The sequence below is a fragment of the Chenopodium quinoa genome, unplaced genomic scaffold, assembly GCF_001683475.1.
Source record: "Chenopodium quinoa cultivar QQ74 unplaced genomic scaffold, ASM168347v1, whole genome shotgun sequence".
NCBI classification, from domain to species: domain Eukaryota; kingdom Viridiplantae; phylum Streptophyta; class Magnoliopsida; order Caryophyllales; family Amaranthaceae; genus Chenopodium; species Chenopodium quinoa.
In genome coordinates this window covers 3,341,206-3,397,585 of record NW_018743292.1, presented here as the reverse complement: position 1 = coordinate 3,397,585, position 56,380 = coordinate 3,341,206, and the positions used below count along the sequence as shown (strand labels likewise).

Genomic DNA, 56,380 nt, shown 5'->3' with positions numbered 1-56,380 from the left:
CCGCAAAGGCTATGGCCGCCTCCAGCTGTGATAAGGCAATGTTTCAAATTGCCCAAAATGAAGTACTGACCATTGATCTTCTTTATTATCAGGCGCAGGCGACCGCCGCTGTTCGGGCTCAGCTAGAGGCGGCCCAAAAGAAGGTTGACGAGCTGGAGGGGACCGTCACCAACCTTAAAGCCGAGCTGAAACCCCTTCGCCAAAAAATGCACTCTTACGAAGCCATGGAGAAATCTTTGGCCAACGTAAAAGAACGCCTGGTGAACCAGGAGAAGAGTCTTACCCAAGAGCTCTCGATAAGGCGAGCAAGAGAAACAAGAGCTCGTCCGGGAGATGGTGGAAGACTCGCTCAAATCCAACGCATGACCTGGGAACGACTGTTCCCCAGTGCCGACTTTGCCTCATGGGAAAGAACGTACCGCCAGTGTTCGGAAATATATAATCAACAGATCCTGGCGGCTGCTGAAGAAGAGGCGTTGGACGGTGCGTTGGAGGAGGAAGAGCCGGTTGTGGCGCTTGTGCCACTTGAGGGTAAGGCATCAAAAGAAGGTGCAGCCAAGGCCGAGTCCAGCAAGAAAAGTGCTGACCAGGCGGCCGCTGCTGATACTGAACTGCCCCTTCTTAAGCTTCAAGTATTTTTTCTTTTCACGGCCTGCGTGCCGTTTTGCTTTGTAATTACCCGGCCAGGGGGCCGGGGTTTTGAATATTCTGCTGGTCTTTTATGGCCGGCTCTTTTTTAATCAAATTTTTGTTTTGGTTCAAATTTGTCTAAGTATTTTTAATTTGCTCACTAGACCGACTGTTGTGTATGGCCCGAACGTTTAAGACAGGTACAAATAGTAAGTATGCCGCCTATGCCCCTGGACGACTGGTTGTCTGTTTCCAGGATAGATGATCAGTCGGCCATTTAATCAATCGGTATTCGAACTCTTTATTCAATTTGACCAAGTAAATAGAATTACCTAGTAGCCAGGGAATTAAGTAGGAAAACAAGCGACGGGTACCGGTTGTTTCCCTTTATTGCCAATGTTGGCTTTTAACTCGTTATTTGTTAACCTAGCAAGAGTATTGGTTGAGAGCCTTTGTTTATTAAAAACAAGTGGACGACTCATACCTTTTAGGCTCCATACTAAGTTTGAGTGACTATTAAGTTAACATAGGAGTTACTTAGTCTTCGTCACAATCTTGATTGAGTAGTAGAGGTATCAGGCGGCGTAGGCCGGCTAGACCCCTTGATTCACCAATGTTTGTTGGCTATTAACTCAATAGGTTATCCGGTAGGAATAGGGGTTCGAGTGCCCTTGTTTGTTTAAAACAGGCGGACGACTCAAACTTTTTAGATTCCATACCAAATTTGAAGGAGTGACTATGAGTTAACTTTGGAGTTACTCAGTCGCCGTCACTTTTGTTTGAGAAGTAGAGGTACCAGGCGGCGTAGGCCGGCTAGACCCCTTGATTCGCCAATGTTTGTTGGCTATTAACTCAATAGGTACCCCTGCATTTATCCCAAGTAGTACAGGCGGTCATCTGACTCAGATGTCAACTGCTACCACTGGTTTGGTTAGTGATAGAGTTATCCTTGTCTCAAAAACGGCTACGTGGTTGCCCTTGGGACAGTCGTATAGGTGCCGTGTAATTAGTTTATAGAACAATGTTCCACCCAAAAGGGAGCTGCTCTCTGCGACGAATTTCATCCGGAGGGATGCCGTCGGACGCCTGCTATGATGTTGGGACAGGTCGAATTAGTTTTGTAGATTTGATCAGGTGGCTTGGCGCCTGGTCTGATCATTCGGCCGGTGGCCTTGGTAAGTTCTTGGTGAACGTAGGTGCTAAGTAAAAGAAGGGTAGCCGCCTGTTAGTCACAGGATCGGCCAGGCCCTAATCTTTTTAGCTAAGTATTGTGAGTAAAATACTCGATGGAGAGTAGCCGACTGTAAAGGAACAGACGGCATGCCCCTCTGAAGATAAAGAGTGAAACTCAATGGAGAGTAGCCGACTGTAAAGGTACAGACGGCATGCCCCTCTGGAGATAGAGTAAAAATACTCAATGGAGAGTAGCCGACTGTAAAGGTACAGACGGCATGCCCCTCGTAATACAAAATTGAATAGTAAGTGCAAACTTTATTAAGTAGCTCTTTACTTTACATCATTCAGAAGAAATATTTTTTAAGGTTATCTACATTCCAGGTTCGAGGCAACGGTTGTCCGTCTGGTGTTTCCAGACGGTAGGTACCGTCCCTGACTTCCTCATAGATTCGGTAGGGTCCTTCCCAGTTGGGAGTTAGTTTGCCAGACTCATTAGCCCTACCGACTGCTTCCATCTTTCTAAGTACAAAGTCCCCTACTTTGAGTGGACGCCTGTGTACTTTTTTGTTGTATGATCTAGTCATTCTCAGGCGATAGATCTCATGGCGCAAAACAGCATTGCCCCTCTTTTCAGGAAGTGAGTCTAATGCCAGGCGCATGGCTTCCCAGTTTGCCTCTTCGTCATATAGCATTACTCGAAGAGTCGGCTCGTAGTGTTCTATTGGAAGAACAGCTTCTGCACCATAAGTTAGGAGGAATGGAGTTTCTCCAGTCGCCCTTTTTCAGTCGTCCTAATGGCCCAAAGAACATGTGGTAGTTCATCTGCCATAGGCCGCCTGCTCGTTCAATCTTTTTCTTGAGACCGTCTGAGATGATTTTATTAAAGGCTTCTACCTGGCCGTTTGCTTGTGGACGGCCGACAGATGCAAAGTAATGTGCAATTCCTTGGTCTCCCAACCAGCTTTTGAGAACAGGCGTCTCAAATTGGGGACCATTATCAAAAACCATAGACATGGGAACCCCGAACCGAGTGATGACGTTTTTCCAAATGAATGAAATTACATCTTTCGTCTTGATTCCCTTTACAGCCTCCGCCTCTACCCATTTAGTGAAGTAGTCAACGGCAACAAGTATATACCTTCTGCCGCCTGTAGCAGGCGTATATGGACCCAGAATGTCCATGCCCACTTAGCAAACGGTAGTGGGCTGTGAATGGTAGTGAGGTCAGTAGCCGGACGGTGAATTAATTTGCCAAACCTTTGGCACTTGTCACATTTTTTCACCATCTCCATTGCATCTGCTTCCAAAGTAGGCCAAAAGTAGCCCTGCCGCCTTGCCCTTTGAGCAAGCATCCTACCACCTATATGGGAAGCACAGAAACCAGAGTGAAGATCATCTAGTATCTCTCGTCCCTTTTCAGGAGTAACACACTTTAAGAAGGGTTGAAGGTGCCCCCTCTTGTGAAGTTCTCCCTGTATCATTTCAAAACAGGAGGCTCGTTTTTTCAGTGCTGCCGCCTGTTGAGGATCATCCGGCAGTGTACCGTTTGTCAGATATGCCCTGATTGAATCCATCCAGGTTGAGCTTCTGTCTAGGATTCCAATAAGGTTTTCCTCGATGCTTCTCTTCTCCATTACTTCCCAAAAAACAGTTCGAGGAGTATCGGAGGAGGCGGATGATGCTAATTTCGAAAGTGCATCTGCCTGGTTGTTTTCTGATCTCGGCACTTGGATCAGATGGAAATCCTCAAGGGAGCCGACTGCTTGTCGGACCGCCTGTAAATACTTGATCATGGCCGGATGTGTTGCTTCGTATTAGCCATTGTACTGACTCACTATCAGTTGTGAATCAGAACAGGCGTCTATTTTCCTTGCCCCTGCCGCCTTACACATGCGGATCCCGGCTAGTAAAGCTTCATATTCTGCCTCATTGTTTGAAGCCTGGAAACTGAAGCGTAGAGCATACTCGAACCTGTCGCCCTCTGGAGATTGACATACGACGCCTGCTCCACAACCATTTGAAGTAGAGCTTCCGTCCACATATACCTTCCAGACTTGGTCTGGAACTTGAGAGTCAGGAGGACGAGTCATCTCTACAATAAAGTCAGCAAAGGCTTGCCCCTTCACTGCTTTTCTAGGCTCGAAAGTAACTTCGAGGCTCTGTATTTCTATGGCCCATTTGATCATTCGTCCTGACGACTCCATGATGGTAAGGGGCCGCTTGATTGGTTGGTCGGTATACACAACGACTGCATGTGCCAAAAAGTAGGGCTTCAATTTTTTAACAGCCATGAAGAGTGCAAGACCAAATTTCTCCACTAGGGGATACCTCAACTCGGCATTTTTCAGTACGTGACTGACAAAGTAGACCGGGAGTTGACAGCCGTCCCTTTCAGCAAGGAGCACAGCGCTTAACGCATGATCAGAGACGGCCAGGTACATGTAGAGATTTTCTTTGGGCAAAGGGCTGACCAGCCTCGGCAAGGAATGCAAGTGAACCTTTAATTTCTGGAAGGCGGCCTCAGCATCCGGCCCCCATTCAAACCTTGCCTTTTTCTTAATTGCCTGGAAAAAGTATAGGCATTTGTCGCCTGATCGGCTTAGAAATCTTCCCAAGGCCGCCAGACAACCTGTTAACTTCTGAACCTCTCGGACGGTACGCGGCGACTGCATGTCAATGACCGCCTGTACCTTCTCAGGGTTCGCCTCTATTCCTCTCTGGTTGATAAGGAATCCGAGAAATTTCCCAGACTCAACTCCAAATACACATTTCTTGGGATTGAGCATGACATGGTGCCGCCTGAGTGTGGCGAAAGTTTCTCGGAGGTCCGTCAGATGATCTTTCTGAAGCTTAGTCTTGACAATCATATCATCAATATATGCCTCGACGTTTCTCCCAATCTGATCAAAGAACACTGTGTTTATCATTCGTTGGAAGGTAGCCGGGGCATTCTTAAGACCAAACGACATGACCGTGTAACAGTATAATCCCTGATCTGTGACGAAGGCCGTCTTCTCCTGATCCTTCTTCCATAAAGGAATTTGATGAAAACCAGAATAGGCGTCCATAAAACTCATCAAGGCATGGCCGGCTGTTGAGTCGACCAGGTTATCAATTTTAGGCAGAGGGTAACTGTCTTTGGGGCACGCCTTGTTCAAGTCTGTGTAGTCTACACACATTCGCCAGGTGCCATTCGGCTTTTTAACAAGCACCACATTTGCAACCCAATCTGGGAAGTAACATTGCCGAATGAACCCTGCATCAAGTAATTTTTTGACTTCGGCGGCTGCCGCCTGACTTCTTTCTTCACCATGGTTCCGCTTCTTTTGCCGTACCGGCTTCTTTTTCGGATCCACAGCGAGTTTATGTACTGCCAGATCAGGACTAATGCCTGGCATTTCATGGACTTCAAATGCAAAGATGTCCTTGTATTCTTTCAACAGGTTGTGAAAGTCATCACCAAGGTTTCTCAGAGCAGTCGTCCCAACTTTGACTGTTCGGTCAGGACGGGAGTCGTCTAATATCAGGTCCGCATGCTCACCAGCCGGCTGAGGGCGGAACTCATCCGGCCGGTCCTCTGCCAATGATTGCTATTTTCTTGCCTTTCTTGCGGACTCTGTCTGGGGCGCCTTTCTCTTTTTGTCGCCTGTTTCTTGAACAGGCGCACTCTCCTTGACGTTGTCAAGGTCTGTTTTTTCTCCACTTGACCCAGTGGCCATAACAGTGGGCTTGACATCCGAGAGATAGCACTCTCGGGCCATCCTCTGATCTCCCCTTAGGGAGCCGACTGTTCCATTATCCCTTTCAAATTTAAGCAGCATAAGTGACGGGATTATAACAGCCTTGGAATTATTCAGGGTTGGTCGACCCAGAATCATGTTGTAGGCCGAGAGTTCCTCTACTACTAGGAACCGGACTACCATGTGTCGTCCTTCCCCTTTTTCGCCAAGGCGAATGGGTAGATCTACTCGTCCCAGTGGGTGGACTCCTCCTCCTCCAAACCCTATTAAAGGGTGGGAGGCCGGATGTATGCAGTCCGTCTGATATTTCAGTTTTGACAGACATTTGCTGCTGATGAGATCTGAGGAGCTCCCGGTATCTATGAGGATTCGGCCAACTCTCTGGTTGGCCACTTTACATTCAATAACAAGAGGGTCGTCATGCGGCCCCCTTATTCCTCCTAGATCCTCTTCAGTGATGACAATCTCAGGAAATGTATATTTGGACGGCTGTTCTTGGTGAACGGAATTTACATCTAACCGCCTTATATTATCTTTGTTGCCCCTAATAGTGGGGCCGCCTCCTGAGAAGCCGCCTGCAATGGTGTAGACGACTGCATCATCTGTATCGGAACTGTCGGCCTGTTGATTCTTTTTGGCCGACTGCTTTTTTGAGGAAGTATTCCCCGTAGATTTCTTGACATAAGTGTCAAGATCACCTTGATCAGCCAAGCGGTCTAGGTACCGCATGAGACTGATGCAGTCATTGGTGTGATGACCAATGTCATCATGATAAGCACAGATTTTGTCTTGGTTCCGGTTGCTCGCAGAACCCTTCATGGGGAGCGGCTTCTCAATTGAGAGCCGTCCCTTTATTTCTTTTAGGATAAACTGGTTATCCTTGTTAAACACATACTTTGGGGAGTATGGTTTGAATTCTTTTTTTCTTTTTCTGGGCCGGCTGTTTAGAGGAATCAGCCGCCCAGACCTCTTTTCTTTTTTCATCTTTGTTGGACGACTGCTTCTGTCGTCCCTCTCTTTTGTCGAACCTCTTCCCGTCCGACTGTTTCATCGTACACAGATCAGTCGCCTGTATATAGGCTTCTGCTTCAATCAAGGCCTCTTGAAGAGTCGCCACCCTTTTTCGAACTAAATCAAATTTGAAGGTAGACCCGTCTTTGAGACCTCTAAAAAAGTCAGTATAAGCTACCTCATCCGGTAACCCCTGAATCTGTATTCTCATCAGGTTGAACCGCCTGATGTAAGAACGAAGCCCCTCCTTCTCGCCCTGCTGAATTGTTCCCAAATCAAGGGTCGTTTTCTTCGCAGGGATGTTCATAGCAAAGTTTGAGGCAAATAAGTAAGCAAGCGTCCTGAAGTTGTTTACACAACCAGTCGGCAGGTTGCCGAACCATTGCTGTGCAATTCCCTTGAGAGTCGCTGGGAAACACTTGCACCAAGTGGGATCATCTAACCCTTGAAGGTACATCAGGTTGGTGAATGCCATCAGATGGTCTTCTGGGTTAGTAGTGCCGTCATAGGCGCCTACTAGAACATTTTTTACTTTGGCCGGCTGAGCGGCTTCAGTAATTTCCTTGGAGAAGGCCGACGGCTGTTCACCAAGTCTAAGCAGCCGTAGCTGCCAGTCCATAGGTTGGACGTTTTTTGCTGCAGGTCCACCAAATGGAGGTGGCTGCATAAAATACTGTTGTTGCGGCACAAATGGTAAGTTTGGTACCGCCTGGGCACTATGAAAGCCGGACTGACGGGAGGTGCCGCCTGACTGACTCTCATGGTACGACTGAGTATGCCTCATCGAGGCATTTCGCAAACTGTCCTGAAGATTTGAAGTAGAAGCCGACTCTGATAATCGGTCACTCTTCTTCTGCTCTAGCAGGTGCCGAGCATCTGTGAACGTTTGCTTTGACCCGTCCGCCTGAATATGACGAACCGGTTTCCTATTTCCCGTAGGATAACGGAGTTTTGTGAAATCAAGAGCAGACGGCTCCCGCTTCTTGGATTTAGGATGGGGAGTCGCCTCTCGCCCTTGAACTGGCTTCCTCTTCAGTGAAGTGGAAGGTTTCTTGGCCGACTGCTCTTTGACTGAAGCAGGCGGTTTTTTGTTGATCAACTCTTGGATCTCTCCCTTGAAGTCCCTCATGAAGGTCATGAGTTCGTTCCTTGTGATGGGAGCAGACCCATCAGTCGGCTGTTGCCGAGCAAGCGGTGCGCCTGCTGGCTCGCTTCCTGTTTGAAGATGCTCCCGTTCCCTCCTTTCGGTATGACGGGTACGTCGGGCCCTTAGGGTCCCGTCTGGAGCTGTATGAGTTTCAACTTCAAATTCACTTTCGGTATCATGGTCCGACTGAACTTGAGGGTCGTCTAGGGGACGCCTCTCTTCTGGAGTCGGTACAGACTTGGATGCCATCTCTGAAGTACTCTCCCCACAGACGGCGCCAAATGTTTCGGGGTTTTCTGATGTCCTGCGGGAGAGTTACAATTCCGAGACTGGAACCGGACGCCTGTACCTGCAAAATAACGGAGACTCCTGAGAGCTCCGCCTCCAATGGTCAAGTTAGTACCTGATTAAGGAGTAATCACTACAGAAATTAAAGTAATGAGATCTCTCTAGGTGAGAGTGCTTAGTGTTGGTAATCTGCGTCGTTAGCGAGATTAGCCGGTTGTTAATAACTCTGTTCTTCTCTGCTTGATTTCTTGATTATTCGATTCTGTGATTAATGAGGATTAATCGAGTATTTATAGCCTTGAGAAGCGTGCAACTCTCTAGGTTTAAGGTAAACCTAGGGCTGACCGGGCCTCTAGACTGGACTGGGCCTTGATGGCCGGTTTTCCCATTTGGCATGGGCGGACACGTGGCGTGTCTATAGTGGTCCGTAGAGGACGTATCTGTGACTGACACGTGGCAGGCTCCTGTTGTCCTTCGTGAAGGACACGTGGCGGAACCTGGTTGGTCCACTTGTCAGAAGGTGATTGGTGGATAAAAATCCCCTAATCACATGTCATAAATTGTGCTAAAGTCTTTTGGTTTGAGATCGTTAACTCCAACTTGCTGCTTTAGAAACTATTTTAACGATCAACTATATATTTTAATAGTCTCATATATATATATATATATATATGTATGTATGTATGTATGTATATATATCATAATGGTGTCAGTGTGTTTGACTTTTATTTAATAAATTGTAGAATGTTTTATTTTATGTTCAACAAATGTAATTAATTATTTGCATAAAAAAACAAATGTAATTAACTATTAAACAGAAATATATAAATTATATAAATTACATAATTTCAAAAATAGATTATTTTACCTAATATATATATATATATATATTAAATCAGTAAAAATAATATATAAATCAGTAAAAATAAGTTCATTTCAGTAAAAATAATTTCAGTTTAGTAAAAATAACTTCAGTTCAGTAAAATAAGTTCAGTTCAGTAAAAATAATTTCAGTTCAGTAAAAATAAGTTCAGTTCAGTAAAAATAATTTTAGTAAAAATAAGTTCAGTAAAATTCAGTTTTAATCAGTAAAATTCAGTTTTAATCAGTAAAAATAATTTCAGTTCAGTAAAAATAATTTCAGTTCAGCAAAATTAAGGTGAAGTGAACGGGGCCTAATACTAGTATTATGAAATTATCAAATTTTATAATTTTTATTACGTAATCTGTTGTTTTCTTGCAATATATATACCATGGATTATCATAACTAATTATTTTTGCTTCTTTGCACAAGATAAACAAAACCGATTTTCTCATTTGTGCAATGAGTAAAATGTTCATCCGCACAAATGATCAAATTGAGTAACCGAATGTACCTAATAGCATAGTGAACATAAGTTGTAAAACAAAGTTTGGTAGCCTTTATTAAACTATAATGAAACTTTGAATTTATCCAACCTGATCTTCCTTGAGTAAAGAGAATTAGATAATAAAGTAGGGTCTTACCTCTACTTATTTTTCCTAAAACTTATTTATTTCTAATAAAAATTGGTTTTTTTACTAAATAAATTTTAAGTTGATTAAAAAGGTTTGAATCAATCATTGAGATTAATGTGAAATTTCCTCCAAAATCCAACCCATTTCTGATGAAAAATTATAAATATAATTCCATTTGTACATTTAAGTAAATTGTTATCAAATGAAAATCTAATACATTAATGATTCGTATAGAAGACAGATAAATCACAACTAAATCGAACAAATAGCTTAAATACTGCTATAACCCCGATTTTTAACTTTTAAAACATTGACCATGAATTCTCATTGATCTATAAGTGATAATATATTCATGTCGGATCTTGTTAGAATTGTCTCATTGTATAGTTTATTAATATCAAATTTTTTTAATTTTACGCGTATAGAAATGAAGATATATGCATTTAAAGACGTGTCTCAGAGAGCGTAAAAAGTCAAATAGGGCAAAAAATAAAGGACAGAGAGAGTACAAGACTACAAGTACTCCATATGACTTCACGTCTTCACTACCTTGCCTCCATTTCTAAGTCCTCAACAAAAAGGGGCCATGAAAAATGGCTTCTATGAGACCATGACGTTTACTAGCTAGCAATTTGGGAAAATGTGTGTCATCTAGCTTTTGATTAACATAGTCGTTGTTTTTCATGCTTCTTGTTTACAAAGTTGAATTATTTTAAGAGTTGATGATTTTTGCAAGATAAAATAAAATAAAATAACAAACATACAAACAAAATCATGCAAGTGAGTAATAGATTATCGATTATTCCAACACCTAAACTTGCAGCAGCAAAGGATTTAAAATTACATAACGATTATGAATTGCCTTCATGATACTCGTGCACCCTTCTAATATTCTAACTAATGCACCAAATCGGGGACAGACTGTTACATGAAAATTATTGATTCATTATGATTTTCAATTATATCCAAAATCCTCATGGATTATGTTGTCGTTCATGAATTGCACCGGATAAGAGTATGAGCATAAGATGTCAATTCAGGAATATGGGAATCAGGTTGAGTCTATTTCAAAGTTAAACCATATTAAATTATTGTGTTCATACAGGTCGAAATCTAAATCGAGTTTTTTTTACGGGTTGAATCGGATCGAGTCAATCGGATTTTTGACACCTCTGCCACTATGACCATATTTGTCTAAAAAGGTCGGTTTATTTCATTTTATTTTAACTTATTCTTCATTTTTTTAAAAATAATTTCACGTATTCTCAAAAAATAAAAAATAAATTAGATAATATAAAACAAGATCATATAATATAAAACAGTTTTCGGCACGTAAATGGTAAAATAAAAATTTAATTGTATTAAAAAAATCTAAGGTTCAACAGCTCCGACGAGAATAGTAGTCGGAATGCTCACTAAAGGCTCACTTTACACCCAAGTTGTTTGAGTCCATTCATAAGTTTGTTCATGTTCAATTATAACTCATCCAAAATTCGTTCAAGCTAAAATCTCTATTACTTTTGCCATTATTATTATTTTTATATAGAAAGATTAAAAAGATCCTAGCTAAATAAAATGGATGAGTAGAAACTTACAAGAAATCATCTTAAATGGAAAATCAAGGCTTGTTTATTTAACCAAGCTCGATTTAAACTAACTAAAGCATGCACTAACTTGAAATGTAAACATTGGAGTACCAATAATAAACTTATGACCAAGTGACTTTCCAGTTTCCTCTAGGTTTTTCAATATCTTTGTTTATTCATCTACGATGATTGAATATCTAAGGTTTCATAATCTTCGTGACTATGCTTCATATGAAATTTTTTACTAAGGCAATTGTTAATCAAATCTACGATGTAATTAGGTCTAAGATGATATGTACTTGTGTTGGAATTTTAGATTTCCTAGAAATTGTTTGTAAGTGCCATTTGGCTATATTTTCCTAATGAAATATTTTTTCTTCCTGTAAAAAAACTTGAAATGTAAACGACAAACACGTGCTTGACATAAATCGAACACGGATAATTCTTAGCTTAGCTCGAATAAACTCAGGCTTGACCCGACTTTGCGGCCCTATCACACATTACAAAAGACAACGCAATCAACGTTATACCATAGAGGATTTGACTTAGTTGTAGAAATTGTTGTTTTGTGTTTTTGCCTAATACCATAAACCATAATCGAAACTTGACCTAGAATCATGAACTACCAAAATTAACCATAGCCCAATACTCGAATTGATAGCTCTAAATTACGACTTTACGGTTACAGAGTGCAAGTATTTTTTCTTTTTTTTTTTTCGTTTTTTTGTTTTTTTTGACGGGATTGTTTTTTTGTTTTTAAGACAACTACTGTGGGACTGTGGGTGTACTTCCTAGCTCTTCCCATTTTTCCGTTTTCTGGGACTTTAAATCACTCTTAAATCCACTTTAATCTCTCCCAAAAATCAATTGCATAATCTTACATTTTGATCCCAATTCTTATCACAAAATTCCCAATTTCTCCTCAAAATTTCTGGGATTTCATCAATACCTTCCTCTCTCTTCTTTTTAGGGTTCTATTGATTTGCTAGTTAATCTGTATTCCACCTTGTTATTTTTCATACCCTATTCCAAATTTCAGCTACCCAAAACATAAATTTCCCCCTTTCAATCGAAATCTGCTTCAATTGTATTGAATTTCCCTTAAAATTGCTTTAAAACCCTTTTCTTTAATACACCCAATTACATTGGATTCAAAAATGCTGTCTACATCGAGCTCATATATGTTTCCTTTACCTTCATATAATGTGTATACTCGTTCTACAATATTTTCTGGTACTATTGTTTCCAATATATCCAATTCTTGGGGTTTTAAGCAGAGGAAAATCATTTGTTCTTGTATGACACCTTCAAGAAATGTGAACGAGGGTTTTTCCCCTTTTAAATTGAGTGTAAGTGCTTTTATTTTGATGCAAGTTATTAATTTTGTAGTTAGCTATCATTATATCAATTGTGTTTTGGATTAATGATTGTATATATGTAATTATGGTTGTGATTTGATGTCTTTTTCTTTTTACATTTGTCTTTCAGTCCTATTTGCAATCTGCATTTACATGGTAGTTGCAAAGGCAATGATGTAGACGGGATTTGATCCGAGGTCTTGGTCACTTTATCGGATAGGCTAGTAATCTAAATTTGCAATTACATTGTGCATCACTTTATTTCTGCTCTTTAGTTACGAGTTCCCTCTCAATCTTTGTTTTTTATACTTCTCTTGTTTTTGCTTGTTAGTTACTTTGATAACTTTGGTTTAGTTGTTTTTGCATTTAAGTATTTATTTACTTCAGTTTCCAGTAAAGAATTTTTTGATTCTTTTTGTGCTCTTTGTAATTTTTTGCTGGGTTGAAAACTTAGTTGTGTATGCTCTTTTCTTGGTATTAGGATTCTTCTGATATGAAGATTATTAACTCAATTGATGAACCCGAGGGTGATTCGGATGTACTTATCGAGTGTAGAGACGTGTACAAGTCATTTGGAGAGAAACACATTCTAAGAGGTGTAAGCTTCAAGGTGCAAATTCTTTTTCTCCATATTTTTTTCTTGTGGGGGAAGAGGTTACTTTTTATTTCTAAAATGTTTCTTGATCATTACAACTGCTTGTAGATCAGACACGGGGAAGCAGTTGGAATAATTGGACCTTCTGGTACTGGAAAATCCACCATATTAAAAATTATTGCTGGACTTCTTGCTCCAGACAAGGTAAACAATCTTACTAGGATCCTTTTGCACTTGCTCTCTAGCCTTATAAATTTAACTCAAAAAATATGCCTGAGTACTGACGTACTTTGATAAACAGGGTGAGGTCTATATTCGAGGGAAAAAGAGAGAAGGATTGATCAGTGATGAGGAGGTCTCAATATCTGGCCTTCGTATTGGCTTGGTAATTGTACATTATAATTAATTACGAAGTATTATTCATTGGAGCAGCTGTGTAATGCATATGGAATATGGATGCTCATTTTTGTACTGCTTGATTGACAGGTCTTTCAAAGCGCTGCATTATTTGACTCTTTAAGCGTGCGCGAAAATGTTGGTTTCCTTTTGTAAGAGGCTCCTCTCCTCCTCATCAGTTATTTCTTTCGAGAATTTTTTATGGGTTTGATACAACTGCTTACCCAATTTTTACATTTATCCACGGTGAATTAGATATGAAAATTCTAGTATGCCGGATGATAAAATTTCTGAGCTGGTAACTGAAACTTTAGCCGCAGTAGGACTGAAGGTATGTATTATCAATACAAATAGTAATCTTCTTTTTCAAGAGTCTTTATGGCCATGACAAGCTTGTTCATGTCACTAATTGCTAGTTGGGTCATTCCATGCAATGTGGTGCTTCTGAGATGTACCGAAAAATATTGCTTATGTGCAGGATGTTGAGGACCGGTTACCTTCTGAGTTATCGGGAGGGATGAAAAAACGAGTTGCCTTGGCTCGTTCTATCATATGTGACGTCACAAAAGAAACTGTAGAACCTGAGGTATGTATAATACCCTATGAGTAAAACTTTCACAGGTCCCAATATAATTGGAAGCATGCCATTTAATAGCATACTGCTATAATGAATTATATAACATTATCAGTAATTTCTATCACTAATTGGTTCATTAATAGTTCTTGGAATTTTTCTGTATTATGGCTGTAAGATCCTATGAATGTACTTGATGTGATATGATGCTTTAGAAATATACTGTCTTTATGTTTTTCTAAACTTCTAACTTTTTTGTAATTCTTTATGACCAACCAAGATGGAACTGCCCAAATACTGAGAATACTGTTGCAATGGGGCCATAGATTCACTATAGTTCTATTAGTCCCTTTGTGGTTTGCAATACAATGGAATTCTCAAGACTGTTTGTCAGAACTGGTTTTATTATTTTTCATATACCCCCCCCCCCTCCTTACAGGCTAATGAACCCAAACTCTTTTCTTCTCTGTTCAGTCTCTTTGATACAACACACCCATCTACACATGGTTTCTCTTCTATCTCAAGTTCAAAATATCAGGAAGGGTTTAGTATAGTCTGCTGTAAGAAGGATTATATTAGCAAAACGGAAGTAGAAAAGATGCGTATGTTGAGATGGAGGTGTGAGAACACCTTAAAGTTGGAATGTAGGACATTGAGAATAAGATAAGGGAGAATTGATTTTGTTGGTTTGGGCATGTAAGATGGACCAAAATATGCGCCGGAAAGGAAAATAGAGATTTGGGACCATGGGAATCTTGAAAGAAGCCATGGGAGATAAAAAAATGAGTTGGATGGAGGAGTTAGGAATGATATGAAGGAATTAGACTTACATGAGCTTATAGCACTTGATAGAGTTGGCGTGGAGGCCTGGAGGGATAGGATCTTTGTTGATGACTACAAGTAATAAATTCTTGGTTTATGTAGCCACCCGGCCCAACCCATCATTGGGATTCAGGTTCTGATATTGTTGTTGCTTGTATAATATAGTCTGCTCTGCTGGGACATGGCTTAGAAGTTGAAATGTTACCCAGCTGTTACCTACAACTGTTGGTTAAGTTTCCTTATAAATTTCTTGAAATTGTTTTAAAACTCACATGCTCTTCTCCCTATTTGTATGTGCTGCTTTATCCATGTTCTATTTACTACTACTTATACCGTTGTACGTGCTCATTTGTCAACACTATCAAATGTCAAGCCTTGGGTTGTGCTGATCCAGTGGCTCCCATCCCTTATTCACTTCATGTTAAGCATCCTTAGTACATGATGTCATATCTGTGTCTTATATACTCCATATTAATAATGTATATGCATGTATGGATTTAGGAGCTTTACATGCTTCTTTTTACGCAAATTTTTTTTACCTGATTTTCAAGCCTTTAGTACATGGTAATAATAAGCTGTATCTGCCTTTATGTGCTAAATTTAAGGATCATGAGCCCGTTTTTTAGATTTATACACAACCTAGATTTTAGCAATAATGCTTCTATGTGATTGGATTTCACATTATGATAAACAGAAGTAGTTTGTTTGTGTTGACCAGCTTTGTTTGCCAAGCATGCAATGTCAATTCTAGTATTATATTATTGTCTTCTATTTCGCCACTTTAAACTCAGTTGTATTAGTGTGAATAGAAAATTGTCATTTCTGGCTAAGTGGTTGCTTTGTTTCTTTTTTGGGCAGGTGCTTTTGTATGATGAACCAACAGCTGGACTTGATCCAATTGCATCAACTGTTGTTGAAGACCTGATCCGTTCTGTTCATATTAAAGGTGAAGATGCTGTTGGATTGGCTGGGAAGGCTGCATCATATATAGTTGTAACTCACCAACATAGTACTATCCAAAGAGCAGTTGATAGGTAAATGTCTTTTTCAATTAAATATGATGCATGTGATTAGAGTTTCAGTTCATCGTATCTCTGATAATCTTTATTGGTCCAGGCTGATTTTCTTATACGAGGGGAAAATTGTTTGGGAAGGACTGACACATGAATTTACTTCCTCAACTAGCCCCATTGTTCAGCAGGTATTTACCATAGCTGTAGTTTGAAGTTTATAGTGTCTTACTCATCAACTGCAGTTGAGACGAGTGAGACTGATAACTACTACAAAGCAAAATATTTGCAATGGCAAGTTCATGTGTCACCTAGGTTGTACATTGCTTAAATAATACATTAATTTTGTTGCTGTTTGTCCAGTTTGCATCAGGGAGTTTGGAAGGACCGATCAAATATTAGCAAAGGCTTTTTGAAAACACAAGTTTGTTACTAGGTATGTCAAAGCATGAAAAAAGGGTATTTTCTGTTAGAGAAGATGCTGGCCATTGTGTGATTGGTCTGTATAAGATGGAGTGCTCTGCAAATGGAACAGTGCAAGGTAACCAGAATTCTTAGAAATGAGAATGGACTGAAGATTGCTTGAAGTCCTGCTCCTATTTTTAAAGATGCTACCTTTACACAGCTTTGATAATCATCACGAAGGATTGGAATCAAAGTTAAGAATAATGTAGTTTCTTGTTCATTTGGGTAGCCACGCTTGCAATCAAGTCATCTGTGCCTGTTCCTGTGATCTGCATATATTACTGGTCATACAATCTCATTCTTTCGTCAATATGAATGTTAATTTTGGGCTATTTAGGGGTGGCCTTGTAGGGAAGCATTAGGCTTGTGTTAGTCTAGGAACTAATTTAGCTTCCTTGAGTTACCTTGGCCCCAAGGGCATGCTTGAACCTGATGTCTTGAATCTCAGCAATTATGCCTCGTAATAATTCAGTAATCTTCAGAATGTATGCAATTTTGCAAAAGCTCAAAGAGTGTAAATTTACAGGTTTATCAGTCATGAGATACAAGTTATATTCCTTTTGTCGCTCGATATGCCACGTTTCTGTTTTAAGTAGTCCTGAACCAAGTTTACTTTCTGTATTTGGTAAGTTAATTTCCAATATTACCTTCAATATACACTTTACTAGAAATTCGGTAACAAAATTTTTATTAAACTTCTTTATAAACCTAATCAATCAAATGTGGCATATACTGCATTGGTGCATATTAACTAGAGGGAATACCATTGTCCATTTGTCTCATCATCCACTATACATGAGACTTTCAAACATGGTAATTCAAGCTAAGTTAAAGTTAGCTTAAAGCTAAAACTGTATCAATAAAAACATGACTTGCTTTCCTCCTTGGAGGACAAATCAAAGTCATATGAAACCAAACAGATATACAAAAGTTTTGTTCTCTGTACAATGCACCTAAATTTTTGACCTAAGAATATAGTTTCTTGATCGGGGCCAACAAAAGAGAGCGATCAAGGTCGCATAGAAGGTTACAGCAGCAGTTACACAAAAAATCCACACTGATATTGGCCCTTCCTCCATATCATCCCTGAACTTGTCTCCAGGAAGTGCAGGAATTCGTGGAGGTTGGCATTTTCCAGCAGATACCTCAATGCATAAAGCTGGATTCCCAGTAAATGCTTCGGGAAATCTCCAGTAACCCTGCTTCCTCGAAACAAATCCGGAGAGAGAGTTGTAGGAAAAATTCAGCGTTATTAGCTCTTGAAGGCTTGAAATATTGGCCAAAAGAGGGCCAGAAAGATAATTGTGAGACAGATCAATAGCCCTTAAATTCCACATCTTCTCTAAATCCACAGGAATCTGACCCACCAGAAGATTGTAGGACAAATTAAGATAATCTAAACCATGTAAAGTGAATAGACTCTCAGGTATCTCCCCATTCAGCTGATTATCTGACAGGTCAATTCCCACAGGTGAAAATAGACCATAAGCAAAACTCAGCTCATTTCGATCCATTACCATAACAGAAATTTGGATGATCTTACTTTTAACTGATACCAAACTCCCCTCAGTATTCATACCACCCGTAGCTGCATTGTTAAAACTCTTGCTGACGTTGAAGGTACCATCAGGTATAAAGCCAGAAAATCTGTTCCCTGAAAGATCGATTGTTTTGATGGACGGGAATGTAAAGAGCCAATTAGGAAGAGTACCTTCAAACTTGTTTTGAGCAAGTGACAAAAACTTGAGATTTAACCATTTGTTCATTGCATCATTTAGAGGTCCAGAGAGACTATTAGAGCTGAAATCCACTACTTCCAATGACCTGCATCCGGCTAAGGTTTGGGGTATTTGACCAGAGATCTTGTTGCTGCTAATATCTAGTATCTTCAAACTATTTAGTGCATCAAGCTCTGGTTGAATTTCACCAGAAAGACCGTTGTTGCTGAGTATCAATGCAAGGAGCTGGAAGCACCCGACAATGTTCAAAGGAATGGATCCTGTTAGAGAGTTGTATGAGAGGTCGATGACTTGGAGATACGTCAAATTCCCAATGCTCCCAGGAATAACCCCATTTATTGAATTGTGAGAGAGAAACAATGCCTGTAAACTTTTCAACTCCGTGATTTTTAGAGGTATGTTACCAGAAAATTGGTTGTGTGACAGGTCAAGAACAAGAAGCCCCGACTTGTCTGTTGTCTCAGCAATTTTGCTAGGAAGAGGACCTGACAACTGATTGTGACTCAAGTCCAAAGCAAGAAGCTTATCTGAGAACACCAGCATTGGCGAAATCCCATACTGCAACCCATTGTTGGACAGATTGAGCTGCCTCAAAGCTCGAAGTGAAGACATACAAGAAGGAATCCTTCCAACCAAAGAATTGTTTGCCAAGTTCAATATGCTAAGTGATTGCACACAGGCATTAAAACAAGGCAATGTACCCGATATACGATTAGAGGCTAGATTGAGGACCTCCAAAGATTGATGAAACCCACCAAGCTTCCCTGACAAACCATTCTCCGAAAGGTCCAAGTACTTGAGAGACTCCAACCGGAACATACTTTCTGGTATCTCCCCTCCAAATGAATTCGACCCCAAATCAAGTCTTTCAAGAAACCTCGAAAAATTACCCACCCACATTGGCAATTTCCCTCCCAAATACCTATTACCATTCAATGTAAGCTCCCTCAAATGCTTCAAGCTCCTCAATGAATCAGGAACCAACCCTCTAAGACCATTATGACTAATATCAACTACCCTTAAACTCAAAACACTTCCCAAACAAGGTGGAATCACAGAAGTAAAATTATTATGAGACAAAACAAGGGATTGAAGAGAAAATAGGTTGCATATACTATGACTGATACTCCCAGACAAGTTCATGGAGCTTAAGTCCATTGAAATGACCCGGCCGGTCCGGTTTTCACAGGTAATGCCGGTCCAATTGGAGCAATTGGACCCGACCCATGAAGCCAAACCCGGGCCCGGGTCAATAATCTTTGATTTGAACTCACTAAGTGTAGCTTTATCTTGTGGGTGAACATTAACAGCTGAAACTACACTAGGGTTTTCCAATATCAACAACATATACAACAAAAATGGCAATAAAATGCTACTAAATTGGAAAAATCTGCAAAATTTTAAACCCTTTTTAGTTTCCATTTACAATGAACAAACTTGGAAGCTTAATGGGTCCCAACAAATTAAACAAAAAACCCCCCGAAAAAAAAAAAAAAAAAAAAAAAACTAACAACCCATTTATTATAATCTTCAAACAAAGGTAAAGATAAGGTCTTTGAGACTAAAACGGAAACTCATGTAAAATTTTTGGTAAAAATGAAGCGGGTTTTTACCAGAAATAGGAAATAAGAAGAGAGAAAGAGAAGACCTGAAGTAGTAGCTGAACTGAGGTTGAAGCTGAAGCAGAGGAATTGAAGAAAATGAAGCTCATGTGACGAGGAAGAGGAACAAACATTCTTCTTTGTTGTCTACTTTATTGAAATTGGCCATTTTCAACAACATAATTACTAAATTAGAGAGTATAATCAAATGGTATAACGGAAAATTAAGCTCAGTTTCCAAGAAAAGGAAAGTGTAAATTAATTAATGAGGGGGGAATTATGAGAAATTCTGGGCATTTATTAGTAGTGATTAATAAAGGGTAAAGGTAATATTTAATGAATAGTGAAATATTCTTTCTTTCGGCAGCTTTGGCAATTGGGAGGGGCCCTTTTGTCTTTGCTTTGTTCTCTGTAAAATGGTTTGAGAGACTCTGAGTTGAGTGAGGTGTGTGGGTTGTGAGCCCCTCATCGGATGTGAAAATAAAAGTGTGTAAAGAGCATCTTTTGCTTTCTTTACCCTCTGCGTGATGTTCACGCATGCTCGGACATAGATACGATAATCTTACGGGTTAGCGATCCTCGCATTATGAAATTATGATTGTATTTGTACTCCTGTTATAAACTTATTATTATGTAATTTTCATAATCAACCAAGCATTTTCTAGGTCCTAGTATTATAATGTTATAGATGATTGCATTATACGAGTAGTATTACTAATATAGAGTAAACTTAATAAATAATCCGAAATAATACAATTGTTAACAAAAAATGTATTGAAGAGTGCCCAATAACACAAAATGAGTAGTAGTGTTCTAACAAGGATCTATGTGAAGTACTTTATTTCTCCTATAGAAAGGTAGAAACCATCTCAAAAAGATTGAAATTTGTAATGAATAAGTAAGAATGAAGGATCAATTGGAAATTGTTTTGTGTTTAGTTTAGTTTATGGAACATTTTAGTGTGTTATTAGACGAGTATTATGAACACTTTTTAGATTTTATAATTCATATGAAGAATATTTTTAAGTGGTTGATCAGGGAGGGTAATACACTCCTTAAGCGTGGCTGACAATTAGCATGAAAGCGCATTGTGCATGAACCAATTAGTTGGGGTAGTTATAGCCTTATAGGAAACATAGAGAGTAATTGATTTCATTTTTTCAATCAATCTGCCTAGGTCACCTCAATAGTTATATGTATCATCAAATTGATTTCATTATAAGTTAATAGGTTATAGACTTATAGGCGCCTTACAAAATGTACATGATAATTATGAAAATATGTATCATAGTTTTGAAGGTCAACTTAGCTATTAATTGAGGTAGTAAATTGCTTAAAATTTGTTTCATAAGTATTGTAATGTCTTTTTTCCAGGTTATTAAGAATTGCATTATGGGAGTAGTGGGGAATCACTAATGTAAGGTGGTGAGACATTTGGCAAATACCTCACTAGTATTAAAATACACAGAGTAGTAAATTAAAAGTACGAGAAAGAGAGAAAAAGGTGGTGTGGGCCGCATATATTTTTGTCAGCTTTACATCTACGTGAAAATAGAGAAAAATAAAAATAGGATCACATTCGTAGAAGCATAAAAAATACAATTGATTTTTTTTAAGTGCCACAGAGAGAGCACTTAATTTCAGTTTGATTACGGTTTCAAAAAAAAAAAAAGTAAATAAAAAAAAAATCAGCTTAATTACAATTTGAAATTAAATTTAAATTTGTATACTTTGCAATTAGTTTATCAAGGTGATAAAATGTTTATCTAGTGGCATTTCTGTCAAAATAAAAAAAAAAAAATCAATAACCTCTTTTTTTTTAATGGAAATAAATCAATAACTTTGCTAAATGTGAGTCCCACAAATGTTGATTATTTACGAAAAAGTAATGCTTACCAGGATATTTTGTTGATTTATTTACAGAAATACCCCTAGATAAATACTTCTTGTCTTTCACGAAGATTAACTAGGGTCCTCTCAATTCCAGAGAAAATACAAGTTGATCTTCATGATAAACAAAAAAAAAAATGTGTATCCAGTGCCATTAATGTAAAAAAAAAAATCAATAACTTTTATTAAATGCGGGTCCCACAAATATTTACGAAACTGTAATGACAACTATAATATTTTATTAATTTATTTAAAATAATGTCACTAAATAAACGCTTCTTGTTTATCACGAAGATTAAGTAGGCCCTTCTTAAGAAAAAAAAAAAAGAAAGATTAACTAGGCCCTCTCTAGGGCCATTTTTGGTTGAAGGAATTTGGAAGGAAAAGAAAAGAAAGGCAAGAGTTTTAATCATGTTCTCATATTTGATTGAATTAATAACACAAGAATTCAAAGGAAAGGAAGGAAAGTGGGAGGAAAGTTCCTTTACAAATTTTTAGCTTTCCTTTCCTCCCAAAATTGAAGGAATTCGACTGGAAATAGAAAAATAAAAGTTATCCTTTATAAAATTTCATTCTCTTCCCTTTATTCCCTTCCATCAATAACTTTATACTAAAGGCGAAACCAGAAATGACACTTGTCATTTTTTGGTTAAAAATTTTCCCGCCTTTGTTTACTATCCTTTTTTTATTTTTTTTTATTTTTTTTTTACCAAATTTTAATGACATCCATTTTATAACCTGCAATAATACTTATATTTCCATTTTGACAATGTATTTAATCCAATTATACTCAATTAATTTTTTTTTTACATATATTCTACTGTATATATTAGGAAACTTTTAGTTACAAAAATACTAACATAGATTAAAAATAAGGTATTTTAATGTATTGTAATATCAATCAATCAATAACTTTATACTAAAGGCGAAACCAGAAATGACACTTGTCATTTTCTGGTTAAAAATTTTCCCGCCTTTGTTTTCTTTCCTTTTTTTTTTGCCAAATTTTAATGACATCCATTTTATAACCTACAATAATACTTATATCCATTTTGACGACGTATTTAATCCAATTATACTCAATTAATTTTCTTACATATATTCTACTGTATATACTAGGAAACATTTAGTTACAAATATACTAATATAGATTAAAAATAAGGTACTGTAATTTACTGTAATATATTACTCCCTCCGTCCCATTATTTCGTGCCTATTTCTCAAAATACGGTAATTAAGGAAAATGATAGAAGTAGGGAAATATTCTACTGGAAAGAGAAAAAGTAGAGAATATTGTATGGGAATAATAAAAAGTAGAGAATACTATATGAAAAAGATAAAAAGTAAGTAATGATTTTTTGGGTATACGTGTATTTTGTATGGGAAAGATAAAAAATAAGTAATAATTATGTGCTATTTTTAGAAACAGGCACAACAATTTGAGAAACCCAAAAAGGAATACATGCACGAAATAATGGGACGGAGGTAGTATTATCCAAGATTATTATAATATTATCAAATTTTTTCTCCAACTTTTATCATTTGACAATACATTTATTTTAATTACATTTTGGTAGCATACTTTGTACAAATCTTAAAATTATATATAACTTTTATATGAACAACCGAACAAAATCATATATATTGGAAAATTCAATATAATTACTATAAACATTTATGTGATTATTAAAAAAAAAGATTCAAAAACCCCTACTACTCACTAAAAATATATTTAAAAAAGTTGATTACGGAATACTAATTATCCAAAAGTAAAATAAATTCAACTAAATTTTCATATAATACCGGTCAAAGTGTGTCAACAAAATATAAGGGCAAATGTATTATGTATATGAGTTTGTATATGGGTACTAACCAAAGCTAATATTTTTATTCATTTATATAAAACCTTATAGCTTCTAATTTCTATTACTATTTTATACAATCCAATTCAATAACCTTTACGTATTTGATATTAGTATAAATTAAAATTCAAGTTATTTTGTTACAAATATTATTTTTAGATAAATTATTGTTGAATTTACACCATTATTTATAATTTATTTGTTGTAAACTGTAATTATAACACGGTAACTTAACCTAATTAACCAAATATTGAAAAATAAAAACACCTTTTTTTTCCTTTCTATTCCCTTTCCTTCCTTTCTCTTCTTTTCCTTAAAAAACATCTAAAACACAGTAAATAGTTACCTCCTTGAGGAATTCGCCACCATTGATGAGCACCAAATCCGTCCACCTCTTTGCTGTTGCAGATGGGCAAAACCAATTTGATTCTGGGTTTAAAGTCACTCAAAAAGGGTAAATTTTCTTTCTTTCTCTCTTACCCAGAAATTTCTATCTTTCAATTTCACTTTCGAAATTTTGATCATTTTAATCCTGCTAATAAAACCCATTTCTTGTATAAAATTTATGCAAATGGGTTTCATTCTAATTCTATTATTAGTAACTCTGAAAGTAGTGTAGCTAGTTTTGAATGCTTCATAAACATATTTGATAAGCTGATTAATGATCGGCCTTTACCTCCCATTGCCACATTTTCTTCAATTTTGAAATCAATTCTTAAAGTTAGACATTATTCTGCTGCAATTCCCCTCTTTAATAAGTTGTATTTGTTGCACGATCAAATTTTGCCTGATTTGCGTGCTCTGAACATGAATATTGAGTGTTATTGCCGCTTAAATCAAGTCGATTTGGGGTTTTCTCTTCTGGGTAAGATCATCAAGCTAGGTTATGAGCCTGACATTGTAACATTCACCAATTTGATTCATGGATTATGTGCAATCAAGAATGGTGTTGATGCTGTTAAGCTTTTTTACAAAGTTATTGATCTGGGTTTACAGCTGGATTTATATAGTTATGGAGCTTTAATTAAGTGTTTGTTTAAAACCGGGCAAAATGCTGATGCATTGAAGTTGCTTAGGATGAGAAGACTAATGGGTTGCAAACCCGATATTGGGATATATCATATGATTATGTATGGCTTTTTTAAGGACAACCTAGTGTCTCAGGCTTCGGAACTATTCTCTGAAATGATCAGTGATGGTGTCTTGCCTACTGTCACCACTTACAACCTGTTAATATGGGGACACGGTAAATTGGGGCAATGGGATGAGGTATGGAGGTTATTGCGAGAAATGATTGATGCCGGAATTTCACCTAATATATACTCGTATAATATTTTAATCGGTAGGCTTAGTAAAGAAGGGAGGATGAAAGAAGTGGAGTGTGTTTTTGATATGATGATCGATTCTTGTCAAGTTCCAAATACTGTCACTTACAACTCGTTGATTGATGGATATTGTAAGAATGGTTTGATTGGTAAAGCAAGGCAGACTTTTGACACTATGCTTGATACGGGTTGTACACCTAATGTTGTAACCTACAGCTCCTTGATCGATGGATATTGTAAGCAAGGTTTGATCGATAAAGCAATGCAGACTTTTGACACTATGCTTGATATGGGTTGTACACCTGATGTTGTAACCTACAACTCCTTGATCGATGGATATTGTAAGGAAGGCTTGATCGATAAAGCAATGCAGACTTTTGACATTATGCTTGATATGGGTTGTACACCTGGTGTTATCACCTACAACTCCTTGATCGATGGATATTATAAGAATGGTTTGATTGATAAAGCAAGACAGACTTTTGACAGTATGCTTGATATGGGTTGTACACCTGATGTTGTGACCTACAGCTCCTTGATTAATGGATATTGTAAGAATGGTTTGATTGGTAAAGCAAGGCAGACTTTTGACACTATGCTTGATACGGGTTGTACACCTAATGTTGTAACCTACAGCTCCTTGATCGATGGATATTGTAAGCAAGGTTTGATCGATAAAGCAATGCAGACTTTTGACACTATGCTTGATATGGGTTGTACACCTGATGTTGTAACCTATAGCTCCTTGATCGATGGATATTGTAAGAAAGGTTTGATGGATGAAGCACTGCAGATTCTGGATACTATGCTTAGTAAGGGTTGTGCACCTGGTGTTGTAACCTACAGCTCCTTGATCGATGGATATTGTAAGAAAGGTTTGATGGATGAAGCACTGCAGATTCTGGATACTATGCTTAATAAGGGTTGTGCACCTGATGTTGTAACCTACAACTCGATCGATGGATATTGTAAGAAAGGTTTGATGGATGAAGCACTGCAGATTCTGGATACTATGCTTAGTAAGGGTTGTGCACCTGATGTTGTAACCTACAACTCCTTGATCGATGGATATTGTAAGAAAGGTTTGATGGATGAAGCACTGCAGATTCTGGATACTATGCTTAGTAAGGGTTGTGCACCTAATGTTGTAACCTACAGCTCCTTGATTGATGGATATTGTAAGAAAGGTTTGATGGATGAAGCACTGCAGATTCTGGATACTATGCTTAGTAAGGGTTGTGCACCTAATGTTGTAACCTACAACTCCTTGATCGATGGATATTGTAAGAAGGGTTTGATCGATAAAGCAATGCAGACTTTTGCCACTATGCTTGATATGGGTTTTACACCTGATGTTGTAACCTATAGCTCCTTGATCGATGGATATTGTAAGAAAGGTTTGATGGATGAAGCACTGCAGATTCTGGACACTATGCTTAGTAAGGGTTGTGCACCTAATGTTGTAACCTACTGCTCCTTGATTAATGGATTTTGTAAGCAAAGAGGGATGGATGATGCCATGCGTCTATTTAAAGAGATGTCTAGTAAATGGCAAACTCCAGATGCAATCACTTACACTTAAAGGATTTTGCAAGGTCAAAGAAGTCAGAATCGCGCTTTCTCTTTTTTGTAAGATGCAAACTAGTGGTGATGTTCCTGATCTTGTCATTTATAATATTTTGTTACATGGTCTTTGCAAAGACCATCAGCCTAAAGATGCTATATAACTCCTCAGGGAGATGATCGATCACATAATAGTGCCTAATACAAGTATTCAAAAATACAACCGCCTCATTAACAGCATTGAACGATGCTCAACTTGATGATCTGATGCTATTTCTCTAGCAAATTGTCACACTTAAACATGTAGCTTAGTTTTATACACAGAATAAATTCAGAAGTTCTGTGTAAGGCTGGACTTGTAGCCGAGGCTGGAGGAGTTAATCTGAAAACTGAATGCAATTGGCTGCTTGCGTAGGTTCATGACTACTAACCATCAGCAAGAAGGTACTGCAATTTAACGGCTAGAAATGGTGGTTGAAAGGGGGTCTGGTGTACTCCTAAGTTCTTCCTTGATAGGTGACTAGTTGACTTGTTCTGGATTATTAACTCCATCCTCAATCCAACAGATTCCTCGAATTCATCTTGGGATAGATATCTAAATCTCTGAATCTGAAGTCTTTCAAGGGTGTGGCAGATGAAGTACCAGTTTAGTATATGTGCCAGAAGTTGCATGGGTATTCAACTATTCTCTGCTTGAAAGAACTTTTTATGTGACTGATTCATCTTTTGTCATCCTCTTTGAACTGAAGCATTATGAGTTTGAGGATAATTATAGATATACTTGACTGCTCCTTTAAACATATTGTGAGAATAACCTATAAGCATTATGAGTTTCAGGATAATCATAGATATATTTGACTGCTCCTTTAAACATATTGTGAGAATAACCTATAAGCATCAGCAATATACTTATATACATGGTCTGTTTATTCTGTATATATCACCCTTAGCCTTCAGCCTTAAATTAAAATCAGTCTACTCATGCTAAAATGGCGTCTTCATCAATTTCCCTCCATAGCTAGTGTTTGGGTCCAATTTAGTCCATTGGGCTTAGGCATTAAATGATCCAATTAAAAGCCCAAGGTCAAGGTTCATCTCTCCAATTGTGCTAAAGTCAAAGATCAACCCTCAAGGCAAACCAATTGGGCTAAGGCCCAACTTCTCCATGTATGAAGAGGTATAAAAGCCATCAATATTACATTCTGATAGATACTCATTCATTCAAGCAAAGCCTCAAGCAACAAATTCTCTTGCATAGTGTTCTCTTTCTACACATTGTACTGACTTTAGCATCGGAGGGGCCTTCCTCGGCAACACCCCCGAGGCTAGTTTACGTGTGTTTACTGTGCAGGAAACCTTCGGCCCAACATTACTTGGACCGAATCTAGTCTTCCCCGTTTCATCGGACCTTCGGCAAGGTCCCATTGTTTTCATCCGAAACAATTTGGCGCCGTCTGTGGGGAGGACTTTCAAAAATCTTTAAGCCAAATTTCTAACCAAGATCATCTTGCAATAATCTTAGTAGCAATGGCTAAGAACCGCAAGAGTAAAGGCCTCCGTCAAGGAGCGGGCGAAAAGCCTAAAACCCCTACACCATCACCCTCGCCGGACCGGAACTCTCCCAAGGGTGCCAGCTCGGGGGGAGGATCATACAAGGAGGATTCCCTTTCTCCCGTAATTCATGACTCTCATCATAGGCCGAGTCACTCTCGGTCTAGCAGGGGTGAGTCCGATCACAGGACACATTCAGTGCCCCAAAGCCAACCATCGACTGTGCGCCCTCATTCCCATACTCGGCCGAGGACCCCTTTGACGGGGCCCAGCTCGGAGGAGGTGGCAAGAGCGCTGGCAGTGCTCATGGAGGCGATGAGGGCACAAAATATGCCACCACCTCGTGATCGAACTCCTCCGCATACCCGGCATCAGCGGAGGAAGCTAGACCATGATGGTGGGAAGCTTCCTTCCTTCCGGGAACTGGAAGAGTGGGAAGAGGATACCTGGAAAAATGAAAAAAAGAGGAAAAAAAACCCTCAATTTTAAAAGGATCCTCATCCTCCCGACCAGAAACGCATAAGAGCAGCAGCTCAGCTTCTCGGCCAGAATCTACTCACCGAGAACCTGAGACTGTTCGCCGAAGCGTCCTCGACCGACTCGGCGGCAAGGAACCGAGCGTGCGCAGTCGCCTCTCGTTCCCTGCGGCCGAGGCCCAGACTTCCCAGCCAGGGACGAAAACCACTCCTACCTCTCTAAGAGGGCGGAGCGCGGTCCCTTCGGCTAGGAACAAGGGCAAGGCCGTTATGCTACCCGCCAGTTCGCCATTCGAGCAATGGATACTGGAAGAGCACGTGCCCACGGTTAAAATACCGTCGCACATCACATATGACGGGACCTCGGATCCGAAGGATCACGTGGCCTCGTATGAGACTCATATGCATCTTTGCCCCAGATCCGAAGCGACTTGGTGCAAATATTTCCCAACCACTCTCAAGGGGGTTGCGCAAGCGTGGATCTCCAAGGGAGTAAAGCAAGGCTCCATAACAGGGTGGGATGATCTGTCCTCCAAATTTAGGAGCAAGTTTTCCACGGCAAACCGCCGAGAGAAGACTACTGCAGAACTCATGAGTCTGCAACAGGGGGAAACCGAAAGCCTCCGAGACTATCTGACCCGTTTCAGTAACGAGTCATCCAGCGTCTCTCAGCTGGACCAGGGGCTAGCCGTTTTTGCAATGCAGAATGGCCTTCAGCCCGGGAAGTTCCTAGACTTCATGGTCATGCATACCCCGCAGACCTTGGAGGAAGCTCTGAATGCCTCGGATAAGTTCATCCGAGCCGAAGAATGGAACAAAGCGAAAACCCAACCTCAATTTGGGGGAGGGAAACAAAGACAAATAACCTTGTCTGAAGGCCAAGGCCATAAGGCAAAGGGAAAGTCAAAGGCCTCGGAGCAATCTTCGGCCAGCGACCCAAAGAAGGAAAAATCTGCCTCATACACAGGCAGATACGAATCCTACACTCCGCTCTCTCTTCCACGCGCCAAAATTTACAGCGTGACGAAGGAGGAGCAGAGTTACCGAAAGCCGAGACCACTCCCAGAGTGGTATCAGCGAAGAAATAAAAATCAGTGGTGCGAGTTCCACGAGTCTCCGGGACACAACACTGAGGAGTGTACCAACTAAAGGACCAGATAGAGGACATGGTCCGGAAGGGATACTTGAAAAAATACATCACGGATCACCGCGAGAAAAAAGAATCCGAGAAGTCAGCAAAGGACTCTCGGCAAGACCTCGACTTCCCCCGGAAGAACAGTAAAAAGCCGGAGGGGAAATTCCCTCCGATCAATGTTATCTCGGGAGGAATATACTCTCGGAGGGAGCACAAGCGACACCTTAGAGCTTTGACTCACCAGGTGAACAACGCTGACATTCAATCTCCCCAGTCGCCGGTGCCGAACATGACGTTCACAGCCGCCGACTGCCGGGGGATAACGTTCCCTCACGAGGATCCGTTGGTGATCATCGCCACGGTGGCCAACCACGACGTCAGTAAGGTCCTTGTTGACGGTGGCAGCGGAGCAAACATTCTGTTCCGAAAGGCCTACAATCAAATTAAGCTGAAGCCCAAGCACCTTACGCCGGTACCCTACCCGGTATCCGGGTTCAACGGGGCTTCAACTTATCCAGATGGGAAGGTGACACTTCCTGTCACCATCGGCTGCGATGAGGCAGCTAGGAATGTCATGATTGATTTTTTGGTCATTGACGTTCCTTCGGTGTACAACGTGATTTTGGGGAGACCCATAATTCATGAGATCCAAGGGGTCGTCTCAACTTATCATCAGCTGATGATTTACGTCTCAGACGCCGGCTTCCCCGAAAGGATACAGGGCAACCAAAAGGACGCCCGAAGGTGCAACTACCTCAAGCCATCCAGTAGTCGCCCAGATGACGACAAGGATGAGGAGGAGAAAGAAAAAGAAAGAGAGCTAAGCACAAAAAAGCCGAAAGGCCTAAGTGCTTCGGCCCAAGGATCTGTACCCAGAGGTAAAGGGCTCGAAAGGGAAAAGGCTAGCTCTTCAGCTGAGCCGCAAGACTCAGAGAGCCAGCCGAAGAACAAAAAGACTGGGACACCTGCTGACATAGGCAGCAGGCCAGATTATGAAGAGTCCAGTCCATCAGCAATGGACATGGACCAACAGACTGAAATAGTTGAGTTGGCCGAAGGAGACGTAGAGAAATGTGTAACAATCGGGATGGACCTTGATCCGAACACCCGTTGTGAACTTATTCAGCTCCTTCGGGACAACAGAGATGTGTTTGCTTTCTCGGCAACTGATATGCCCGGGATAAGTCCAGACCTCATCTCCCATAAGCTTAATGTTGACCCAACGTGTCGACCAATTAAGCAAAAGAAGCGGAATTACTCCGCTAATAAGAACCAAGACATCGCAGCCGAGGTCAAAAAATTGCTGGAGGCAGGCTTCATCGAGCCTTGCCAATATCCAGAATGGCTGGCAAATGTGGTGATGGTTCAAAAGGCAAATGGTACCTGGAGGATGTGCGTTGACTTCACGGACCTAAATAAGGCTTGTCCGAAGGATTTCTATCCCTTGCCGAGGATCGATCAGCTAGTCGATTCGACGAGTGGCCATGCCTTGCTTAGTTTCATGGACGCATTCTCGGGGTATCATCAGATCTTCATGCACCCCGACGGTCGAGCAAAGACAGCATTCGTCACGAACGCTGGGGTGTACAATTACAAAATGATGCCCTTCGGATTGAAAAATGCGGGGGCAACCTATCAAAGGCTGGTGGATCAAGTTTTTGCCGATCAAAAGGGCCGAAACATGGAAGTCTATGTCGACGATTCGATCGTCAAAAGCAAAAAACCTGAGGACCATGTTAAGGACCTGGCTGAAACTTTCGCCACCTTAAGCAAGCATCAAATGAAGCTGAATCCGAAGAAGTGTGTCTTCGGCGTGAAGTCAGGGAAATTCCTTGGGTTCATAGTCAGCAAAAGGGGGATTGATGCCAATCCCTCCAAAGTCAAAGCGGCGCTCGACCTTCCTGAGCCGAAAACAAAGCGGGATGTTCAGCGGCTCACCGGAAGAATGGCAGCCCTCTCGAGGTTCATTTCCAGAGCTTCGGATAAGGGGTTACCTTTCTTCAAAGCCCTGAAACTCCCGAAAACAAAAGAGCTCGTTTGGGAGGAAGAGCAAAAAGACGCCTTTAAACAGCTTCGGGAGCATCTGGCTCAACTCCCAATGCTGGCTAGCCCAGCTGAAGGAGAAACTTTGTACCTGTATGTGGTCGTTAGCCCAGCCACCATCAGCGCAGTACTGCTGAAGGAAAAAAGTAAAAGTCAGCAACCGATCTACTTTGTCAGTCATACACTGACGGATGCCGAGACTCGCTATCCTCTACTCGAGAAAGTCGCTTTCGCGGTAGTAGTAGCTGCTCGGAAGCTGAGGCCCTATTTTGATTGCCATCAGATATTGGTCTTAACTGATCAGCCGTTGGAAAAAGTTCTCGGCAAGGTTGAAAAATCTGGTAGGCTAGCCAAGTGGGCTTTTGAGCTCACCGAATTCAGCATCAGCTACCGTCCGAGGGCTGCCATTAAGGCTCAAGCTCTAGCGGATTTCTTGGCCGAATGCTCATACCAAGAAGCGCTAGACAGTGAAAAGAAAGTCTGGACCGTGTTTATGGATGGGTCTTCCACCGAAAATGGTTCGGGGGCAGGAGTAGTGATAACTTCTCCCGAAGGCAAATCCTTTGAGTATGCACTAAAATTTTCTTTTAAGGCCTCGAACAACGAAGCCGAATATGAGGAAGCAATCGCCGGCCTAGAATTGTGCATCTCCCTGGAAGCCGATCATGTCTGCCTGAAAACAGACTCTCAGCTAGTTGCATATCAGATCAGCGGCAGCTACGAGGCCAAAGAGCCCTCCATGATAGCTTATCTTGCCAAGATCAAGTCAGTCATTGCAGAGCTGAAAACTTTTGAGGTTCAGCTGATCCCAAGGGGTCAGAATACTCAAGCCGATGCACTTTCCAAACTTGCCAGTTCATCTCTTACCGAGCTGAACAGATCTGTATATGTAGAAGTGCGTCGAGAGAGAAGTGTCGACGAAGCACCTGAAGTGTGCTGCGCTGACCCAGAGCCTAGTTGGATGGACCCCATCCTAGCTTTCAAGCTTCGGGGAGAAACTCCCGAAGATAAAGCTTTGGCCTCCAAGATGAAGAGAACCAGCTCAAGGTTCATTGTCTTCAGGGGGGAACTTCTGAAAAAGTCCTTCTCAGCCCCATTGCTGAAATGCGTGGGACCAACAGATGCAGATTATATCCTACGGGAGATTCACCTCGGCATCTGTGGGAACCACATTGGGGGAAGGACCTTAGCCCACAAGGCATTGAGGGCGGGATATTACTGGCCCACCATGATCGCAGATGCTAAGGAGCTGGTTCGGAAATGCGAAAAATGTCAAAAATACGCTCTAGTTATCCATCAGCCAGCAAGGGATCTTCAGCCGATCCTTAATCCACTCCCGTTTGCCAAATGGGGACTGGATATACTGGGACCATTTCCAGAGGCTGTGTACCAGAAAAAATGGCTGATAGTTGGTGTCGACTACTTCAGTAAATGGATCGAGGCCGAAGCAGCCTCGAACATTACAGAGCAAACTGTCAGAAAATTTATCTGGCAGAATATCATCACTCGATTTGGCATCCCGAGAGTATTTGTCTTCGATCATGGGAGGCAATTTGATAACTTACCGCTGAAGCGGTATACAGATCAGTTCGGCATCAAACTGGCATATTCAGCGGTATGCCACCCGCAAAGTAACGGACAAGCCGAAGCTGCAAATAAACAGATCCTAAATGCCCTCAAGAAGAGGGTGGAAGATCAAAAGTCCAAGTGGCTGGAGGAGCTCCCTGGAACCCTTTGGTCCCTTCGGACAACTGAAAAAGAGGCAACGGGCTATTCACCTTTTGAACTGGTGTATGGTGCCGAAGCCGTCCTTCCAGTGGAAATTGGCTCTGAGAGCCTACGGGTGCACCACTTCTCGGCTGAGAATGAGCAACTGATGAAGGAATCTCTCGATTTCCTCGACGAAGTAAGAGACTCAGCCCGAGACAGAATGGCTGCTTATAAGCAGAGAATCAGCAAATTTTATAACCGAAGGGTCCATGCAAGGCCTCTTAAAATTGGAGACCTTGTCCTTCGGAATGCTGCTGCAGTTCAGAAAGGCCGAATCCATGGGAAACTCTGAGCTGCGTGGGAGGGACCTTATGAAATCTGTGATGAGCTTCAGCCAGGGACATACCGACTTCGGCAGTTGGATGGAACTGAGTTGAAAAATCACTGGAACGCTGATGTACTGAAAAAATATCATGTGTAAACCCTTCGGGGCAGAACAATCTTTGTAAGTACATTTTGAATTAATGAAAGGCCTTGGAGCCGCCATTTATATAAATGTATACAACTTTTTATCCTTTCAAAGTTTTCTCGGTTCTATCTACTCTTTAAGGGTTTTTTATTCAGCCTCGTCTGAAACCTTCGCCTTCGGGTAACTGGGTTTCAGATTGCTGACAAAACTCGTCTTTTTAAAGAACACTGGTCTTTCAGCTGAGGTCAAACTTCAGTAAGACTTGTTCTCCAAAGACATGAGTCCATGGACAATTCCGGGATATTGCCTTAACTGAGCCTTGTATCCCAGAAAGCCATTATCCGAAACATTGCCTTCAGTTGGCCCTGTGTTTCGGATATCCATTTTTCAAAGATAGACAGAAAATCAAGGATAACAGCAACAGTTGAAAATTGTTTATTCAGCCTCGTCTGAAACCTTCGCCTTCGGGTAACTGGGTTTCAGATGGCTGACAAAACTCGTCAATTTAAAGAACACTGGTCTTTCAGCTGAAGTCCAACTTCAGTAAGACTTGTTCTCCAAAGACATGAGTCCATGGACAATTCTGGGATATTGCCTTAACTGAGCCTTGTATCCCAGAAAGCCATTATCCGAAACATTGCCTTCAGTTGGCCCTGTGTTTCGGATATCCGTCTTTTTAAAGAACACTGGTCTTTTAGCTGAAGTCCAACTTCAGTAAGACTTGTTCTCCAAAGACATGAGTCCATAGACAATTCTGGGATATTGCCTTAACTGAGCCTTGTATCCCAAAAAGCTATCCGAAGCATTGCCTTCAGTTGGCCCTGTGTTTCGAATACCCATTTTGAAGAAATAAAGAAACTGTTTATTCAGCTGAAGCCATACTTCAATTTCTGGGGGGGCAAGAAGCACTACCAGTGCAAGTTTATGTTCAGCAGAATTGAAGAAACAGAAAAGCATTCAAAAACAAAGCAGCTGAAGAAAAGAACATCAAATTAATAATTTATGCTCAGAAATTGAGCTACAAGTTCAAATAAACTGTATCGGCAGCCGCCCACAAGCGGAAAATAACAGCTGCCGAAATACGTACAGAAGCAAAAAATAAACTGTTTTGTACGACAAGGCAAGCTGAAGCAAAAAAACAAGGCAAAAAATTCAGAAAGCGGCAAGTCTAAAGTTGAGCGCATGATGAACCGCAAGATTCTGAAGACGACTGCCCGAGTTCCTATGCTTCAGCCCGAGGATCAGACTGGTCAGCATTGTTGAGCCCCATGGTGGTCTCAGCCCCAGCAGCAGAAGAAGCAGGCTTTGCACTCTGCCGAGCCTCCCTTTCCCTCTGTTCAGCCTCCAACTCCATTCTCTCAGCTTCTTCTTCGGCTTCCTCAGCCTTAAGAATTTCAGCTTCGACTGGAGTTGCATACTTCATATGAGGGTCTTCGGGATTCTGGACCCATTCAGCACATTTGGACCAGTCCAACGTCGGCTCAGCATGAAGGCAGACTCTTCGGCATACTCTGAACCCGTTTCTGAAACCCATTTCATATTCTTCCTGGGTATAGACACGGACTTTGAGTAGAGCCTCAGCATCAACCAACTTCTTCTGGGTCTCCTCCAAGTCTTCCTTGGATTTCTTCAGCTCATCGGCGAGCTTGGAGGAGGAACCTTTCAGCTCATTCAGCTCCTGCTGAACTTGGGAAGCCTCTGTCTGAGCCTGGGCCACTTCTCCCCTTTTGGCCATCAGCTGATCCTCAGCCTCTTGGAGCTTAGCTCTCTGAGCTTCAGCAGCAGCAGCAGCCTCTGAGAGTTGGACATCCCTGGCTTGGAGCAGCTCTTCAGCAACCATTCTGCTGGCTTCAAGAGCTTCTAGCCGTTGCTGCACTTCAGCTTGTGCAGCAGCTCCTTCCTGGATTCGGCTCTCAATGGCAGCCTTGAATTTGGAGACGTCCACTCCCATGTGCTCTTGGAGGAATTTTTCCCCTTCCATCAGCGGGGGAAAAACTTCCTTCTCCATAGCGTCGCAGAAGGTTTTGAAGGCTTCAGCAGCCTTTTTCTCGTATTCCTCACCCTTCTGCTGCTTCTCTTGAGCTGTTGCTTGCCTCAGCTTAGCAAGCTTTAACTCCTCTTCGGCTACCTTCTTGTCGTGCTCGGCAGCGTCTACCCTATCTTGTAGGGTATCTATCAGCTCTACAGTAAGAGTCTGATTGTGCACGAACTGAAAATAGGAGCACAAGTTTAAAAAAAAAAAAAAAAAAAAAAAATAGAGCTGAATTTTAGAGGAAATAAAGGCAAGGAAAGTCACCTGCATCATCAGCTAGGGATGTCACTGGGGCGGGTCTAGTAGGAGACCCGCCCCATCCCCGCCCCGATGGGGCGGGGATGGGTCTAGCTTTGGCGGGTCGCGGGGCGGGGATGGGTCTAAACTCCATACCCGCCATGGGTGATGGGGCGGGGATGGTTGTTATGTAATACCCGCCCCGCCCAGACCCGCCCCATACCCGCCCCGCCCCGCCCCGCCTGACCCACCCCGTACCCGCCCCGCCCCGCCTGACCCACTCCATACCCGACCCATACCCGCTTTATACCCACCCCATACCCGCATAAGACCCGACTGCATAATACGATTAAAAAAAAAAAAAAAAAAAACTACACCTAATGAAATCTAACCCAATAACCCACTTACCCAATACCCACCCTCATTCAGTCATTCACAAAACAAAAACCCTAGCCTCTCACTGCCTCACTCTCTCCTCTCACAGACTCACAGTCTCACAGCTCACTGCGCTGAATCTCTTCCTCAAGCCTCAAACCCCTCTCTTCGATCCTTCTTCTTCAACCTCGTGGTCCTCGTCTGCAATCAAATCTCTTCGATCCTTCTTCTTCAACCTCGATCTTGCAAGGCTGCAACTCATTCAATTTAGGTAAACGTTTTCGCATTATTATCTTTGAATTTTCTTAATTCAATATGTTCAATTAAGAATTTCTTAATTGGGTTTTCGATTGAAAGTATGTGATTCGTCTTTTATTTATGATTTGTTCGATTGCGGTTTTCAATATTTCATTTGATTGAGCTAGGGTTTCGTGTTATATTTGTATGATACTTTCAATCTAATGCAATGTAGTTGATTACTGTTATTTTTTGTATGATAATGTATGAATATGATGACCTCTAAATTTTTTAGTTTATTAGGGTTTTAATCTAGAATTTTCATTACTTGTTTTTTTATATTTAATTTCACAAAATAGATATAATAAAGTCGAAATATGTATAGATTGTAATTAGTTTTTCTCATTAATTTCAGACTTATAAGTTTATGTTTATTATTTTAGCTTATGTGTGATAACTAAATTCGGATTATGTTGGAGCAATTTCAGACTAATTTCAGACTCATTGGGGGAAGTTGGAGCAATTTCTATTGAGAATTGTTAAATAACCCAGGTAAGAATTTTCTTCAAATTTTGTTGTATTCTTTGTTATTGAGATTGTATAAAAGCGTGAGAAATGAATTTCAAACTATTATCATAGAAGTCCCAAAGGATGCTTCATGCTACATGTTTAATTTTAAGAATAAGCAAGAATAGTATGCTATACTATCAAAACATAAATCTGGCCACGGATGGTTCCATTACTTCCATATGTTAACTGTGTAATTTTGGGGAGCCGGATGGAAGTGGGTGGGATGAAAGAGTGGTACGCGGAAATTTTCAGTCATTTGAGTCCAATGAAATCTTGGGTATTCTGCTAGCATTGCACAACTAGTTGATATGTTTGTATGGTGATACGACAAATCTGGAAATTATATAGTGAAGTTGGGGTAACACTTATTTCTTTTCTTCAGAAAATCAGTTAATGGTATGGTTGGGTGACTTGGGTCATTGTTGGATACTTGGATCTGAGAATTTGGAAGAATGTATGGAAGTTTGATACTTTGATGTGACCCTGCAGAGTAGCAAGAGATTCTCTGTCTCTTCTAGCAGCATATGTACAGGTGAGGGAGTTGTGTATAAGCAACTAAAAGATTGTATAAAAGCGTGAGAAATGAATTTCAAACTATTATCATAGTATCATACTATTGTTGTTATACTGTAATTTAAGTAGTACTCAATATTGATGAAATTGATCACAATGTATGCAAATTGAGTTGGGGTAATGAAAATGTGGATGGATAATCAGGTGCTGATTTTGGTGGTTAAGATCTTCGACAAACAAGAATGTTTGGTACAAAAAAAAACTTGAATGATAAGAATGACACGATGACATTGGCTCCTTACGAATTCCACCAAGAAGATGGAAGAAGAGACTTGGCAGAGATGATTATTTTGCATGAGTATCCAATTAGCATGGTTGAGCATATTGGTTTTAGAAAATATAGCAAGACACTCCAACCTGGATTTAAAGTGCCGTCTCGCAACACAACTAGAAAAGATATTATGAAAAGATATGAGCTTGAGAAGGAGAATGTTGCAACCTTGTTGAGGAAAGCAAAGGGTAAGATTGCCTTAACTACTGACATGTGGACAGCTGACAACCAGAGAAAAGGTTATATGGCGGTCACCTCACATTTTATTGATAATACATGGAAGTTGCAAAGTCGGATCATAAGGTATTGTTTTCTGGTTACTTATAACTTGTTTATTTTTTTTTGGTTGTCTTTGTATTGCTATAGTTTTTTGTGTGAATTTTAAAATCATAAGAATTATAAGTTGTGATGATGGATGATAATAATGAGCCCATATATCCACAATAGTATTGAATAGACAAATAATATATGTTATTTTCATTGGTTTTGGTAGGTTTTTATATGTCCCCGCCCCTCATACTGCTGAGGTTCTTGCTGATGCTTTGAAAGAAAGCATTCAATCATGGAATCTTGATCTTAGGTTGTCTTCTATAACCGTGGATAATTGTTCAACTAATGATGCAATGATGGAAATTTTGAAAGGAGTGTTTCCATATGGCTCACTTTTATTGCGAGGTGATTTTTTTCATATGCGTTGTTGTGCTCACATATTAAATTTGATTGTTCAAGATGGTTTAAGTGTTGTGGTATCAAATGGTGTTCAAAGAATTAGGGATAGTGTTGTGTTTTGGACTGCTTCTGATAAGAGAGTACAAAGGTTTGAACAAGTGGCTAAGCAAATAACTCCTGAGTGTAGTAGAAAGTTAGCACTTGATTGCAAAACCCGGTGGAATTCTACTTATGAAATGCTTTCTATTGCTACTAGTTATAAAGAAGTGTTTGTTGTTTTAAGTGCTCGTAATAATTTATATAAGAATCCACCGACCCCTGAAGATTGGGAAAAAGTTGAGAAAATATGTGAACATTTGGAAGTGTTTAGTAAAACTACCCTTAGTTTTTCAGGAACAAATTACCCTACGGCCAATCTTTATTTTCCTAAAATTTGTGCTTTGAGAATTGCTATTTCTGGTTGGCTTTTATCTCCTCATGATTATGTAAGGAAAATGGCCGACATTATGTTACAAAAATATAACAAGTATTGGGCTAGTGTGAATGGCTTAATGGGAGTGGCAACAATACTAGATCCTAGATACAAAATGGCTCTTATTCGCTTTTATTTTGCAAAAATTTTTGATGAGCATGACTTTGAAATTGAGGTTCGTAGAATTAGTGATCTTCTACGAAGATTGGTTGATGAATATGGGTCTAAGATGGGTAAAACTCAAGGTAGTAGCAACCAACAAGATTTTGATTTGGGTAGTAGTAGCAAATCCAATGAAGAGACCTTTATGCAAGAATTTGCTGAATTTTTACAACAAGATAAGGACTCAAGTCATGATATATCAGATTTGGATAAGTATTTAGATGCTGCTAATGTGCCTCTAGTCCAAGATTTTGATATTCTTAACTGGTGGAAGACAAATGGAGGCACATATCCCATTCTTCAGCAAATAGCACGAGATATATTGAGCATTCCTGTTTCTACTGTTGCATCAGAGTCCGCATTTAGCACAAGTGGTCGGGTTCTTAATCCTTATCGTAGTCGGCTTTTACCGGAAGCTGTAGAAGCTTTGATGTGTACTCAAAATTGGATATGGGCTGCTTCTAAAAGTAAATAGCTAAAATAAAATTTTATTTAATTAATAATATTATTTATTTATTTATTTTAATTAATTCACATTGTATTTGCAGATTGTGGAGAATTTAAGGATGATGAATATGCTAAATTAGTGGGAGAATTAGAGGAAGGATTTGAAACATGTGATATCGATTCTGGAACAAGTGGACTTTGCACCGAATAATTCAAGGCCTAATGAATTTCTTGTTATGTATTTGAATATTTGTAGACTTGTAGTTATTTTTAATATTTGGACTTTGGACAATTTGGAGTTATTTTTTTTTTTTTTAAAATGGTTATTTTTAAAATGGTTGATCTTGCAGTGGTTTTTGTTGGATTTGAGTTAATGGGATTTGTATGCACTGCTACTTTTTCATTAGTCTACTATGAAGTCTGCAGGGTTTCAGTTGACACTTGAAACTTGAAAGACAGTTGCTTTTCTCAATACTAAGTTGGCGGGTATGGGGCGGGGAATTGGCGGGGATGGGGCGGGGGTTTGGCGGGTATGGGGTGGGGGTTTGGCGGGTATGGGGCGGGGACGGGGATGGGGCGGGGGTGGTTTTAGAGTTGGACCCGCCGGGGCGGGGACGGGGATTATTTTCAGACCCGACATGGGGATGGGGATGGGGATGGGGATGAAAATGTGAGGCGGGGATGGGGATGGGAATGCCAAAATCCGCCCCGCCCCGCCCCGTTGACACCCCTATCATCAGCAGTTGGTTAGACCTGGCTGGGTCAGGAACTGATCTGCTGGATTCGCCCATCCCAACAGTGGCCTTCAGCGACCAGATTCTTGCCCTATCTACTTCGGACGTACCAGCAAAATCGCCGAAGTAGGCTGCAGCACCTTCTCGGTTCTGACCCCATATGAGGTCCCAGATGTGATCTGGGATTGGAATTCGGGGGGCCGAGAAACCCATTTCTCCAGATTGCAGAGTCTGGAAGGAAGGAAATGATGATGACGGAGCTTCTTTAGCTTTGGATGGCTCAGCATCATCCTTCTCAGAAGAGTCAATTACTATGACCTCTTCTTCTTCAGGGGTGAGGACGAAAGCCTCAACCTCTCTTGCAATGTCTGCCGTGAAACTCTCAGCACTGGGCATCACGACATCCTTATTCTTGTGCTCAGCAGCACTCTCCTGAACTTCTTCTTGGACCCCTCCCTTAGATTCGGGAGTTTTCTGATCCACCTCCATCTCGGGAGGTGGCGGAGGGGTCTTTTGAGGTGATTGAGGTTGTGGCCGGGGAACCCTCGGCGATCCATTGCCTTCCTCGGGTTCCCTTATTTCAACGCCGATGGTCATCGGCCTCCGCTGAAAGTCATGCGGGCCGATGATGGCCATTCTTCGGCGCCTTTTCTGAAGCGGTTGTTCGTCCATGTCTGAGTCTGAAGACTCTTCTTGTATCTGGTCTTCGGGACGAACAGGGGCTTTCCCTTCTCTGTGTCTGTTACTCTCTTCAGACTGTAAAAGACAGGGGGGAGGAAGAATGTGAGTACAAAAAGAAAAAAAAAAAAAAAAGACAAAGTTAAGTCTGAAAGCTCACCGAGGTCTTCAGCAAAGCCTCGTCTTCTTCAGATGCCCTAGCTGCAGCTTCTTCTTCAGCAGCCCTGGAGAACCCTTCTCCTCCTTCACAAGCTTCGATAACCCGTGCAACCTCTTCGGCCGTACGGGCAGCTTCAGCTTCTTCGTCCAGCAGCTGAAACCAGGGATCTCTCTTCTTCCACCAAGACTTCTGCCTCTGATACAGAGCAACAACCTCAATTTGGAAGTGGGAAGAGTCTAGATGAACTTCCCTATGTCTCGGTTCAGTAATAGAGGGGGCCCGATCAGTTACAACTCGTTCTCGGTTGACGCCAAGACGAGCGTAGTTAATGCCAATGTTGGTCTCGTCCCGCTCTGAAAAAAAAAAAGGGGAAAGGTCAGTTCAGTTAGGTTGGCACAGCATAAAAAAGCGAAGTGAGGAGAAAAAGAGATAATTAAAAAGCCTCGGCCCCAGCCGAAGAAGCTTACCATCCTTAAACTTTCGGCTGAGGCCAACAGCTGCTAGCATGTTCTCTTGGAAAACATAATGCGTATCGGGGAGCCAAGTCTCCGGGATATGCTGCATTCGGCCGCTGCCCCCCCGGTTCGGCAGCTTGCCGAAGATATTATGTTGATTAAGGTTTGGATCTGAGCCGTCATCTGCGGGGGGGACCTAGACTTCCCATGTCGGGATCAGGCTCAGCGAGGTACCGGGGAGCGCTGAAGACGCAAGGGTGGCCCGGGTCCGTGGGTGCCCTAACCCAAATCCATTGACCTCTCCAGTCCTTGTCTGAAGAGTCGTTCGGCCACATGGTTAGGAACTGGGGCCGAGACTCAATCTGGTACCACCCAGAACCATGGCTTCCGTGCCCACTTTGAATATTTGGCACTAGCCGATGAAGCTTTTTGAAGCAGTGCAGGTTCGGCACATACTTGAAGAACTTGCAGACCCATAAGTATGTCATCACCCTTCGGATGCTAGTGGGAGTTAGCTGACATAGGGAAATATTGTAATGGATCAGCAAGTCTCGGACGAATACGTCCAAAGGGAACCTCAGCCCATACTGAAGCTGTCTTGTGTACACCCCCACATACCCCGGGGGTGGACGATGGATTCTATCGGATGCCGCGGGCATTCGGCACCAATACCCATCAGCTTCAAAAATGCTGTAATGTAACTCAATTTGCTCGGCAAACCGATATTGTTCGGCATTCTCCACCCACCATGAGTAGGGGCGGTTCTTTATCATGGCCGAAGCTACTTCGGCATTCTCCCACTCTGAAAACCCGGGGAGGATATCCCAAAGGACAACGGGAACTTCATCGTCCCGCCCAGAAGCGCTCGGTCCCTCCGTTCTCTGAGGAGGAGCCGAGGAAATTGGGGTCGCCCTAATCCCTTCAGCAGGGTCAGACTCTGGCCTTTGTCCATTCCAGGTCCCAATCCTGTTCCTAGGATCGGGAATTGGCCTTGCTCTTCTTGGAGCACGGGCTCTACCTCTAACTCCTCTTGCCATTGATAATTTTTCGAAGAAAAAAGTCGAAAAGAAAGGGAAGGAGTTCGAATTCGAAGAAAAATAAACTAAAATCAAAGGAATTTACCTTAATCTGAAGCGAAAGTTGCCGATTTACGAGTTCGTAGTGGCAAGTCTCAGTTTCTAAGCTTAATGCTCGGGGAATTTGCGAAGTTTTGATGCGGGTTCTTGGGTTCTCTCGAGAATTCTGGGTTTGTGTTGGTGAATAAGTGAGGAGAGATGACGCGCCTCTGATTATATCTCCAGAAATGGGAATGCGGGGAGTCCGCGTTTCAATTTCTCTTAAATACCCCACTAAGTAACCGTTAAACACACGACCTTGCGATTAAACTGCCCATTATCCGTCCAACTTCCACAATCATCCGCCTTAACCGTTGTTATCTCATTAATTACGGTTTAAATTCAAATTTTTGGATTAATTAAATCATTCACTTCCCTCCTTTTCTGGTTAAATCAAACCCGACCCGTCATCCTTCCAAATCGGGTCTGGGGGGCAAGTTGTTTGGGTCCAATTTAGTCCAATTGGGCTTAGGCATTAAATGATCCAATTAAAAGCCCAAGGTCAAGGTTCATCTCTCCAATTGTGCTAAAGTCAAAGATCAGCCCTCAAGGCAAACCAATTGGGCTAAGGCCCAACTTCTCCATGTATGAAGAGGTATAAAAGCCATCAATATTACATTCTGATAGATACTCATTCATTCAAGCAAAGCCTCAAGCAACAAATTCTCTTGCATAGTGTTCTCTTTCTACACATTGTAATGACTTTAGCATCGGAGGGGCCTTCCTCGGCAACACCCCCGAGGCTAGTTTACGTGTGTTTACTGTGCAGGAAACCTTCGGCCCAACATTACTTGGACCGAATCTAGTCTTCCCTGTTTCATCGGACCTTCGGCAAGGTCCCATTGTTTTCATCCGAAACAGCTAGTACTGCTCGTCTATTTCGTCTTCAGCCTTAGAGTAGATAGAAATATCAAATACAAAGTACTCCGTAATCCGTATATACCCAAGAACTCAACCTCAGTACTTCATGAGTCTTATATCATTTGAAGCAATACGAATAGTCGAGTACAACATCATATACACGAACATAAAAAAAAATAAAAAAAACAATTATATTCACTTACTCTTTTTAAATTATTTTAGTCAAATCGTTCTAATCTTGTACTCATTATGACACTACAACTTGAATCTATTTTTCCTCCACAATGAGTTTCTTGGGTTAGTACTCACTCCATATGTCAAAAAATTATAAGGGGAGGGAAGGGGGGGGGGGGGGGTTGATGCTCTTTTTGTTCTTGGAAAATACCAGAAGAGCATCTACAGACAGTGTTTCCCACTTTTTGTGTCCCTCAAAATATGGAGATGAGAAAATAAGAAAGAACCTGTTTCAATGTATGAGATTATAGTGTGATATGGTGGAAATTTCTTGGAGCTGTTTAAGACTGCTTGTATGTCTCTAGTAGACATGGTTGGTTTTTACTTAAGCTTCTGCTGCTGCACCAAACAATCGAGATATATTTAGTTTTCTTTTGATTACTCATTTTTCTTGTTTAGGTTGCTTGATCAAGTGGGAGTACGCAACCTAGATTTTAGCAATAATGCTTCTATGTGATTGGATTTCACATTATGATAAACAGAAGTAGTTTGTTTATGTTGACCAGCTTTGTTTGCCAAGCATGCAATGTCAATTCTATTATTATATTATTGTCTTCTATTTCGCCACTTTAAAGTCAGTTGTATTAGTGTGAATAGAAAATTGTCATTTCTGGCTAAGTGGTTGCTTTGTTTCTTTTATTGGGGCAGGTGGTTTTGTATGATGAACCAACAGCTGGACTTGATCCAATTGCATCAACTGTTGTTGAAGAGCTGATCTGTTCTGTTCATATTAAAGGTGAAGATGTTGTTGGATTGGCTGGGAAGACTGCATCATATATAGTTGTAACTCACCAACACAGTACTATCCAAAGAGCAGTTGATAGGTAAATGTCTTTTTCATTTAAATATGATGCATGTGATTAGAGTTTCAGTTCATCGTATCTCTGATAATCTTTATTGGTCCAGGCTGATTTTCTTATACGAGGGGAAAATTGTTTGGGAAGGACTGACACATGAATTTACTTCCTCAACTAGCCCCATTGTTCAGCAGGTATTTACCATAGCTGTAGTTTGAAGTTTATTCTTACTCATCAACTGCAGTTGAGACGAGTGAGACTGATAACTACTACAAAGCAAAATATTTGCAATGGCAAGTTCATGTATCACCTAGGTTGTACATTGCTTAAATAATACATTAATTTTGTTGCTGTTTGTCCAGTTTGCATCAGGGAGTTTGGAAGGACCGATCAAATATTAGCAAAGGCTTTTTGGAAAACACAAGTTTGTTACTAGGTATGTCAAAGCATAAAAAAAAAGGGGTATTGTCTGTTAGAGAAGATGCTGGCCATTGTGGGATTGGTCTGTATAAGATGGGGTGCTCTGCAAATAGAACAGTGCAAGGTAACCAGAATTCTTAGAAATGAGAATGGACTGAAGATTGCTTGAAGTCCCGCTCCTATTTTTAAAGATGCTACCTTTACACAGCTTTGATAATCGTCATGAAGGATTGGAATCAAAGTTAAGAATAATGTAGTTTCTTGTTCATTTGGGTAGCCACGCTTGCAACCAAGTCATCTGTGCCTGTTCCTGTGATCTGCATATATGACTGGTCACACAATCTCATTCTTTCGTCAATTTGAATGTTAATTTTGGGCTATTTAGGGGTGGCCTTGTAGGGAAGCATTAGGCTTGTGTTAGTCTAGGAACTGATTTAGCTTCCTTGAGTTACCTTAGCCCCAAGGGCATGCTTGAACCTGATGTCTTGAATCTCAGCAATTATGCCTCGTAATAATTCAGTAATCTTCAGAATGTATGCAATTTTGCAAAAGCTCAAAGAGTGTAAATTCACAGGTTTATCAGTCATGAGATACAAGTTATATTCCTTTTGTCGCTCAATATGCCACGTTTCTGTTTTAAGTAGTCCTGAACTAAGTTTACTTTCTGTATTTGGTAAGTTAATTTCCAATATTACCTTCAATATACACTTTACTAGAAGTTCGGTAACAAAATTTTTTATTGAACTTCTTTATAAACCTAATCAATCAAATGTGGCATATACTGCATTGGTGCATATTAACTAGAGGGAATACCATTGTCCATTTGTCTCATCATCCACTATACATGAGACTTTCAAACATGGAAATTCAAGCTAAGTTAAAGTTAGCTTAAAGCTAAAACTGTATCAATAAAAACATGACTTGCTTTCCTCTTTGGAGGACAAATCAAAGTCATATGAAACCAAACAGATATACAAAAGTTTTGCTCTCTGTACAATGCACCTAAATTTTTTGACCTAAGAATATAGTTTCTTGATCGGGGCCAACAAAAGAGAGGGATCAGGGTCGCATAGAAGGTTACAGCAGCTGTTACACAAAAAATCCACACTGACATTGGCCATTCCTCCATATCATCCCTGAACTTGTCTCCAGGAAGTGCAGGAATTCGTGGAGGTTGGCACTTTCCGGAGCAGATACCTCAATGCATAAAGCTGGATTCCCAGTAAATGCTTCGGGAAATCTCCAGTAACCCTGCTTCCTTCAAACAAATTCAGAGAGAGAATTGTAGGAAAAATTCAGCGTTATTAGCTCTTGAAGGCTTGAAATATTGGCCAAAAGAGGGCCAGAAAGATAATTGTGAGACAGATCAATAGCCCATAAATTCCACATCTTCTCTAAATCCACAGGAATCTGACCCACCAGAAGATTGTAGGTCAAAATAAGATAATCCAAACCATGTAAAGTGAATAGACTCTCAGGTATCTCCCCATTCAGCTGATTATCTGACAGGTCAATTCCCACGGGTGAAGATAGACCATAAGCAAAACTCCGCCCATTTCGATCCATTACCATAACAGAAATTTGGATGATCTTACTTTTAACTGATACCAAACTCCCCTCAGTATTCATACCACCCATAGCTGCATTGTTAAAACTCCTGCTGACGTTGAAGGTACCATCAGGTATAAAGCCAGAAAATCTGTTCCCTGAAAGATTGATTGTTCTGATGGACGGGAATGTAAAGAGCCAATTAGGAAGAGTACCTTCAAACTTGTTTTGAGCAAGTGACAAAAACTTGAGATTCAAACATTTGTTCATTGCATCATTTAGAGGTCCAGAGAGACTATTAGAGCTGAAATCCACTACTTCCAATGACCTGCATCCGGCTAAGGTTTGGGGTATTTGACCAGAGATCTTGTTGCTGCTAATATCTAGTATCTTCAAACTATTTAGTGCATCAAGCTCTGGTTGAATTTCACCAGAAAGACCGTTGTTGCTGAGTATCAATGCAAGGAGCTGGAAGCACCCGACAATGTTCAAAGGAATGGATCCTGTTAGAGAGTTGTACGAGAGGTCGATGACTTGGAGATACGTCAAATTCCCAATGCTCCCAGGAATAACCCCATTTATTGAATTGTGAGAGAGAAACAATGCCTGTAAACTTTTCAACTCCGTGATTTTCAGAGGTATGTTACCAGAAAATTGGTTGTGACAGGTCAAGAACAAGAAGCCCCGACTTGTCTGTTGTCTCAGCAATTTTGCTAGGAAGCGGACCTGACAACTGATTGTGACTCAAGTCCAAAGCAAGAAGCTTATCTGAGAACACCAGCATTGGCAAAATCCCATACTGCAACCCATTGTTGGACAGATTGAGCTGCCTCAAAGCTCGAAGTGAAGACATACAAGAAGGAATCCTTCCAACCAAAGAATTGTTTGCCAAGTTCAGTATGCTAAGTGATTGCACACAGGCATGAAAACAAGGCAATGTACCCGATATACGATTAGAGGCTAGATTGAGGACCTCCAAAGATTGATGAAACCCACCAAGCTTCCCTGACAAACCATTCTCCGAAAGGTCCAAGTACTTGAGAGACTCCAACCGGAACAGACTTTCCGGTATCTCCCCTCCAAACGAATTCGACCCCAAATCAAGTCTTTCAAGAAACCTCGAAAAATTTCCCTCCCAAATACCTATTACCATTCAATGTAAGCTCCCTCAAATGCTTCAAGCTCCTCAATGAATCAGGAACCAACCCTCTAAGACCATTATGACTAATATCAACTACCCTTAAACTCAAAACACTTCCCAAACAAGGTGGAATCACAGAAGTAAAATTATTATGAGACAAAACAAGGGATTGAAGAGAAAATAGGTTGCATATACTATGACTGATACTCCCAGACAAGTTCATGGAGCTTAAGTCCATTGAAATGACCCGGCCGGTCCGGTTTTCACAGGTAATGCCGGTCCAATTGGAGCAATTGGACCCGAGCCATGAAGCCAAACCCGGGCCAGGGTCAATAATCTTTGATTTGAACTCACTAAGTGTAGCTTTATCTTGTGGGTGAACATCAACAGCTGAAACTACACTAGGGTTTTCCAATATCAACAAGACAACAACATATACAACAAAAATGGCAATAAAATACTACTAAATTGGAAAAATCTGCAAAATTTTAAACCCTTTTTAGCTTCCATTTTCAAAGAACAAACTTGGAAGCTCAATGGGTCCCAACAAATTAAACAAAAAACCCAAAAAAAAAAAAAAAAAAAAAAGAAAAAACTAACAACCCATTTATTATAATCTTCAAACAAAGGTAAAGATAAGGTCTTTGAGACTAAAAATGGAAACCCATTTAAAAAATTTGGTAAAAATGAAGTGGGTTTATACCAGAAATAGGAAATAAGAAGAGAGAAAGAGAAGACCTGAAGTAGTAGCTGAACTGAGGTTGAAGTTGAAGCTGAAGCTGAAGCAGAGGAAGTGAAGAAAATGAAGCTCACGTGACGAGGAAGAGGAACAAACATTCTTCTTTGTTGTCTACTTTATTGAAATTGGCCATTTTCAACGACATAATTACTAAATTAGAGAGTATAATCAAATAGTATAACGGAAAATTAAGCTCGGTTTCCAAGAAAAGGAAAGTGTAAATTAATTAACGGCAATTTCATGAAATGTCACTGAGTACTTAGAAAATTCACCAAATGCCATCGCGTTTTTTAAAATTTACCAAATGTCACTGAGGTTTAGTACAATATCACCATATGTCATTTCCGTTAGTTGACCATCAGTGCTGGTTAGTTGACCCCACCACTTACCACATGTAACCTTCTGATTGGTCTGTTTTTAAAAAAAAAAAATTAAACAAAAAAAAATATAACCAAAAATATTTACAAAAAATAAAAAAATAACAAAAAAGCAATAAAAAAAATTAAAAAGAACAACAAAAATTTTTTTTTTTAAAAAAAGAAACTCAGAGGTGGCCAGCCACCACCTCCTCCCTCCCGTCGAGCCCCCTGCCCACCTCAAAACCCTAGCCGCCACCACCCCCTGCCGCCGGGGCTAGCATCGGGAGGCGCGCTGGGGATTTGTTAAACATCGCCCACAAATCTCTACATAAAGCCCACAATTATTTTTACTTTGACTCTTTTGCCCTTTTTCTAATTTTTACCGAAACCGTAATTCACTCTCACGAAAAATGTGGAGCTGGAGTGGATCGCCGGGACACCGGAGAGCCGTCATCGTCGCCGGAAAACGAGATAATTCGGGGGGAAAATTACGAAAAGTAGGGGTGGCGTCTGGTCAGGACGCCGCCACCATGGCGGTGGCGTCTGGCCGGGACGCCGCAACCGTGGCAGTGGCGTCTGGCCAGGACGCAGCCACTACGGCTGTGGCGTCCTGGCCAGACGCCGCCACCATGGCTATGGCGTCCTGGCCAAACGCCGCCACCATGGCTATGGCGTCCTGGCATCTGACCTGGACGCCCAGCCACTGGAAAACGCCACAACCGTGGCTAGGCGTCCAGGTCAGACGCCAGCCCCCTGGTTCCGGCGGCCGGAGCAGACGCCACCACCAGGGGCTGGGCGTCCTGGCCAGGCGCCCCACCTCTTCTGTTTTTTTTTAAAAATTTTTTTTTAAAAAAAAAAACCCTGCCACTGTGAGCCGTCCTTCCCTCCGCCGCTATGGCCGCCAAGTCCTTGCCTTGCCGCCTCAACATTGCCGTATTTTCGGGTGATTAGAGTGTGGGTATGGGTTAGATTTTTTTATTTTAGGTTTAGGGCAATAAGGTAAATTCAATATAGATTTGTGGGCTTTATGTGGAGATTTGCGGGCGATGTTTAGCAATCCACGCGCAGCGGCCGCCGGTAACCCCTCCTCTTCCCCTCCCCTATCCCGTCGCGACCCCCTAACCCGCGAAACCCCACCCCCCTCCTCCACCATCCCGAAACCCCACCTCCTCTGCGTGATGTTCACGCATGCTCGGACATAGATACGGTAATCTTACGGGTTAGCGATCCTCACAGTATGAAATTATGATTGTATTTATACTCCTGTCCTGAACTTATTATTGTGTAATTTTCATAATCAACCAAGCATTTTCTAGCTAGTATTATAATGTTATAGATGATCGCATTATACGAGTAGTATTACTAATATAGAGTAAACTTAATTATTAATCCGAAATAATAAAATTGTTAACAAAATCTATTGAAGAGTGCCCAATAACACAAAATGAGTAGTAGTGTTCTAACAAGGATCTATGTGAAGTACTTTATTTCTCCTATAGAGAGGTAGAAACCATCTCAAAAGATTGAAATTTGTAATGAATAAGTAAGAATGAAGGATCAATTGGAAATTTTTTTGTGTTTAGTTTAGTTTATGGAACATTTTAGTGTGTTATTAGACGAGTATTATGAACACTTTTTAGATTTTATAATTCATATGAAAGAATATTTTTAAGTAGTTGATCAGGGAGGGTAATACACTCCTTAAGTGTGGCTGACAATTAGCATGAAAGCGCATTGTGCATGAACCAATTAGTTGGGGTAGTTATAGCCTTGTAGGAAACATAGAGAGTAATTGATTTTTCAATCAATCTGCCTAGGTCACCTCAATAGTTGTATGTATCATCAAATTGATTTCATATAGGTTAATAGGTTATAGACTCATAGGCGCCTTACTCAATGTACGATGATAATAAAATATGTATCATAGTTCTGAAGGTCAACTTAGCTATTAATTGAGGTAGTAAATTGCTTATTAAAATTTGTTTTGTATGTATTGTATTAACTTTTTTCCAGGTTATTAAGAATTGCATTATGGGAGTAGTGGGGAATCAATCACTAATGTAACGTGGTGAGACATTTGGCAAATACCTCACTAGTATTAAAATACACAGAATAGTAAATTAAAAGTACGAGAAAGGAAGAGAGAAAAAGGTGGTATGGGCCGCATATATTAAAATTCTAAAGTAGCACGTGACTTATTTTTGGCCGGAATTTGGAAGTCAACGCCGGAGATTGGTCAAAGGACCCTCATCACAACCCAAAGTCCATAAAAGGCCTTTTGTGCCACCTTTTTCATAAAAAAACTTTTTTCACAAGGTTGATTCCTTAAAAGGACCTTCCTCGCAATTTTTCCTTAAAAATAAGATATTGTAATGTATTGTAATATCAATCAATCAATAACTTTATACTAAAGGCGAAACCAGAAATGACACTTGTCATTTTCTGGTTAAAAATTTCCCCGCCTTTGTTTTCTTTTTTTTTTTTTTTTTTTTTGCCAAATTTTAATGACATCCATTTTATAACCTACAACAATACTTATATCCATTTTGACAACGTATTTAATCCAATTATACTCAATTAATTTTTTTTACATATAGTCTACTATATATACTAGGAAACTTTTAGTTACAAAAATACTAACATAGATTAAAAATAAGGTATTGTAATGTATTGTAATATATTACTCCCTTCGTAACATTATTTCGTGCCTATTTCTCAAAAAATACGGTAATTAAGGAAAATGGTAGAAGTAGGGAAATATTCTATTGGAAAGAGAAAAAGTAGAGAATATTGTATGAGAATAAAAAAAAAGTAGAAAATATCTTATGAAAAAGATAAAAAATAAGTAATGATTTTTTTGGTATATGTGTATTTTGTATGGAAAAGATAAAAAGTAAATAATAATTATGAGCTATTTTTAGAAACAGGCATAGTATTTTGGGACACCCAAAAAGGAATACAGGCATGAAATAATGGGACGTAGGGAGTATTATCCAAGATTATTATAATATAATCAAATTTTTTTTCTCCAACTTTTATCATTTGACAATAAATATATTTTAATTAAAAAAGAAAAATCCATATTTTGGTAGCATACCTTGTGTAAATCTTAAAATTATATACTTCCTCCGTTTTTTTTATTGCATCATATGGGTTTTGGAGGCAAAATTTGGTAGTGGGAAAAAGTAAGAGAGAGAAACGTAAAAATACAAAATTGTCCATGTAATGTAAGATAAAATAAAAAGTAAGTGTGAAAAAGTAAGGGTATGTTGGGTATTTGCAGTGTGAACATAGATATTTTTTATCCTAAAAAGGAAATGATGCAATAATAAGTAAACTTCCTAAAGTAGTAAGTGATGCGATAAAAAAAGAACGGAGGAAGTATAACTTTTATATGAACAACCGAACAAAATCATATATATTGGAAAATTCAATATAATTACTATAAACATTTATGTTATTATTACCTGTACTACTCACTAAAAATATATTTAAAAAAAATTGATTACGGAATATTAATTATCCAAAAGTAAAATAAATTCAACTAAATTTTCATAATTCCAGTCAAAGTATGTCAACAAAATATAAGGGCAAATGTATTATGTATATGAGTTTGTATATGGGTACTAACTAAAGCTAATATTTTTATTCATTTATATAAAACCTTATAGCTTCTAATTTCTATTACTATTTTATACAATCCAATTCAATAACCTTTACGTATTTGGTATTAGTATAAATTCAAGTTATTTTGTTACAAATCTTATTTTTGAATAAATTATTGTTAAATTTAGACCATTATTTATAATTTATTTATTATAAACTGTAATTATAACACGGTGACTTAACCTAATTAACCAAATATTGAAAAATAAAACACCTTTTTTACCATTCCCTTCCCTTCCCTTCCCTTGCTTTCTCTTCTTTTCCTAAAAAAACACAGTAAATAGTTACCTCCAGGAATTCGTCCACCTCCTGTTGCAGATGGGCAAAACCAATTTGATTCTGGGTTTAAAGTCACTCAAAAAGGGTAAATTTTCTTTCTTTCTCTCTTACCCAGAAATTTCTACCTTTCAATTTCACTTTCGAAATTTTGATAAAACCCATTTCTTGTATAAAATTTCTGCAAATGGGTTTCATTCTAATTCTATTATTAGTAACTCTGAAAGTAGTGTAGCTAGTTTTGAATGCTTCATAAACATATTTGATAAGCTGATTAATGATCGGCCTTTACCTCCCATTGCCACATTTACTTCAATTTTGAAATCAATTCTTAAAGTTAGACATTATTCTGCTGCAATTCCCCTCTTTAAGAAGTTGTGTTTGTTGCATGATCAAATTTTGCCTGATTTGTGTGCTCTGAACATGAATATTGAGTGTTATTGCCGCTTAAATCAAGTCGATTTGGGGTTTTCTCTTCTGGGTAAGATCATCAAGCTAGGTTATGAGCCTGACATTGTAACATTCACCAATTTGATTCATGGATTATGTGCAATCAAGAATAGTGTTGATGCTGTTAAGCTTTTTCACAGAGTTATTGATCTGGGTTTACAGCTGGATTTATATACTTATGGAGCTTTAATTAAGTGTTTGTTTAAAACCGGGCGAAATGCTGATGCATTGAAGTTGCTTAGGATGAGAAGACTAATGGGTTGCAAACCCGATATTGGAATATATCATATGATTATGTATGGCTTTTGTAAGGACAACCTATTGTCTCAGGCTTCGGAACTATTCTCTGAAATGATCAGTGATGGTGTCTTGCCTACTGTAACCACTTACAACCTGTTAATATGGGGACACGGTAAGTTGGGGCAATGAGATGAGGTATGGAGGTTATTGCGAGAAATGATTGATGCCGGAATTTCACCTAATATATACTCGTATAATATTTTAATCGGTAGGCTTAGTAAAGAAGGGAGGATGAAAGAAGTGGAGTGTGTTTTTGATATGATGATCGATTCTTGTCAAGTTCCAAATACTGTCACTTACAACTCGTTGATTGATGGATATTGTAAGAATGGTTTGATTGGTAAAGCAAGGCAGACTTTTGACACTATGCTTGATACGGGTTGTACACCTAATGTTGTAACCTACAGCTCCTTGATTGATGGATATTGTAAGGAAGGCTTGATCGATAAAGCAATGCAGACTTTTGACACTATGCTTGATACGGGTTGTACACCTAATGTTGTAACCTACAACTCCTTGATCGATGGATATTGTAAGAAAGGTTTGATCGATAAAGCAATGCTGACTTTTGACACTATGCTTGATATGGGTTGTACACCTGATGTTGTAACCTACAACTCCTTGATCGATGGATATTGTAAGAAAGGTTTGATGGATGAAGCACTGCAGATTCTGGATACTATGCTTAGTAAGGGTTGTGCACCTAATGTTGTAACCTACAGCTCCTTGATTGATGGATATTGTAAGAAAGGTTTGATGGATGAAGCACTGCAGATTCTGGATACTATGCTTAGTAAGGGTTGTGCACCTAATGTTGTAACCTACAACTCCTTGATCGATGGATATTGTAAGAAGGGTTTGATCGATAAAGCAATGCAGACTTTTGCCACTATGCTTGATATGGGTTTTACACCTGATGTTGTAACCTATAGCTCCTTGTTCGATGGATATTGTAAGAAAGGTTTGATGGATGAAGCACTGCAGATTCTGGACACTATGCTTAGTAAGGGTTGTGCACCTAATGTTGTAACCTACTGCTCCTTGATTAATGGATTTTGTAAGCAAAGAGGGATGGATGATGCCATGCGTCTATTTAAAGAGATGTCTAGTAAATGGCAAACTCCAGATGCAATCACTTACACTTAAAGGATTTTGCAAGGTCAAAGAAGTCAGAATCGCGCTTTCTCTTTTTTGTAAGATGCAAACTAGTGGTGATGTTCCTGATCTTGTCATTTATAATATTTTGTTACATGGTCTTTGCAAAGACCATCAGCCTAAAGATGCTATATAACTCCTCAGGGAGATGATCGATCACATAATAGTGCCTAATACAAGTATTCAAAAATACAACCGCCTCATTAACAGCATTGAACGATGCTCAACTTGATGATCTGATGCTATTTCTCTAGCAAATTGTCACACTTAAACATGTAGCTTAGTTTTATACACAGAATAAATTCAGAAGTTCTGTGTAAGGCTGGACTTGTAGCCGAGGCTGGAGGAGTTAATCTGAAAACTGAATGCAATTGGCTGCTTGCGTAGGTTCATGACTACTAACCATCAGCAAGAAGGTACTGCAATTTAACGGCTAGAAATGGTGGTTGAAAGGGGGTCTGGTGTACTCCTAAGTTCTTCCTTGATAGGTGACTAGTTGACTTGTTCTGGATTATTAACTCCATCCTCAATCCAACAGATTCCTCGAATTCATCTTGGGATAGATATCTAAATCTCTGAATCTACTATTCTCTGCTTGAAAGAACTTTTTATGTGACTGATTCATCTTTTGTCATCCTCTTTGAACTGAAGCATTATGAGTTTCAGGATAATTATAGATATACTTGACTGCTCCTTTAAACATATTGTGAGAATAACCTATAAGCATCAGCAATATACTTATATACATGGTCTGTTTATTCTGTATATATCACCCTTAGCCTTCAGCCTTAGAGTCACAGTCAGTCTACTCATGCTAAAATGGCGTCTTCATCAATTTCCCTCCATAGCTAGTACTGCTCTTTTTTTTTCGTCTTCAGCCTTAGAGTAGAGAGATATATTAAATACAAAGTACTCCTTAATTCTTATATACCCAAGAACTCAACCTCAGTACTTCATGAGTCTTATATCATTTGAAGCAATACGAATAGTCGAGTACAACCTCATATACACGAACATAAAAAAAAGAAAAAAAAAACAATTATATTCACGAACTCTCTTTAATTATTTTAGTCAAATCGTTCTAATCTTGTACTCATTATGACACTACAACTTGAATCAAAATGAGCAATAAACTCCATCAACAAATAACAAATCTAAGCCCCACATCTTGAAAAGTCCACTAAATTTTGTTGTTTTTTGACTCTTTTCTTAATCCCTAATTTTATCTTCTTCTACAAATTAACACCCTATTTCTTTGGACGTTGCTAGTAAATATATCAAATAATCTCAAATTACAAAATCTTGGTCAGAGAAAATCAAAATCACTAGATTCGTCATGTCTGTTGGTGGTCTTCTGTGATCAATTTTTAATGCCAAAACTTTCAGTCTCCCTATTACTGCCCTTCACCCTCTTCTCATCTTCCTCAATTCCCTTTATAACTCATGATTTGGGTTTGCTTGTGTCCCCTTGACTAGCTTGGCCATCACAAGCCTCAATCACCCGCACTATATCCCTAATAAGTAGGAGGATCCATTGAAATACATACGTCCACTTGTGTTGCTTTGTGCTAATAAAACCCATTTTTGT

The 56,380-nt window shown here is 40.0% G+C and overlaps 6 protein-coding genes and 1 pseudogene across 6 annotated transcripts; 5 read left to right on the top strand and 2 right to left on the bottom strand.

The window, feature by feature from the left end:
• The first annotated feature begins 11,692 nt into the window (after nucleotides 1–11,692).
• On the top strand, nucleotides 11,693–16,866 carry LOC110736441 (protein TRIGALACTOSYLDIACYLGLYCEROL 3, chloroplastic-like). The gene is made up of 10 exons (XM_021916659.1): nucleotides 11,693–12,424; nucleotides 12,915–13,043; nucleotides 13,137–13,232; nucleotides 13,330–13,413; nucleotides 13,515–13,576; nucleotides 13,680–13,755; nucleotides 13,903–14,010; nucleotides 15,679–15,854; nucleotides 15,937–16,021; nucleotides 16,194–16,866. Exons 1-10 carry the CDS (start codon nucleotides 12,233–12,235, stop codon nucleotides 16,230–16,232), a joined length of 1,047 nt encoding a protein of 348 aa, XP_021772351.1. The 5' UTR covers nucleotides 11,693–12,232; the 3' UTR covers nucleotides 16,233–16,866.
• Nucleotides 16,867–17,032: 166 nt separating this feature from the next.
• Nucleotides 17,033–20,199, bottom strand: LOC110736440 (leucine-rich repeat receptor-like protein CLAVATA2). Its single transcript, XM_021916658.1, has one exon. The coding sequence runs from the start codon at nucleotides 19,454–19,456 to the stop codon at nucleotides 17,249–17,251; it is 2,208 nt and encodes a 735-aa protein (XP_021772350.1). The 5' UTR covers nucleotides 19,457–20,199; the 3' UTR covers nucleotides 17,033–17,248.
• A 3,391-nt stretch (nucleotides 20,200–23,590) lies between these two features.
• On the top strand, nucleotides 23,591–26,462 carry LOC110736438 (pentatricopeptide repeat-containing protein At1g09900-like). The gene has a single exon (XM_021916657.1). It carries the CDS (start codon nucleotides 23,796–23,798, stop codon nucleotides 26,292–26,294), a length of 2,499 nt encoding a protein of 832 aa, XP_021772349.1. The 5' UTR covers nucleotides 23,591–23,795; the 3' UTR covers nucleotides 26,295–26,462.
• A 13,730-nt stretch (nucleotides 26,463–40,192) lies between these two features.
• On the top strand, nucleotides 40,193–45,777 carry LOC110737217 (protein TRIGALACTOSYLDIACYLGLYCEROL 3, chloroplastic-like). The gene is made up of 4 exons (XM_021917587.1): nucleotides 40,193–40,256; nucleotides 44,561–44,765; nucleotides 44,848–44,932; nucleotides 45,101–45,777. Exons 1-4 carry the CDS (start codon nucleotides 40,193–40,195, stop codon nucleotides 45,137–45,139), a joined length of 393 nt encoding a protein of 130 aa, XP_021773279.1. The 3' UTR covers nucleotides 45,140–45,777.
• A 167-nt stretch (nucleotides 45,778–45,944) lies between these two features.
• On the bottom strand, nucleotides 45,945–49,344 carry LOC110736436 (annotated as a pseudogene).
• Nucleotides 49,345–52,751: 3,407 nt separating this feature from the next.
• LOC110736437 (pentatricopeptide repeat-containing protein At1g09900-like) lies at nucleotides 52,752–54,951 on the top strand. Its single transcript, XM_021916656.1, has one exon. The coding sequence runs from the start codon at nucleotides 53,794–53,796 to the stop codon at nucleotides 54,781–54,783; it is 990 nt and encodes a 329-aa protein (XP_021772348.1). The 5' UTR covers nucleotides 52,752–53,793; the 3' UTR covers nucleotides 54,784–54,951.
• LOC110737216 (pentatricopeptide repeat-containing protein At1g62680, mitochondrial-like) lies at nucleotides 52,930–53,766 on the top strand. Its single transcript, XM_021917586.1, has one exon. It carries the CDS (start codon nucleotides 52,930–52,932, stop codon nucleotides 53,764–53,766), a length of 837 nt encoding a protein of 278 aa, XP_021773278.1.
• Nucleotides 54,952–56,380: the final 1,429 nt, after the last annotated feature.

Bases quoted from the DNA above. Each gene is read 5' to 3' on its own strand.
- LOC110736438 (XM_021916657.1), top strand. From the start codon at position 23,796: ATGGGCAAAACCAATTTGATTCTGGGTTTAAAGTCACTCAAAAAGGGT.
- LOC110737216 (XM_021917586.1), top strand. From the start codon at position 52,930: ATGGGCAAAACCAATTTGATTCTGGGTTTAAAGTCACTCAAAAAGGGT.
- LOC110736437 (XM_021916656.1), top strand. From the start codon at position 53,794: ATGATTGATGCCGGAATTTCACCTAATATATACTCGTATAATATTTTA.
- LOC110737217 (XM_021917587.1), top strand. From the start codon at position 40,193: ATGGGGCGGGGAATTGGCGGGGATGGGGCGGGGGTTTGGCGGGTATGG. The intron at 44,766-44,847 runs GTAAATGTCTTT...TTATTGGTCCAG, and splicing joins ATCCAAAGAGCAGTTGATAG to GCTGATTTTCTTATACGAGG. The intron at 44,933-45,100 runs GTATTTACCATA...CTGTTTGTCCAG, and splicing joins CTAGCCCCATTGTTCAGCAG to TTTGCATCAGGGAGTTTGGA.
- LOC110736441 (XM_021916659.1), top strand. From the start codon at position 12,233: ATGCTGTCTACATCGAGCTCATATATGTTTCCTTTACCTTCATATAAT. The intron at 13,577-13,679 runs GTAAGAGGCTCC...ACGGTGAATTAG, and splicing joins GAAAATGTTGGTTTCCTTTT to ATATGAAAATTCTAGTATGC. The intron at 14,011-15,678 runs GTATGTATAATA...TTTTTTGGGCAG, and splicing joins AAGAAACTGTAGAACCTGAG to GTGCTTTTGTATGATGAACC.
- LOC110736440 (XM_021916658.1), bottom strand. From the start codon at position 19,456: ATGGAAACTAAAAAGGGTTTAAAATTTTGCAGATTTTTCCAATTTAGT.